At 35.1% G+C, this 72,089-nt stretch overlaps 5 protein-coding genes and 1 non-coding gene across 7 annotated transcripts in view; 3 read left to right on the top strand and 3 right to left on the bottom strand.

The window, feature by feature from the left end:
• The window catches only part of Smp_063560 (hypothetical protein), a gene marked incomplete at its 5' end in the record, with an annotated part of 14,096 nt that extends 2,978 nt beyond the window's left edge, over window positions 1–11,118 (bottom strand). The window contains 9 exons of the mRNA XM_018794886.1: window positions 1,062–1,195; window positions 2,803–2,895; window positions 7,993–8,054; window positions 8,525–8,680; window positions 10,532–10,627; window positions 10,658–10,717; window positions 10,749–10,865; window positions 10,895–11,013; window positions 11,062–11,118. Of these exons, the coding sequence (XP_018649254.1) occupies window positions 1,062–1,195; window positions 2,803–2,895; window positions 7,993–8,054; window positions 8,525–8,680; window positions 10,532–10,627; window positions 10,658–10,717; window positions 10,749–10,865; window positions 10,895–11,013; window positions 11,062–11,118 (894 nt within the window). The remainder of the gene's footprint in view (window positions 1–1,061; window positions 1,196–2,802; window positions 2,896–7,992; window positions 8,055–8,524; window positions 8,681–10,531; window positions 10,628–10,657; window positions 10,718–10,748; window positions 10,866–10,894; window positions 11,014–11,061) is intronic.
• Window positions 11,119–19,720: 8,602 nt separating this feature from the next.
• On the top strand, window positions 19,721–19,969 carry Smp_063550 (hypothetical protein; the record flags this gene model as incomplete). Its single annotated transcript, XM_018794885.1, has 1 exon — window positions 19,721–19,969. The coding sequence occupies one exon, from the start codon at window positions 19,721–19,723 to the stop codon at window positions 19,967–19,969; it is 249 nt and encodes an 82-aa protein (XP_018649253.1).
• Window positions 19,970–35,543: 15,574 nt separating this feature from the next.
• On the top strand, window positions 35,544–40,367 carry Smp_063540 (hypothetical protein). Its single transcript, XM_018794884.1, has 3 exons — window positions 35,544–36,038; window positions 38,144–38,360; window positions 39,818–40,367. Exons 1-3 carry the CDS (start codon window positions 35,571–35,573, stop codon window positions 39,868–39,870), a joined length of 738 nt encoding a protein of 245 aa, XP_018649252.1. The 5' UTR covers window positions 35,544–35,570; the 3' UTR covers window positions 39,871–40,367.
• Window positions 40,368–42,193: 1,826 nt separating this feature from the next.
• Window positions 42,194–62,184, bottom strand: Smp_063530.1 (apoferritin-2; the record flags this gene model as incomplete). 2 transcript variants are annotated; one of them, XM_018794882.1, is made up of 6 exons in its annotated part: window positions 42,194–42,591; window positions 44,627–44,761; window positions 47,569–47,589; window positions 56,146–56,292; window positions 60,696–60,814; window positions 62,033–62,087. In XM_018794882.1, the coding sequence occupies 6 exons, from the start codon at window positions 62,085–62,087 to the stop codon at window positions 42,466–42,468; spliced, it is 603 nt and encodes a 200-aa protein (XP_018649251.1). In that variant the 3' UTR covers window positions 42,194–42,465. The 2 variants fall into 2 exon arrangements, with proteins under 2 accessions (XP_018649251.1, XP_018649250.1); XM_018794883.1 differs by lacking the exon at window positions 47,569–47,589 and having other exon boundaries at window positions 42,212–42,591; window positions 62,033–62,184.
• Window positions 46,984–47,049, bottom strand: Smp_tRNA_00637_Gln_TTG.1.1. Its single transcript has one exon. It is a non-coding gene (tRNA).
• Window positions 62,185–67,070: 4,886 nt separating the features above from the next.
• On the top strand, window positions 67,071–69,354 carry Smp_063520 (irx-related; the record flags this gene model as incomplete). Its single annotated transcript, XM_018794881.1, has 2 exons — window positions 67,071–68,492; window positions 69,169–69,354. 2 exons carry the CDS (start codon window positions 67,071–67,073, stop codon window positions 69,352–69,354), a joined length of 1,608 nt encoding a protein of 535 aa, XP_018649249.1.
• Between the last annotated feature and the right edge of the window lie 2,735 nt (window positions 69,355–72,089).

Genomic DNA, 72,089 nt, shown 5'->3' with positions numbered 1-72,089 from the left:
GAGTTCTAACAGATGGATTGCATGCTGTTTATTATTGCAGACAATAAATACGTCGTCAACACATCTGGAGTATTCCGTCGTTTCACTAACCGCCTGTTCAAGCAGTTTTTTTCAAGATACCCCACAAAAATATCTGCCATAATCGGACCTGATGGACTTCCGATTGCTACGCCATCGACCTGATGATATATGCTGTGAATATCAACCAGTTGGAGTGCTTAGAATGTCAACCATTTCTAAAAAGAAATTGACTATTTTACTTTGGTTTTCAACATTAGCTGTAAAGAGAGAGAGCTTTAAGCGGTCGGCTAAATAGACTGAGATGATCCATGAAGTAGATGGCTGTTCGAACCATTGATGTTGACGTTGTCTACGAAGTGAGAAATCGGATTAGAAACTATTACAGAGGCCAAGAAAATCTCCATATATATCCGCTAACAGTAGGCTGGTAGAAACGATTTCTATCGTACTAAAGTTTATCCAACACTCTAATTGTATTACTGAAGCTTTCGGAAAACCTGGTAGGTCGTTAACCATTATAGTACTTTTCAGAAGTCCACTTACTGAAACGTTGGACAGTTATGAAGGTAAAGATGTTCGGTGAAAAAAGCTTACTATGCGACTTTCTACATAAAAATCCGACGCCGATGGATAAAGACGAAAAATTTCAACAAAAGACTAACGACCACACAGGTTTTGTCGATCATCTGAATACAACAGTTTTGAAAAAGAATGATATAAAAAAATAGAACACCTACAACTGAATGCATAATGAGAATCTAGTTAAACTACAATCAGTGATTGATTGAAGCTGCTTTCTCTTATTCGTGGATCCTAAGAAGCATGAATACATTTAATTGATAACAAGCATACAGCTTCAACAAGTATTCATGTTAGCTTAGTGTTACATTTTGTTTCTGTTCCTTTTAAACCTTGATATAACGGATGTCAGTCACTAAATGCTGATAAAATGTAATCATATTTGCTATTTGTCCTGTCTGCATTTATAAGATATCAGTTTTATGTTAAGTAATTTTGCAAACATTTAAATAATATCTGACCTGCCATTCGTGACAATAGCTCTGTTGGGATATCACGTAAAGATTATAAGCCATGTATAGTTCAAAACCATATACTACAAATAGGAAAGGTAGGATGAATGTAATTCGACGAAACATCCATGACATGAAACCATCTGTGAAAAGAAATTATCCAGGAGAATGAATTAGCATATTACTTAAGAAGTAAATCAAACATGAGTTAATAATTTTAACCATAGTTGGTTTTAGTTGCCACACTTTGAAAGACCTCAAAATATAAAAATGAAAAACGAGAAGAGACAGCATATAAAAAAGGGACCGAATATAACGTTAGCCCCCAAATGCCCTGGTACGGTCGAGAGTGGGGAGAGTCCGCTCTCCCTCTCCAAATGCTCTCACATGGCCACGCGTATATAGCCTCTACCAGGGAAGTCCTACTCACTTCCTTCTCGTGGCCGGGGTGTTGTTCACTAAATTGAGAGGACGAAAAGCGAATGCCTAGTGCTTTAACCGGGTTGGTGGACACGGAAAGTCCACCTAGGAGAGTTGGAAAAGCCTGATTCCAAACTAATGATGCACATGAGCTCCAGGATCCTGAGGGAACAAATGGTGTACGAACCAATTATTAGTCACCGGCTACCATGGGACTGAATCTCCTTACGATGCTCCACTGCCTTGTGGATCAGACCTTTAGGTCAAAGGCCCCAGGTGTGGCCCCCTAAGAAAACCACCTGCTTCAGTTTGGGCACCTGGGCAGTATCACAGTCCTCACACAAATTGAATGAGATTTGTGCGGCGCACATATATCTGGTGCTTACTTTTACCAATATTTATGTGTTTAAATAATAAAATAATAATAATGAATATAACGTTAACAATGAGCAGTATATCAATGAAAACTCAAAATGATATCAATGTCTTGAATCTTAGTGTATTATTAAATGGCATAAAACCTCAGTGATATCATTCAACACCTGATAGTATTTCAAAGTAACATTACCTGATAGAATTAAAGTCCGACGCCAAAACGTACCATCACTAGGTACTAGTTACAAAATGGTGACTACAGATATTGAAGTGTTGTCTTAGGAAACTTCTCAGGTAAGTAGGTCAGTTTCGAGAGTATCAAGAGGGGAAACTTTATGTTGATAAATCTCAACTGATTTAACTCGGTAAATCACTAGAAAGCACATAGTAAAGTCACTCAGTCAGTCACAACGTAGAACTTCGTACGTACGTACATCAGTTCGAGTTGCCATACCACATTAGCACAGAGATGCAGTTGTCGATTCAAACCCCATAGTGGTAGAGGTAGTAAGGGTATAAGCATTATGTGAAAGATTAGGGTTTGAAGATGTTATTCAAGGAGTATAATCCAATGAAATAGATTTGGAAAGAGAAAAAGATAGAGACATGAAGAATTCAGAAGATTAGAATTCGGCAGAACACAAAGAGTGGATGCACCTTCGCCATTGCAAACGATTTTGAGCCATGTCATTCAAGGTCTTATCAATTCACTGACTAAACCCGTAAGGAACAAAACTTAAAATCACACTAAATAACTAGATACTTTGTATTACATGACTGATTTAAGTAGAATATATCATAGAACATAGTTCACGCAACAAACATTGAACACAGACCACAAACTCAGTCAAACAGATAATCTTAATATACAACAACACCCTACGGCACATATATATATATATATCTTTCACAGAAGTCAATAAAATACTTAAAATAATAACGTCTATTGATTTACCAACAGTTATATCCATTGGATGTCGACAACCCAAAGTACGAAGTTTATACAGGCAACTTATTTGATACTGAAATTGTATAAAATGAACAAGATCTGTAAAATAGAAAAAAGACATTATCAGTGAAAATTATTTCAGGAAATATAGGAATCTGGGAGATAATCACCACAAAGAAAGTACAATTATTTCCAGTTGCTCAACATTTTTCAGTTGAACATAGACTGTTAGAGAAACAAGCAAAAGAACAACTTCAAAATACAACAGGGAAGGAGGATAAATAAACGAATACGTGCTAAGGAATCGTTTGAGATTGAAAAAAAAAACAAGTAAACAGTAATACGAAGTGGGATTTTACGAACTAATTTCTGATTGCGAAAATAAAAAAACGTTGACTGATACATAACTTATTTACTTAAACACATAAATATTGGTACAAGGGGGAACCAGATATATATGCGCCACACAAAACAATGAGAATGGGAAGAGAAAAGGGGTAAGATGCATAAATAAAAAAATAAGAGTAATGATGGGGGAAACTGAGATGTACAACCAAGAAGATACATAATAATTTTAATAGTTGAAATCATGAGTCAATTGAAGCTAGACCACCATAGAAAACCTGGAAGCACCGGACGGCCGTTTCGTCCTATTGTGGGATTCCTCAGAAGTGCGTATCCACGATCCCACAATAGGATGAAACGGCCGGCCAGTGCTTCTAGGTTTTCTACGGTGGTCTAGCTTCAAATGACTCATGATCTCAACTATTAAAATTACTATAATATCCACAAAAACCCCCTTCTGATACATAATATCCAATGAGTGACACAATATGGCCGAGTGATAGTTGTTTATGAGACCGAATTATTAACGTAAGGCTTCAAACGATTTGGGATAACAAAACCAGTCAGAAGAATAGGAATTTTTTAATAAAATAATATGGTTCCCTATAAATTATTAGCCGAAAAATATAGTTAAATGTCACAAACGTTTAGAGAAAATTAGTTTTATAGGTTACTCACTCTCTAGTGAACTAAGACTTGACTATTAGGCCTAATTCTTGCCCATTATATCAAACAGATAAGCAAATAGTCCAACGCCCATATTATTCAAAAGAATGTTAAGTACATCCATGATATATAGTTCAATCTATTTTGGTTATAGTACAGATGTTTAATGTATAGATACCTTAACTAAACACGAATTTATGACCGAAAAATGTGATCACTAAACAAACAACATTTATTACGAAGATGGTTTCTAATTCTGAATATATACATAATAAAAGTAAATGGCTTCTTAGAATATTAATTTCCTATTTATTTCTAATAAGTATCAAATCCATGTCAGACTTTATACATGACTGACCCAGTGCAAACAAAAAACATCATTGAAAGTGAACCGTTGTACCATTTAAACTTGGATTAATTTTAATTTGGTCATTTATCCTCTGAAGAAGCGGCTTACACTGAGTCACGAAACGTCAGAAAATCCAATTTTTCTACTTATTGGGATATTACAAATATATTATTTATGTTTTTTGTTCATCTGAAAATGGGAACTTTCTGTATTATTATCGATGATTTAATCGTTTGAAAAAAATTTGAGCATTGGGAGAGTAGTATTATCACTAGAAATCCGTATTGTCCAATTAATAAAAAAACAGAGCAGAATTGTGTTCTTGACAATGTTTCGCTAATTAGTATGGCGAAGTAATAGTACTTTGATAAAGTTATTAGCATTAAATGACGAAACATATCAGTAAAAACAATTCTGTTTTGTCTTTTCGCTGACTAAAAAATATAAATTTTTAATAATTATCATTGATGAACCAATTTTCAAAACAGAAATGCGGATAAGAACACCACGCACTTAATGAAAACAAAGCTATGTGAACACCATTATCTTCTTCAGCACAACTTACTGACTAACAATCTAAGTTAGTATCCCAATCTATAAGGTACACTGACCGGACAGTAATAAAGAACGACACCAGACTGTTTTAATCAAAGTGGGTAGATTGTAGGCTGAACGGCAATTGGGAAAATAAATACATCTAATGTTCAATTATAACTTGAGTATACTTTTTCTATGAGGTTAGGACAAGTCTGATTTCATTTCAGTCGGATCAATATGATGAAAATATATGTGAAAATATAAAGATTTTATTCGGTAATAATAACGCAATGTAGTTCATTAAAATAGGGCCATAACTTTAAAAAGATTTTAGCGAATTTGATACTAACTTCCATGTGATCGTTATACATAGAAAACTCACACTTCAACCATTTTAAGTTATTCACACTGAGATGGATGATATCATAAGTGAATGGTCGAAAAACGTGACAGTCCTTCTTATGCTTAGTTGGTCATATGGTCTGGAAAATTTCAATAAGGATAGTATTTACAAAGACTTCTTGCTGAAGAACGACGATAACGACAAAAACAGAGACACCCACTCAACAGTCAGTTATTATCAACATAGAGTCTGGCACAGATGTGCGTTGGGTCAAGTTCCCATGCTGAATTAGCACGACGAGATGAAAGTAATAAGATGATTTGAGGAATGTGCTGTCAACGACAAAGAGAAAGACTAGAGATTGAGAATAGGGTTCAAAAAGACGAATTGGGAAAGTATATATGAAGGAATACTTGAATACAAGATCTAAAAGACAAAGAGTGGATCAGTCCGAGCCAATGTAAATGACTTTGAACCGTATGGCCCATTATCGCCAATCACTGATTGCGATTGCCTTGCAGGCGCTGACCAAGTAGTCTGCACCAACTGACACAGCTTAGACCAACGGTCAATGACTTGACGGACTGACGCCATTTCTTGGTTTGGCTACCACTAGCTTCCATTCAACTTACTTTTACTCCTACATTAACAATCATAGATAGTCTAGGTAGGAAGCGGTTAGGCACATGTAACATATATTCTGACCAACTTAGTCAATGAAGATTTACAACCTCATCAATTGATTTCCCACTTTTGTCAAGTGCCCTACGGCTAACCTCAGCATTCTTCACTTAGTCGTTCCACAAAACGCTAGCAATGCTCCGAAGACATCTATGACCGAAAACCCGTATCAGAAAATATATCTTCTACTCTCAGAGACCATGATGGAGGCAATAACGTGATACAGTCCGGATTGCTGAGCATTATACACGCCTATTGGTTGCCAGGTGGATATCGCACAACACACCGAATATTCAACCTTCGGCAGATTCTGGAACATAGGCATACTTTTAGAGGTCCGACAATAATTGTGTTCCTTGACCTTAAGGCAGCGTTCCACTCTGTTGATGGTGAGGTTCTGTGGCGGTGTCTGTCAGTAAAAGGCATACCAAAGAAGTACACTACCCTTGTATAGGCTGTCCACTCGAACACTACTGGTCGAGTCAGAGCTTATGATGAACTGTCATCGGAATTGGTTACTTTAAGTGGTGTTCGTCAAGGTTGTCCGCTTTCCCTATTTTTATTTAACTCTGCCATAGATAACATTTTCATCATCTGATTTTCCTGGGGTTGATCTTATGCTAGTAAATTCACTTGTAGACTTAGAGTACACAGATAATATAGTTTTGTTTGGTGACAACACTAACGAAATGTAGGTCTATGACCACATTGAGATGTGATTCTCACCCCCAAAAGCGAAATTTCGTTCCGAGACTGGCTTGCGTTAGCGCCTGAATTAATAACAGGAAGAGAAGTGGTCGAGCGTACCGACCGCCTAACTGATCTTGAGTCTCATCAGTATTTATGGTCTGGTGTCTGACGAAATCTCGGCACAGATCCCAAGAGCTCGATTGGCTATTGTCAATTTGCATCACCTGTGATGTAGGCAAAATATCCATCTCCCGATCAAAGCACGAAAAACAAATGTCAGATGCTTTAATTGAGTTGGTTCATGTGGAGGATCCACCTAGGGAAGTTGGAAAACCCCGATTCCAAACTAATGATGCACATGAGCTCCAGGATCCTGAGGGAACAAATGGTGTACGAACCAATTATTAGTCACCAGCTACCATGGGACTACATCTCCTGACGTTGCTCCACTGCTTTGCGGATCAGACCATTAGGTCGAAGTCTTCGGGTGTGGCTTCCTAGGAAAACCGCTTGCTTCGGTCTTGTTATGTCCAGATAACAATAGTGAATGGTAACTTTGGGATCCATTTATGGACCAATATTATGCATATAAATTTTATCGTATAGTTGCTAAATAACCAAACTATTCATATTCGTGTTCCCCTTATTATAAGCTTTATTTTGACCTATAAACTATTATTATACGACTTACCATTCTTGAGTTATCCCTAGTCTATTAATTGTGGCCTCCCACATTCATAGCCACATTTGGCTGAATCTTGTACAAATGTTATTTCCTATTTTATTGGTACGATGTGGTCAGTCTGTTTGGTATATAAACTCAGTATGTTTGAAATATAATGATTCATACCACAGAGGCTGTTCTGGACTTAACTGGCTGGGCTAGGCAGAAGCAGAACCGATAAGCACTCTAGACTGCTCGCACGGTTTTCGTGTGTCACTGTTCCAATCGATAATTCGCTGCTCTCTGATTGGAGGTTTAATCACGTCATACGTTAACAAGGTATTCACTCGGCCACAAGTTATAACAGGTCTGGGCACCCGGGCAGTATCACAGCCCACACACAAATCAAATGACTTGTGTGACTCATATCTATTTGGTGCCTCTTTGTACCAATATTTGTCCTCAAATAAATAGATAAATAAGCCCTTGTAATCTTTTTTGCCGCACTAATTTATATTTTATTCTCTAATCGTATCTTCGGTGACTAATCTTCTTAATCATTACTCATATTGTTAGTACCTCTACTAACTTTGGATTCGGTCTGACATCTCGCTCTGCTAATGGGGTGTGGAAACTTGGACTGACGTACATACGCACCAGACTCTACATTGCGACCGACTGACCAACATAAATAAAACTGTCAACACTCCTAATCAATGACACAGGTTAGCCTTGAAACAACAACGTATTTGTTAAGTGAAAAATACACCCTAAACATTTTTATACAGTCACTTGTTCACAAAACCGTACTTTCCGACCATTTCACTTAACAGGACTATATTATCTGAGTATTCCGGATCCCGCTGAAAATAGACTAGAAAGACAAGCGAGAAAAGTATTATTATTGAAATCATTACTTACTTAGGTATAGGCTAAAAAGCATGAACTGATCACGAAATTCATCATACGAACGAGATCTAGGCCTAGAATGTAATTAAAAGGATATAACTTAATTGTAAGTTACAATTAGCCACACATTAACAACCAGTGAATCTGAAAAATAACCAAATGATCTAAACGTAAGGTATTTATCCCCTACTGGATTACGGGTTCGATATTCGCTTAGAATATAATACAATTATCAGTAAAAACTATAAATATAACTTTTAATTAACCAATATTATATTTTCTATCTTGAAGAACATTTAGTTCGACAGCTTATTGATCGACTTTTAATACGTAAGTATTCAACGTCTGATTACTAAGTTAAGCACTCCTGCCTATTAGTATCAGACATGATCAAATGAACAGAATAATCCATATAATTACGCTAAACTAAGATGGTATAGGGCCTGACTGCATACAAAAAATAACCTTCCAAAGTAGGGGGGAGAAAAATAATTTTTATAAGGCGATCTATCAATAGCCCACAAGTAATTCAAATACCACTCACCAGATAAGCATAATACCAGAGTAGGCTGTTGACATAAAATGAGATATATTCCACCACCCCTTAATGCGTGACCCATTGGCAATAAGAATGCGTTCGCGAATAGTTAATGTGCAGTAGTACCATACCAATAGAAAATGAAAAATAGTATCCACAATTCTAAAAACAAATGGTAAATTGACAGGAAGATAGTTAATTGCACAAATGATTAACTCATTTACCAAATACTCCGGTACACATCTGCACCAAGTTTTAACGTTGGATATCACTAAATGTCCACGTCAAATTTAACAGATGAAAAGACGAAGTGAAAGATACCAAGTTTCCCGGAAAACCGTATTATAATATAGGAATTATGGATAACTCTAGATGCTCTCCGAAACAGACTAGGCGAACTCATACCGCAAGTGATTAGGAATGCACAAATTACGCTAGAAGGTTACCTTCTCTTTCTTTTTCGGTGTTCTACATTTTAAGCAAATTCCCCTATCAGTGAGTTGTAGATTTAAACTCTACTCTACCATTCTGCGTCTTGAAGCCTCATATTGTTTTTAGTCCTCATACAGTGTGGTTGGAAGTCTTGTACATTAGTCGATACACGATAACCGGTTTTAAGGCTACCTGCACATCACTTAAACAGGTGAAAAGCGGACTCCGTTTCCAAGAAAGCAGAAAGAAAGTCTCTCGTCTTCCAAAATCATCTACTTACGACATCCAGGTCATATATCTGCACAATAACACGGTAGAGAATGCTGTACAGCATTCATCAGAATATTGCTAGGTTTTATGAGAAGTAACTATTTGTGTTCATCGTAAAATTAAAAATTGAATGTCGACATCATTGTCTAGAACTACTGGTTGTCATCAGCCTAAATGACTTTCCACAATTCGATCACGACCATACAAATTCAAACAATATTTAACCATATAGTTATCCTTATATCCTTCCTATAGCAGTGGCTCCAAAATCTTTTTATCAGCAGGGTCTAATGACAATTTAAGGTCATGGTGGAGTATAAAACCAAGTAGTACTTGTGAGTTGCAACTATGAAGGTTAGCTGTTGCTGCCACCAGAACCTGTTGAAACTCTTTTCCTTAAAACCCGACTGGCCCTTATAAGCTAATAAGACTCAGAAGTATTGACTGAACCAGGATCTACGCACCGGGACGAACAAAGACTTCAATTAGCGTCCTTCGTAATAGGTATTCAGATTTTGGCGCCCAATATTGTTAAGATTTATACAGACAAACTTTGAAATTTAAATCTACTAAACAACTTGTACGTAAACACCTCTCACCTTGGAAACGTTCGGTTAAGTGTTGAGGCATTAACTATGTTCGGTTATTTTTGCCATCACTTGAACAACTAATGTATGTAATCCACTCATAACTTTGGAGCCAACAAGATATCGTCATCCACGCAGTGACAGAACCAAACATTACAAGAGAGATTAAACCCAATCTTACGAGGACTGTAATGAACCATTCTCTCTCAATTATAAACTCCTTGTAACATAGATATTTAAGGTGATGTTATAAAGTCAGTTGGATATTTATTATCGATGCACCTTAATGTGACCTGGTCTATTCAGTCACTGATTTTACACAAGAACCCCCTAGACGCTGTCATCAGAATAATTGGTGCCTAACGAAAGAGAATCTTGATACACCATATAAGCATCTGAAATGTCCACTGAAGAATCAACAGGGTGATTTTTTCCTATGAATAACTGAGAAATTGTTTTAACAAAAGCATCTCAATTTACACCTCCTAAACATTAACTAGAGACTTTCGCAATTAGATTACATACTAGTGCGTAAGATTGACGATATGCTTAGCACTTCTTTAGCCCACAAAATGGTCACACAGTACTATTATTGAAGTTTATGACTTGGAACAACGTACGGTCAGGATCATCTATGTTCAAACATTCGATGCGAAAAAAGTCATGATTATTTGACAATAGCGAAATATATATACTATTTTTAATAGCATAACGACGGACTCACCTATTCTGAACGAAAAAGTAGAGCAGAAACGCCAGAAATGCACATATTCCCGAAATAATTATTTTAAACCGTTCGTAATCATTTTTGTATCTAAATCTGCGCACATTACAAAAAACTAGTTATTACTTATCCTCCTTGTTAGTAAATGATATATTAAGAGCTCCAAGTACGATACGCAAATACAAGCTATCAAAATGAATACGTACAGTCTACATACCCAGGTGTGCGAGGTAAAACGTCTTCAATATCCCGTAAAACATACTCTTTTTTAAGAATATCTATTTTGGCTTTTTCTAGAATGGTAATCTCATCGCCCGTAGCATTTTTTTGAAGACTGCCGAGTTTTAGATAAAGACAGAATACCTTCCAATTTCATGCTTCAAAAGTTTCATATAGTTTCGACAGTGTTTAACACTACGAACGCAACTTGTCTCTTCCTCCTTGAGTTTGTTCAGTGACATAACCAATGATGAGTGCTTTTCCTAGAAAAAATTACCAGGATGTGTTTTATAAAGCAGTTGTAATTATACTTGCAACTGTAACCAGTCCTTCTGGAAACTATCGAATGCTCCCTGAAAGTCTTCCATAACTGTCACCTAATGTGTAAACGCGAACAGATTACTGTCAGCTTCAAGTGTGGTTCCAAATTGCCCTCCCTGAAGTCAAGGAGAAATATTCGTCCCGATTCGTGATTGGTCGGTTGAGGTACGTTTAAGTGTACATTGAAAGCTTCAAATGGCTTCTGACGGTTCTGGACGGAATAGAAGCTTTCACTTAATAGGCCTCCATATCTAGCAGTAGTGGATCACCGGTGCTTCCAAGAAGGAACCTAGATATATTTAACGATAAAGTGGGAGAAATTACAGCGAGATACTGTCCTTAGTCCTTAAGAATATGCCAAGTTTTCTCTTAAAAGATTCTTGGGAAGTTTCTTGGACCATTTCAGCTGGCAGAGAGTTCTAAAATTTGACTACTCTTAAGGAGTAGGTGTGCCTTTATTCCTTTCTGCTATGTTATTCCTCGTTTATGGGTGTTACCCCCTAAAGTTTGTGTTAGGACTGTGCATAAAAAGGTACTTAAAAGTGCCCAGAGGTGTTCAGGATGACATAGGTCGTCAGAAGGTCACCTCTAAAGTGCTTATAATCCGATGAGTAAAAGTTCAGTGATTTGAGGTGCTCTTCAAAGGGCTTGAATTTTGGTCTCCTGATTTCGTAGCTCGATATTGGATACGTTCCAATATATCCTTATACTTTTGGAGTGAGGAGAAAAACACTAAGTTTCCACACTCTAAATGGGGTCCGATAAAACTGTTGAAGATTAGGTGTAAATTCCTACCATCGAACTGATCAAAATGCCCTTGAAAGATGTCAGTGCTTGGAGGCCTTTTTTGTCTCAGTTGGCGTAAGACATCAAATCATAGGATACCAACACTCTTAGACCATTTTCAACTTCGGATACCTCTGGAGAGCAGTTACTCAAGTTATATTCGCAGTTTGCAACATGTCTCAGATGGACTACTATACATTTCGGAGTGTTAAGGATGAGACCTTTGTTGTCCTCCCAACTTTGAAGTCAAGTCCGACCCCCCTGAAGTGCCAACTTATCATCCTGGTTTCAAACTTCTCTCCACAGTTTCACATCACCAGTGAAAACAATAAACCAAACAATACCTGCTGACGAAGTTCGTTTCCATAAAAAACGTCCTAGTGCTGAATCCTGAGGGACCCCGTTAGGACATCCTATAGCCTGAGGCAAATTAAAGTTTACACTGACCTTAAAAGGCCGATCATTTATATATGAAGTAAGCCAATCAATTGACGGTGACTTGATACCCAATCGCCTGATAAGACATAAATGATTGACCCCATCAAAAGCTTCTGATGGTTCAAGGTATATGGCGCGAACCTTCCTCCTGAGATCAAGGATAATTGCCCATCTCTTCACCTTGGTCAGCAGTTCAGTTATACAAGGATAACCCTTTCCAAAGCCGTGCTATCGGGGTAAAAATAAGTTTATGGGTGACAAGTAGTCACGTAGACCGTCGTACACAAGGACTACATAATTTTTGAGGGTACTGTGAGAAGTTCTGCTGGTCGGTAGCTAGAAGGTTCGCCACATCGATCTCCTTTGAAAACTGGGTTAATGTCAGCAAGCCCCCAATTTTTTAGTACCATACCTTGGTTTAGTGAGTATAAGAACCTCACGCTGAACGGTTTTGCCAGGATTGAAGCTGATTCCCTCAGTATAGTAGGATGGCCCATATCCCGGCTTGGAGACATGTCCTTGTTCAGGTGCTTCAGTTTCTGACACACTAAGTTACTGCTCAGGTTCACTTCTGAGAGTCCTGTTGAGCTGCACATGAAACTCTCATCGATATAGTTGGTCTGGGACGACTGAAATATCTGAATGTACTGTTCTGCCAGAAGGTCGGCGGAGTCACCTTCGTTGTTGGTTAGGAACTAGCAATTGAAAAACTCCGTCTTCGGCTTGTCGAGGAGAGGGTGTATGACGGAATAAGCCTTCCGAATCGGAGACAAGTTTATTGATTAGCTTTATCTGATAGTGAAGCCTATTTTCTCTCATTACCTTTGCACATTGGTTCCTTGATTGTTTGAATTGCCTGTAAGTGCTGTTGCTACTAGTTTGTTTGTTTCACCCAAGAGTACTTTTTCCGTCTAAGCATTCAAGGAGTGCTATTATTCATGACTGTGTTTTGCTTGCATTTGGGGGGGGCACTTGCGGGAGAGACTATTTTTTAGCACAAAAAATGTTGTGCAGTGAGAAATCTCAATGAGCGTCCATATCAAGTTGATGATGCACTTCCCAGTCCACGTGCTGTAGATTTTGTTGTAAGGCTGACACACTCAACCATTTGCGATTCCAACGCCTGTTGTTAGTAGGATGTTTTATTTCGGTTTTGTTGATAAAATTGGAGGACATGACGGCATGATCACTTTCACCCAGGGGAGTAAGGATTGAGAGGTTGTCAATTAGGAATTCTTCGTTTCGTAAGTGTGCAGTCTTAGCGTGACTGTGTCTGACTATTTTTCCACCGAGTTGCTGACTCCACATATTCCAATAATTTCAGTTGTTCAGTGAGGCTGAAGAACGGAGTTTCAGCAGCATTGTCACCGCCAATGTACGTGCATTCAGCAATGTTGACTATGAGATGGCTGAAATCTCCTGGAATCAGAATACAACTGTATCCGAGGCGAATAGAGCGGGATAATTCTTTCAGCATACGATTGTCGTACTCAGTGTCTTCAGTGAGCTCACTGTAGACTACTCCAACTAGATACCTCGAGGTTTTGAACAGTCTTACTGAGTAATAGGCAGACTCATAAAGATCGATAAACTCCTCAGTGTACACTTGGTGTGATATCAAGCAAGATCGTTCGTACAGGGCCACCTCACTCCCCACTCCTGTTTCTGCCGAGGACCCTCGTTCATACTTCACTGCTTGTCTTTATTTGTTTATCCGCTTGAAGACTGTCTTTTTAAGGGCTTCCGACATTTTTCGTACACCTGTCAATGGAACGATGTTGCTCGGCAAATCCTCAGCATTCACGCAATGTTTGCCATATATCCATCTGCGATCCGGTTTGCTAAGTCTATTATAAGCAGTTACTGAAAGATCTGCGCATGCTTTATGAGACCAACCTTTGCACTTGTCACAGAGCATACCATAGGTAACAGTAAAACGATATGCAGGTCACTTACATGGATTTTTTATCATCACAATGAAATGTGAGTTATTAGATAGATCCTAGAGAGAGTTTACGACCGTAGGCAAAAACAAAAAACAATACACTGCAAACGGATAGGACATAAAAACTGGTGATACAAATGTTTAGGATATACTTAGACCAGCTTCTGTGTGAAAAACTGTGGACACCGAATAGTAAGCTGGAGCAAAATCATAGTTAACCAATAGCTTTGGTAGAACTCAAAAAGAAAAGTAGTATACTGAACGTTTAGCCCAGGACAGATTCTTCGGATGGGAAATAGTAATTTTGTTGCCTAAGGATACAGCAAAAGCTTGACAAATGCAAATCACGTTAGAACTATACTTCCATCACAGTTACTGTAATGGAAAGAACATGCAGCATTTTATTGGACAGTATCGTCACTTGTTTCTTTCTTCTCCCTGTATTATATTTCAACCTTTATTCAGGCCCCCCTAGGCCGCACCTTATGTTCTTCAGTTCTCCTCGTCTGAGCATCTGTTAGATGACTTTGTTTGAAAACTTGCATTTTATTACTTTGTTTTACTGTTGCATATTGCCCAACCATTAACAATAAGGTCGTACGTGACTAAACTCAAGGTCATGATGTGGTTTGGTAGTGGCTGTTAACATTTGACTATCTGCTTGGTAAGGTTGTTGGAATGTTACGGATACATATTTGATCCCATTTCGTTGGGAATATTCTTCTTGATTCTCAGACATCGAACCATTGTTTATCAACTGTTTACTTTCTTGTTTAGTACGTTATTTTGTGTTAAAGAGACCCTTGACTGTATAACACAGAATGCACCGTCTGAGGTATCCTATAATTTGGATGTAACTTGTTCACCTTAAATTAGAACTGTTCAAAGTGAATGCAGAGTTTGCTTTTTATATAAGTTAGTAAGATTCGCCCAAAATCGCGTTCAAACCGAATATTGGCACCTCGGTCGTTACGGTCATTGTCAGGAATTCTCTCCTCAGTCAGGTTCCAATGTCGCACATGTAGTCCGGAGGCTCGGTTGTTTTCAAGGAACACGGATATAACTATATCGTCCAAATGTTAACATAAACTTAAAATCTGTTCATTGTGACTCAGCACCAGTGGTAAATCAGGGGTTAGTGAAAAGAAACCAAGCAGTTTTTAAAGAGTAGAAGTAGATGCAAGCTGTAATAATTGCTGTTAGTGACCGGTATTATTATTGTTGGTGTTTTTGGAATGAACTGTTATATCACACTATATTAGTAAAACACTCTGTATGACTTCTACTTGTGTTATCTTGTGAAGAAATAGATCTCGGATTGATACTTTTGACAACCGTGGGATTCGAATCTTATTCAAATCCATTCTCTGGGCAGCTAAAATTCCAAGATGATTAATCAAAGTCATTTTATTTTGGGACTTGAAATGATATCGTGAGAAGTGTTAGAAATCATTTTCGTCATAACGAACTCGAAGGGCCATAGCTATGCGATAATTTTACCGTGACATTTGGTGTATTACCCGACTATATATGTGAAGTCAAACAAATTATTTGCCTCACGTTAACTGTTCCTCCCCGCGTATAGTCCGCTGAAGAATGTATGACCCCGGCGTATTCAAAGTTTGGCGATCTTCCACCAACTCCGGCCGAACTTCGTAGTTGTTCTTAATATCCAACTGGAAGTAAGCGTGCATTTATCTAAGAGTTGGCATTATCTGGTGAAGGATAAGATGGCCAAATAAGTAACGCGCTTAATTTGCTTTCGATCGACAGGAATATAACTCAACCTGCAGCTATTCTACGGCTAGTGTCGGTCCAAAGACAGGGGAAAGGAATAGGGTTGAGCATGAGGTTAGCAGCACGATTCCGTGGATAAAATCTTGCTAAAAAAGGCTAGCCAGAATAAACAAATCAAACCATTCGAACTCCGTCATGGCACTTGGACTATCTTTTTTCGGAGGAATCATGACGCCTCATGGTGAAAGTTGATATTCTTCGAAAGTTTACGAGGTTGATGACATGTCTAACAACCAGAGCAACATTTATTATAGGTACATGGAATATCTGGACAGCATGGTAGACCTAAATGTTTAATAAGATAGCTGCAGAAATGAGGAGGTACAACTTAGCGGTTCTCGGAGTAACTGAAACATACTGGATACAAGTTGGACAGAAAAGGATAAATTCCGGAGACATTGTGATGTACTGTGTACACGAAGAGGAAAATGCTCCACATACACTCAGGGAATCGCCATGATGCTGAACAAAGAAGCACGAAAGGCATTAATAGAATAAGAATCTCATGGATCCAGAATCACCGAAGCATCACTCAAAACAAAGGAGAATGGGATCACAATGAATGTTATCAAATTTTACGCACCCGCCAATGACAGCAATGACGACAATAAAGATCAGTTCTACTCGAGGCTGCGATCAATTATAGAAAAGTGATCAGGAAGCGACCCGATCAATCTGATGGGAGATCTAAGCGCCAAAGTCGGAATGGACAACACAGGATATAAAGATATAATGGGACGACATGAACTGATTGGGAGAAAGGAATGAAAATGATGACGGATTTGCAAGCCTGTGCGTATTCAACGAATTGGCTACATGTGGCACAATATTCTTACACAATCGCATACACAAAGCTACATAGATATCACCGGATCACAGTACGGAGAACCAGGCAGATCATATTTGCATCACTAAGAAATTCACAAGGTCAACGGAAGACGTGAGGACAAAGAGAGGAGCTGACATAGCTTCGGATCACCACTTGGTTGTAGTCAAGATGAGACTGAAGCTAAAGAGACACTGGACAACTGAAGGAACAGCATTACAAAGGTTCCTTCGAGATACTGACAAGCTCAACCAATTCTAGATAACTCTCGACAACAGATTCCAAGCTCTAGAGGATCCACAGAAAGAAGAAACTACTCTGGAGGACAACTGAAAAGGGATCAAAGAACCAGTAACTTCAACGTATCAGGAGCATTATCATAAGGAATGGATCTCTATGGGAACCCTGGACCCTGGAACTGCTGAATAGACCAGCCCCACTGAATCCACCGGATATCGAAGCAGCACACACAGACCTCCTTATATACGTCACTTCACCAACGATCCAAGAAATCAGGATGGCCATCAGACAAATCAAGAGTGAGAAAGCAGCAGAACCTGACAATATACCAGCCGAGGCACTGAAGACAGACATAAAAGAAACTGCACACATGCCCCACGCTCTTTACAGGAAGATTTGGAAGGAGTGACAACAGCCAGAGACAGACTATAAGGAAGGATACCTCATCAACATACAAAAGAGGGTAGATCTGAGAAAGTGTGAGAACTACAGAAGCATCACACTACTAATGCTACCAAGAAGAGTTTTCAACAGGGTGCTGTTGAAAACGATGAAAGATTCAGTAGATGTCCAGCTTCTAGATCAACAGACCGGATCCCGTAATGATCGGTCGTGCACGGGCCAAATCGTAACACTGCGATTCATCGTTTGACAATCAATTGAATGGAACTATTCACTATACATCGACATCCTTGACTATGAAAAAGCGTTTAACACTGTAGATAAGAGGACCTTACGGAACCTTCTTCGACATTATGGTGTACCTGAAAGGATCATCAACATCATACAGAATTCATACGATGTACTATAATTTCACATTCTAGGGGGATCATAGAATTCAGTTGGTTATGTGAGTGCAGCTAAATGATTTTGACTTCACGGATGATCTAGCTCTTTTATCTTATAAAAACCAACAAATTCAGTTCAAGACGGTCATTATAGCAGCAGCCTCAACATTCACAAAGGGAAAAGCAAGATCCTCAAATACACCATGAAGAACACCAACCCAATCATACTTGATGGAAAAACTTTGGAATAGGTGGAAACTCCCACGTACCTGGACAGTATCACCGACTAATCAGAGGGATATGATGAAGATGCAAAGGCAAGTATTGGAAAAGCAAGGGCTGCATTCCTAACGTTGAAGAACATATGAAACTCAGAGCAACTCACAACCGATATCAAAGTCAGAACCTTCAGTACGAACGTCGATACAGCTCTACTGTGCGAAGCCGTGACGTAGAGGACTACTACAAACATTATCAAAAATGTACAGGTATTTATACCATTTGTTTCAAAGAGACAATCTGTCCATCAAGTACATAAGGTATACTGAATTATCATTTGATAATAATAATAATAATTTATTCTCAAATATGCAGTTAGTGGAATGGTTCCTTATAGTTCACAAGATTCGAGTTTGCCCTTGTTTCTATTACGGTTTATATGGGTGGCTGCTGCTCATAAAATGTTTAGTGAAATACTTTGTTATGATGCTAATGTAGTCAGTTATCTCAACACTACAAATAATCAGAATCTCTCGTTGTCTCGAGTTTAGCCGAATAGTGGTCCACGCCACACAAAAATTCAGAAGAATTCTTTTTAGATAAAGACAGTTGTGAATTCTTTTTCGATTTGAGACTAAACATCCGTGTATACGTCCAATTGTGTGTATGCTCCCATGGGTTATAAAGTATACTGTTTAATGTGGGATAATCAGATTGCCCATGTTACGTGCTCTGATATTGTCGTTAGTCAAGGAATAGCTTATCTTGGGGTGCACGGATGCGTTGTGATAAACAAACAAGAGAATTACCTTCATATGTAAATGTTCTGAAGGTAAATGATTTCCATTCAGCTTACTTAGACATGATTTTATTTGTTAACAGCATTATTATCAGGAAAGCTTTCGAATTGCTGTCTGTTGATTCTACATTTAGTCTACTCGAAAATCCTGTGGATAATTCGTTTGCATCTATGATTTCCATTCCAAATAGGGTCACTGTTTGGCGAGACATACTACGTAGAGAAGAATGGATGTTGATTATTTCAATACTAGCGCAAAATAGAGACTTAAGTCACTCTTAACGACTACCCTGATATTCCCACGGTAGCCAATAGTTACGCAGTTTGACTCCCCCTCATAGAAGCCCAGAGTTGTCTGCTACATATGTTAAACTCAAAAGCTGTCTGGTTTGCAAGCAGATGTTCTTGTAATGCGAGGACAAATCAATGGCTGAACTACACTTCATGTTGACTTACGGCGCCTCCAATAACTGAGTGACAGAGTTACATGTTTTCACCAAGATAACATAGTTTCTACTAATTGAACCCGCTTTAACGGTTCTCCTTTATTTGAGAGCAAATAATGACATATTTCTGACAAAGCATGTACACATCTTTTTTTTCCAGCATGATCAATAATTTACAACATTGGCTTAGAGATGGGATACTACCAAAGTAGGGTTATTAAGTAAATGAATGAAAATAAGTAAATGAAAATAAAGGACGAATTTTGCATATTTGTGTGGAAGGAATTTCTACATCAAGGAGCTCCAGTCGATAGTTATGGCTTATACGAAGACGCATTGTTGCTCCTAGGTTAAATGATGTGTTCATGATAGGTGTCTATGGAGAAAATACGAAGTTAGCAGAATTCAACGAAATAACTGCAGACACCATTTCTGAATTAAAAGAAATAGATGTCGGTCTGTTTTGTGGTAATGTCAAAAAATACGTAGCTGTTAAGCTGGTTTCCGTGATATGTGAAGCACTTGCTCGTCCTAATGTTAGATTACCAGTTAATCACAGTGAGCAAGCACGTTGCGATAGGTATGTTGTATTTGATCGGCACCTTGCCGGATAGGTAACTCTTCCAAATGGTGAGTATGCATTGCGAACCGATAATAATTTCCGTCAGCGGATTCAATCATTTCGCCGTCAAGACCATTCCAATTTCGAAGGGCTTCCAATTAATATTTCCTCGACTTTGTCCTTAGATCCAAAGCACATGGTATACTTAGATGTGACGAAGAGACTAATCAATCTGTGGATAGATCATTTTCACCAAAGATTAAGAAACATGAACAAATATGTAATCAGGGATGTAAATACGTTGATGTCAAGTTGTATAGCAAGTGCTTCTTCGGAATTTCAGTGTAAATGTCGCACACTAGACTTCGCATGAGTATGGAAAGCAAAATACTGTTGACTGGTTATTCTATATTTAGGCTGTGTAATTCATTAACATTGTTTATCACAACCTTTGTACCTTAATTTTAAGCATTTAACACCAGCGGCATATTTGTAAGAGCATTCAAGATTATATAACAGTGCCACAGGATCGACCATATTTCATTTACGTAATTTTTTTAAGGAATATCAGTGTTGTTATGGACTGGAAAACAGTTCATAATGTACATTTTGTGAGGTACCTTCCTGATGACGTTCATTCACATGGCGTATTTATCCGAGTGCAGTAAATGTTTATTATTATTGTTAATATTATTTTTATTATTTATTTTTTTTCTGATTTTCCTTATTTATTCATTATTATTTTTTAAATTATTCGTTTATCTAAAAAGTCTATAACCATTACACTATTATGATCATGGTTAGACCCTTTCACTATGTGTTCATTTCTTTTCTCTTTTTCCTTGGTTTATTTATTTTTCCTTCTAAATAAATATTGTTCTTAAGATTATGAAGTTTTGGATTAAGACAATAACATTATACATATTGATTATCTTTTGCACTTAATTGAAACTTTCACAGCATCACCCCAAACAAACACTTATTCTAACGTCATATCTTACGGCAATGATAAATTATTTGCGGATTAATTTATCGTGTTTTATTTTAATTTTATTACTCGTTTTGCTATATATACATAGTTGTTTATTCTTGTTCTGCGTTAAGATATTTACTTATTCCGCGTCTCCTTTATTTCTATTTTCTTAGTTTCATCCTTTCCTCCTTCAAAATCAACGCAAAATTCTTGCCAATTACACAGAACCTGATTTATTATTATTATTCTATTATTAATATTTTGTTACGTCCTTGAATCTGTCTACCCACTTTAGTGCCGAGTATAACTTGTCTAATGTAGATTAAGACCTTGACCCGATAGGATGATTGGCTTAACCTTGAGGATAGTATACGTGAGTTCGAAGTGGGGGTAGAGAGACGAAAACTATTCTGTCCCTGATTGGCTGGCAAGCACGCGAGAGAGAGAGAAGACAAAGACAGCCGGAACACTAATCACTTTATTCCAACCCCGATCTAGCACTCGAATTCCCAATTTAGATTAGGGTGAAAAGTTACATGAATAAGTAGATGAATAACCTGACCACAACGTACAATAATTAGGAAAATACAATTATGTCCAAAACTGGGGGATTGTAGTAGAAAATAGAGTACAAAAGGTCACGTCTAAATTACAATAGCTTTAGAGCAGAAAATGCTGTGGAAGTGAATTATGCATCAAAAGAAAGCTTATGGTCTGTAGAATAGGCTAAAGGCAAAAGTAAATGTTACAGTTTTACAAGCTTTGAATTAAATGAATTAACGTCCCAAAAATAGCTTCCGTAATTTGTTAAGGCTTCTTGTTTCGCGGTTCACATCATCTTCCCCCCTGACAAAGAAAGTGATGTTATCACTGCCATTGACTGAATGCATAAGTGAAACTGGACGGAGTTGTGGTCATTGTAAGAAAAGGACCAACTGGTTAACTGGAATAAATGAAAAAAAAGAAAGCGGTTAGTCACTAAATACGAGTAACAGCTAAGATATCATCACTGATATCTCCCCTCAGAAGTATATGCTCTTTTCTTTGGGTCCACCTGCAGAATATCAGGTCTTCTGCGTTTTCATAGTGATCTCGTAATAGGATGTTGTTCAGGTTGCACAGTTTTTTTAGTTGCTGGACTTCCTATGTCGAAACTGTCCAGGAAGACTTCCCACATTGAGCACATTTTCTCGGTTTTTTGAGGAGTACCAGAACTTTCCAGTATGTGGTTAGCGTGACGTATCCACTTTTGGCCCTCAACCTCCACCACATACATTACATTCCCTCGTCTCCCAAGTATGCGTTCACTGGTCCATTGTGGAGGTGAGTATCGGAAATCACGGACGTATACTTTTTGGTTGTCTCGGAAGATTCTACTTTTCGCCACATGATGGCGATTAAATTGAGATTCTATCTTCTGGTTTCTTCTTCCTACACCATTTTGCTTTGGTTTTATGGCATCGAGAGCAGTTTTAACTTTTCTCATAGTTGAAAGCGTGAGTCAATTGAAGCTAGACCACCATGGAAAACCTGGAAACACTGGATGGCCGTTTCGTCCTATTACGGGACTCCTCAGCAGTGCGCATCCACGAACCCGCTCTCGCGAGATTCGAACCCAGGACCTACCAGTCTCGAGCCGAAGCCCTTAACCGATAGACCACTGCAGAAGTCTGAGAAAATGGAAGAAGTAAACTGAGTGCCATTATCTGACACGAGAATATCTGGGACTCCGAAACGAGAGAATAACTGCCGTAACTCGATAATAGTCTCTTGCGACGTGATTTGCTTCATGGGTAGAATCTCTGGCCACTTTTAGTAGGCGTCGACACAAACGAGGAAATATGTACCTTGAAATGGGCCGGCAAAATCAATGTGTGTACGAGACCAAGGTTCTTTCGGGGATGGCCAAGAATTGAGTTTAGCTTTCCGTGGACATTTCGAGGCTGCAGCACATTTTCTGCACGCACGCACTAAATCTTCGATGTGTTCATCAATGTTAGGCCAGTGTGCATAAATTCGAGCAATAGCTTTCATTCTTCCAGTACCTGGATGAGCTGTGTGCAGTTGTTTCAGAACGAGTGAGCGTAGGTTACTTGGAATTACTACGCGATCAGTGAACATAATACAGTCATTTACGATGGATAAATATTGGCGTCGTTGATAATACTGTCTTAATTCATGAGATGTTATACGTGGGGGCCAACCACGCCGGATAAATGTAGCTAGTTGCCTTAAGATAGGATCACGGAGAGTGTGATCAGCGATTCGAGCAGCTGTCACTGGAAAAATTAGCGTTGAATTGAGCAACATGCTGCTTACATCTTCTTCCACTGATATAGAAGCAATGACAGTATCTTCATTTTCAAGCTTATGATTTCTTATTAAGCGCGATAGTGCATCAGCATGACCAAAGTCAAAGGTAGATTTGTATTTGATAGTGAAATCATAAACCAACAACATTGTAGCCCATCGTTGGAGGCGATTTGCAGTATAAACTGGTATACCTTTCTTAGATCCAAAGATCGATAATAGGGGTTTATGATCAGTAAATAAGGTAAATTTTCTACCATGCAGCATTTTGTGAAACTTCTTAACTGCAAAAACTAGTGCCAATCCTTCTTTCTCAATTTGGCTGTACTTGCGTTCTACCGAAGTCAACGTTCTGGAGGCATGGGCTATAGCTTTCTCTGTGCCGTCTTGAAACCGGTAAAAACCAAACATTTAAATTGATCTGCTGTAATTTCATTTATTTTAAAACGTTCGCATTCTTTATTTACTTGTCCAGTGTATGTGAGATAATCATCAGATAAGGATTTTGATATTTGAAAACACTGATAACGGATGCTGAATAATGAGGATTGTTCACCAAAAATTTTGGACAAGGTTTGAGCTGTCACATCAAAAGATAAATCTCGCGGATTTTGTGGCAAAATGAAATTCACATATTTGTTATATTCAAGTTTTCCGAGTCTTCTCAGGAGTAGGCGAACTTTGGCTGCATCATCAAGATTTGAGCATTCGACAAGGAATGTGTCTTCGAAACGACGAAACCAGGAATCGAAAATAATACCAGAATCGGGATCATAATTGAATTCAAAAATAGAATTTGCGATGCTGTCATATTTATCTGACTGAGAATTTGAAGATGAATAATAATAATATTATATTTCTGCAATAGCAGGTGCACGCCATTTTTACAGGCATGATCTACAATTTACAACATATACTGGTTCACAGTATGCATCCTGAGCAGGGTTGTTTAGTAATTATAATCTATAAAAGTTGATAGCAGTTCATTCGTTCAGATATAATGTGTTTTCATAAGAATAGTTTCCAAAGGGGCATAGCGTCCACGTTACATACCAGATCCAATCTCGACAAAAAGTGTAATAGGGTTTCCGTCGTGCTAAGTATTTATGTAATGCAGCTTTTTTAAGTTTATTGTTGTTATAAAGTAGGCTTGTGGGGCGCCTGGTTCGAGCTATGACCTCGGGAAAGCGCGTTCGTCGAGCTTGTTCCAGATGTCCGAAGTTACATAGCTTCACCCTCAGAGCAAGATTCTGGAGAGAAAAAAAGGAGAAATGAGAGCTTCTGCATCAACGCATCTAAAAGCTTCATTTGGTTTGCATCATTCTGAGCTTGCTGAATTTGTAGAATAGTTTTAAGGTCGTCCAAAGAAACAGACATTTTGATTTGGATCAATCAATATTTCAAAAAAATCTCCGTCGCCACTTTTGTTACGTCCTTGAATCTGTCTACCCACTTTAGTGCCGAGTATAACTTGTCTAATGTAGATTAAGACCTTGACCCGATAGGATGACTGGCTTAACCTTGAGGATAGTATACGTGAGTTCGAAGTGGGGGTAGAGAGACGAAAACTATTCTGTCCCTGATTGGCTGGCAAGCACGCGAGAGAGAGAGAAGACAAAGACAGCCGGAACACTAATCACTTTATTCCAACCCCGATCTAGCACTCGAATTCCCAATTTAGATTAGGGTGAAAAGTTACATGAATAAGTAGATGAATAACCTGACCACAACGTACAATAATTAGGAAAATACAATTATGTCCAAAACTGGGGGATTGTAGTAGAAAATAGAGTACAAAAGGTCACGTCTAAATTACAATAGCTTTAGAGCAGAAAATGCTGTGGAAGTGAATTATGCATCAAAAGAAAGCTTATGGTCTGTAGAATAGGCTAAAGGCAAAAGTAAATGTTACAGTTTTACAAGCTTTGAATTAAATGAATTAACGTCCCAAAAATAGCTTCCGTAATTTGTTAAGGCTTCTTGTTTCGCGGTTCACATCATTAATCACACAGAACCTGATTTATTATTACTATTCTATTATTAATATTTTACTTTCCTTTTCCTTCCTTTCTCAAACATGGCAAATGTAATGCTTACATTATTGAAAATTGTGTATTATTGCATTTTTGAAGAAACCCGAAATGGTTTCTTCACAGTACTTATGTATCCATCAGATGTTTGTGAATAATAATAATAATAATAATAGATTTTCCGCCTTCCTATTCGAGTCTTATACGAGGCTGATTAAGAAGTCAGTGCAAAGCGGGTACGATGTAGCCAGGCATGTAGCTCAACGTTATGCGGAGATATCTTACTGTGTCAAGCTTCAAGCTAACATACCGGCTACTACTATAAAAGCAATTGCTAAGTCAAACCCGGAGAAACAAGCAGTTATACTTAAAAATACTGAAATAACTTCATTTAGGCTGAATAATGTAATACTAATACATGGAAAGCCTGGCCTTGTAACTGATGTTAGGAAAAATGGACTAACAAAATGAAGACTATTCACAATCCCACCTGGTTAATTCGACGGGCTGTTCCCTTATAGTGACATAGGAACAGTTATAAGTTCGGTAGTTAGTCATGAACATATGTGGGCTTCCATCAAGAATATTGACTGTAAATGTATTGCTCTTAATTATGTTAATAATATAGTGGTTATTCCGCTGCAACATATGTTTTTGTATGTTTTTTAGGTCCTTGATAATTATAATAAATCTTTTTCTTGCCATGCCCTGAGTTTCTGACTTGTATGTGAAAATCTTAAAGTGTATGTTGTGAAAGCCTGTCCGATTTTTATAGTTACTTATGATTTAGGACACAACTTTAGGTGCATCCACACTCTTTGTTGACGCCAAACTAGAAAACCCTGTATCAATTTAAATAAGTTCCCTGAAATCTCGATATTCATTGACTTAGATAACAGTCAGTTGTGAGGAACTTTGTCAAAAGCCATATCGATGTCAGTGCAGTCCATATCTATAGGCATATTTTGATTTTTAGTAGCGCATCAACTATCATGGGCTACTAATAAGTTTGTGTGAAGTGAACAACCTTTTCTGGGGGCATGTTGCTTTTCAGTAAGGATCCAGTTTTCGTCTAGACACCTAAACAACCCCTTTCGAATCAACTTTTCGAAGATTCCAGCTACCATACTGGTCAGGCTTACATGTTTATAGTTATCAAGTTCCTGTCTCGTACCTGTTTTGAAGATAGGACTTACTATGATGTTCTTCCAGTCCTTTGATAATCTATCTTGGCTTACAGATAGATTCAAACATATGTCGAAGGTATTCACAACAAAAATTTTCCTATTCGTTCAGTAACCTAGAATGCACTTTATTGGATCCCATCGATTTGCTCATGTCAAGCTTATTTAGCAGCCTAAAGAAATTGTGTTCTTCAATGGTCGTAGTGTTTAAAATGCAGGTGTTGAAACCGTCAAGCAATACAACTTTCACCTCACAGTTTGTACAACAGTAGACTGAACCAATCCTCAACTCTTGTCCTTTGAATTTCACTCAACAACTAACCAATTCATGCTTTCCATTTTATGGAATGTGGTTTCAATAATGGTTAAGGGGATAGTATTTCTAATGAATAGAGCTACTCTTCCTTCTTGAAGCTTTTGGGTCCTGTAGGCACTTAACAGTGCAAAATTTTCAAAATCAAGTTTCCTATTGTTTGATGACTGCGACAGTTTTTGTGACAGCGACTACGTCTTGTTAGAGTCTATTTGCTCACCTAGTTTCGACCGCTTGTTGAGCAAGCTTCAGGAACTGTTGTGACAGATCAGAGAAACACTTTCATGGCTTTGTGGTGCGCCTAAAAAGGCTTCAAGACTATTTTCTATCAAAGACTTAGCATCCAAAAGTTTGCCATTCCAAGGTCCTTTTCACTAGCGTCTAGACTTTGTTTTAGTCCTTTTCCAGCTTCTCATATGTGAGCAGTATGTCTCTACTGACAAAAACTCCTGACCTGTCCATTCTGTAATGTCAAGTCCCTTTCATTGGGAAATTTAAATGTCACCTTTAATTTCCTGGTTTGAATTCGTCTCTAGTCTGTTTGGCTACTTGCTCTACAAAGCCTCACTAAGGTCACCCCGTAGATATCTTGAGATATTAGCTGGTTAAGTAGGTATCTAATCAACTCAGTGTCATGCTCAAAGCGAGTTTTGGGTTCTGAGGTTTCACAACTAATGATTTGGAGACTGGATTTCCTTTAACGACATTAGGTTGCTCTTTATTCTTAGTTTGTACCCATTTACTAGCTTTCACTATAGTAGATATTACAGCCGAGTTACATAGATTGTGAGATTCTGGGTGATTTTTAATGACTTAGGTGGGCAGTTTTTTGCATTTCCCTGTTGAAACAGTCCTTATCCTACGATTAGGTTTTCTAGACGTTTCCGGACTCTGCCATTTAGAGACGGGAGACAAAAGCCTCCTTTAGCGAGTTTTTCATATATAAAACTATATATGCTGACTGACACGAAACTGTCATGGTAAAACCAGTCCACGAAGCTTCAACAGAGAGTTTTGACGTTGTAGTTTATAATAATAGAAAGAACCTAGTGGCGCCTCACTCTCTCTTTACGTTACAAATAAAGGATGGTCTGGTAGGCTTTCTGTGTTTTTAAACTGTCTATCATGGTCTGCAGCTAAATTTTCTTTGATATCAGATGTCTATTGCTTATAAACCTAGAAAACGTATATGTTTTATGTACTAACGATCTAACCTCAATACACTTGAAATGAAAACTTAGCTACCAATTTTAGGATAATTAGTGACCAGGTCACTATTTTGGAAAGCCGTGAAAGCACATTTTAGGAGATCACTGTAGATGTTTTCTAAATGTTTCTGCACAAAAATTGGCGTTATATATATATGTTTCTGAGGAACCAGACCTCATTGAAACACATCCCATTTTTTCCTGGCTAAGTGGAAATATCCCTCACACTGCTTTTAGTAAGTATTTTTACAAATTGGGTTTCCTCAAAGGGTTCATTATAAGTAATTGACAGACATTAGAATACTCTTATCGACAAATTCATATATGTAGAAAGTGTTTTGAAAGATCCAAACATACTTCTCGTAAATGTCTTTCACATTTGTTAGGAAGTCCATTTCCCTTACTAGCCTATTTCTGCGGTAGTATTCCATAGCCCTTTGGGGTTGTTACCTCGGACCACTGCATTACTTTGAAAACATCGCACTATGTGCTTCAATCATAAATGGACACCAGTTATTTATTTATTTATTTAAACACATACATATTGGTACAAAGGGGCACCAGATGCATATGCGCCACACAAAACAATGAAAATGGGAAAAGAAGAGGGAAAATGCGTATATCTAGGGGAGAAAAGGATGAAAAAAGAGAAGAGTAATAATGGGGGGGACTGAAATGTACAACCGGAAGACTCAGTTAAGAAAGTTAGAACCACTCTTTATGAAGTAAAAGAAGATTACAGCAGGATCGCCACTGGCTTCTATTCTGAGCCATATCTGATAACGTCTCTAGCCACTGTGTTGCACCATCTCTCGGACCCCAGCCAGGGAGTCGTGAAAGACCACTAGAAGCCAGCCCTTTGCAGCTTTCTTTCATACCACGACACCATGTCATACATTGACCACCTCTCCGCCTTTTCCAATCAGTCCCAGCGTCGTCAAATAATTCACGACGTGGGATTCCCTGGGACAACATTCGTAGAACATGTCCAGGCCACCGAAGTCGGTGTTTCAAGATGGTGACACCAATTGAATTATCGTCTCTGCGCCCGAACACACGATGCCGAACCTCTGCATTACTAACATGGTGTTACCACTGAATGTCAGCAATCCTTCGGAGACAACGATGATCGAACACAGAGAGTCGTCTAACATCCTCAACTCGGGGAGGCCAGGTTTCATAAGCATAGAGCAAAACTGCTCTCACTGACGCGTTGTAGATCCGACCTTTTACAGCCAGACTAACATCACGAAGGCGCCAAAGATGGCCCAGATTGGCATAAGACGCTCTGGCTTTCATTATACGTGCATCAATCTCATCACTCACGCCGCCACCAGCACTTATGCAGCTACCTAGATACACGAACTTTTCAACTACTTCAATCTGCTCACCATCTAGGGTGAGTACAGGATGAGAATCCTGCCAGTCTTGTAGGAGTACCTTGCACTTTGAAGGTGCAAAGCACATAGCGTACCTGCGGACACTGATTGCCAACTGATTAAGTGCGGATTGCATGCCTTGGGCATTATCGCACAGTAAGACAATATCATCCGCATACTCGAGGTCGAGAAGTCTTTCTCCAGACAGCAGAGCTGTTTCCAAAATGTCGTCGATGGCAAAGTTGAAGAGGAATGGTGAGATTGAGCAACCCTGCCTAACCCCACTGCTTAAATGGAACAATGGAGAAAGGTGGTTGTATGCCCTCACTCTGCCTGAGGTGTCCGTATACAAGGCCTTTAAGATGTTAATAAACTTCTCAGACACATCCTTCCTCAATAGACAATCCCGGAGAACAGTCCTGTCCAACGAATCGAAGGCAACCCTGATATCAAGAAACACTACGATTGTTGGCCTGTGATAAGTATGACGGTGTTCTTACATTTGGCGGAGGGTGAAGATATGATCAACTCATCCTCTACCAGAACGAAAACCAGCCTGCTCCTCGCGAGTCAATCGTTCTTGGGTTTTAAACAACCTATATATATATATATATATATATATATATATATGCAGAAGTAAAGTCAGGCTATTAAAATTTTCCAAAGTTTTCGCGTATATTTTTTCACATTTTCATTGCTTGTGAATTCACGTTTGTATCTTCTTTTACTTCCATCGTATATTTAAGCGTAAGTTGTAGAATCTATGATTTTCTGGTATTTTGAATAGAAATCTAGATATTAGGAGTTTTCTTACCATTTCCTAATGTTGGTTCTTCTAGTCACTATTGCCAACCTCATTATAAATGCCATAATAAGTCCTAAAGTTAATATTATATTTAACCAGTAGTCATGTGACCTAGATTGTAGTCCTAAGTAGTTCCATTTCACAAGTTAGCCTCAAATTTTTCGATCTCATGAGGCCTTGTTATATCCCGAAGAGAATTACGAATGGTAACTTTTGAGGACTATTTATTGGTCAATATAATATGTATATTTCCTATTGTAATTAACCTAATCATATTCGTTTCCTCTTATCACTAACTTTATTTTGACCTTTGAACTATTATTATACGATCCTTGAGTTATCATCAGTTTATTGATTACTATTCACAGCCACATTCGGCTAAATATTGTACAAATGTTATTATCTATTTTATGGGTCGATATGGTTTGTTTGGTTGGTATATAAACTCAGTATGTTTGAAATACAAGGATTCATACAACTGATGCTGTTATTGGTGTTTTGGACTTAACTGGCTGGGCTAGACAGATCTCAGGATCGGTTAGCACTCTAGACTGCTCGTACGGTTTCGTATGTCACTGTTCCAATCGATAATTCGCTGCTCCCTAATTGGCGGTCTCATCAAGTCACACATCGCCTAGGCATCCATTCGGCTACAAGTATAACAGGCCTCCACAATACACCCTATCCCGGGAAAAACACGTTATTTCTCTCTGTTTTCATTAGGATTCTTTAAGTTATTGTAGGTTTCTCCATTATTTTCTTGAATTGCTTAGAAAGGCAGGGGATGTTTTTTAGTAGTTACTGACTGCATACTCGTAAAAAAGTATTTGGTGAAATTACAATTTATGGACGACCTTTGAGCGACACCAAAGTGATCTTGAGAGTGTCCACCTACTTATTTATTTATTTATTTAAACACATACATATTGGTACAAAGGGGCACCAGATGCATATGCGCCACACAAATCTCATTTGATTTGTGTGAGGGCTGTGATACTGCCCAGGTGCCCAGACTGGAGCAGGGGGCCACACCCTGAGCCTTTGACCTGAAGGTCTAATCCACAAGGCAGTGGAGCATCGTAAGGAGATACAGTCCCAATGTAGCCGGTCACCAACGATTAGTTCATGTGCCATTTGTTCCTTCAGGATACTGGAGCCCATGTGCACCATTTTTTTGGAATGAGGGTTTTCCAACTCCCCTAGGTGGACTCGTCATGTCCACCAGTCAGTCAGCTACAACGTAGGACCAGGCACATATATGCATCGGTCCAAGTTTCCATACCTCGTTAGCACAACAAGATCAACACCGGATTCATAGAAGTAATTAATTTAGTGGTAGTAGTATATAAAGAAAGGTTGTATATTAGGATATAGTATAGGAAGGAAAAAAAGTTATGAAGCAATTTTAATCTCAAGGTTTAAGGGGAGATAAAGAGTGTATACACCTACGCCATTGTGATCCATTCTGAGCCATGTCACACACAGTCTCCAACCATTGGTTACGATAGTCACGCGGACCCCAACCAGGTAGTCTGCATTTACCAACACGGCTCAGACTAGAAGTTAGTGACTTCAAGCACTGATGCCATGTTTTGGTTTGGCCGCCCCTAACTCTCTTCCAACCATCCCCAATACTAGTCAGCATTGCGCGTCGTGGTAATCGATGTTCAGGCATACGTAACACGTGGCCCAACCATCTCAGTCGATGAAGATTCATGACCTCATCAACTGATTTACCATCATTCCCTAATACCCTGCGTCTAACCTCACCTCACTATTACTTACCCGGTGATCCCGGCAGATGCGAGCAATATTTCTAAGGCACATGTGGTCAAATACTAGTAACCTACGAGTATCTTCTACTCTTAATGGCTACGTTTCGCAGCCGTAAAGTAGAACAGAACGAACTGCTGCGCAGTATACTCGTCCCTTAATTGATAGATGGACGGATATCTCACCTTCGTCATAGGTGACGTAAATCGGCAAAAGCCAAATGAGATTTTTGAATCCATGTATGCACTTCGTCAGACACCAACCCATTAGGGCTGATCAGACTTCCAAGATAAGTGAAGTTGTCCACGCGTTCGACTACTTCACTCCCTATCCTTAGTTCAGGTGTTGACGCATGCAAGTCCTGGAGTAACAATTTACATTTGGATGGGGAGAAACGCATCCCAAACATCCTGGCATTATTACTCAGTTCTGACAGAAGACTCTGCATTTTGCCAGCGTCTTCACCAAACAGAACTATGTCATCTGCGTATTCTAAGTCGATAAGTGAACCTCCTGGTAGAAGATCAATTCCTGAAAATTCAGTCGACGAGTGTTATTTCCAGCAACAGGTCTATAATGAAGTTAAACAAAAATGGGGATAGTGGACAGCCTTGACGGACACCACTTGAGGTTGTAAAATCATATGACAGTTCGTCATAAGCTCTCACTCGACTAGTTGTGTTCGAGTAAAGAGCCTTCACAAAGTTTATGTACTTCTCAGGTACACCTTTTAATGACAGACACTGCCACAGAACCTCTCGGTCTACAGAGTCAAATGCTTCTTTCAAGTCAAGAAAAACTATCATTGTCGGACGCCGATAAGCATGTCTGTGCTCTAAAACTTGACGAATGGTGAATATGTGGTCGATACAGCCACGACCAGGTCTGAAGCCAGCCTGATTTCCTCGTGTTTGCAGTTCACGAGTCTTAGTTCGGTGCCCGATAATTATTGAGGCTAGTATTTTAGATGCTATGTTAGTCAGACTAATCCCTCTATGGTTATCACAGGATGATTTTGGCCCCTTCTTATATATTGGGACAATCAGAGATTGTGACCAGTCAGATGGGATTACGTCCGTCTCCCAGATTTTAGCCAGAATATTAGTCAACCTAATCGCTAAAATTGGACCACCATATTTAAAGACCTCTGGAGCCAATCCATCTGGACCAGCTGCTCTTCCTCGTTTCAGATTACTTATAGCCTTTTGAACTTCAAGTAGGGTCGGGGGACCTACTTCGATGTCCACCAACCCGGTTAAAGCGCCGGACATTCGCTTTTCGTCCTCTCAATTTCGTAAACAACACCCCCGCCACGAGAAGGCAGTGAGTAGGACTTCCCTGGCAGAGGCTATATATTCTCGTGGCCATGTGAGAGCATTTGGAGAGGGAGAGCGAACTCTCCCCACTCTCGACCGTACCAGGGCATTTGGGGGCCACCTACTTACCAAGGTTAAATGAAAGTTATAAAGCAGTCTGAAGAATAAGGATTATGATTCACCGCTGATGGTTATAGTCAGGAATTAGATTTACGGTTTTTCATCACAAACTGACATCAGCTTAAATACTAAGACTCTATTTGGTCAAATGGGTGAGTGAATTCCGCCCCGAAGTCCAAGACCTGTTATCCTAAATCTGATTAGTTCGTTCATAAATCATAGTCTCGCCAAGTATTTTTTTACAGCTGCTATATTCTGAATTAAAGATGCAGAACTAGTTTGAACCCACCAATTTATTGTAAATTAAAGACTAAAACTGTGGTCGATGGAATGCCAATAATAATATAAAAACCGTAATGGATATTCGCCATTTTACCTTATTTACCGCCATTCACTTAAATACGTGCTCATCGGATGTGTGTTTTAGTACTAACTTGTACTCTATCATTAGACTGGTAATGACGACAAGCATGGAAGTATTTTAAAGTGGTTGAGTGGGTGAATGTTTGTGTGTCATTAGGTGTAAAAATTCTGAAAGATTTTAAAACAGGCATGTTGGGGAATTAATATCGTTGTCAAAATTACTCAATACTAACCAACACTTTACCACTTTATAATACCTCCATGCTTGTTGTCGTTATTTTACTAGTCTTTAATACGGAATAATGTACATTGGTTACTGATAATTATTACTGTCCTCCCTAGGTTGTAGGCTGCTGACGAGAATCTACGAAGTAAATGAACTCACTTTGCTCTGTTACTCTTGTTGTTCTTGCTTCGTTCAAATTTACCAATGGGAAGGATTGTATGGAGAAATTAACAAGTTGAAAGTCGGAAAAATGTAATAGTGATGGTTTTTGTTACTTCCTTTTTCTTTCAATTATAGAATAAGTAAAAACGAAAATATATCTTTATTGACATTCTTTTGGATAAAAACGTAAGGCGTATCTTTCACTACTGTTACTTAAAGTACGTTATATTGGGTTCGATTACGAACAAACTTGAAACGATTTACTGTCTGATTTTATGGACTTTTCAAGTAGGAGTAAAATAGAGAAACCCCAGTGAAAGAATAACAGTAACTTAGAACGTGGGAGGGATGGGTATATGTTGAAGTTACCATACTTTCTGGTTTCTTTTGTGATTACTCTTCATTTCTTTTAATTGCGCCACTCTGAAATGTAGCAACTTATTTTATTTATGTCATTGATTTATAAAGTACATGTTTGGGTACTTGATTCTCAGAGACAACGTTTATTATACTACCTGGATCACCCAAACTATATTAGCTGAAGTAGTGTTCAAACCTGGGGCCCATCAGTTCTAAGTAGAGTACTTTAACCATTGAGCCACCACTCTACAATAGCATTTTGGATCACTTCAGGGTTTTGATTGGTTTTGTTTTGTTTGATTCAACTGGTATTACTTGGTCTACTGCGAAATAGTATGCTTTTTTATCTTCTGGATATCCTTGCACTTAGTCATTACTCTTCTACTTCTCTTAGAATATTTTAACATTGAGTAGTAAAACTTTTTTATGTTCCAGATAACGGCTTTGTCAACATATTCAGTAGATAAATATTCCGTTTTATTTGCGATGTGTTATTTCAAACATCTATTTCCATGTTATTGATTTTCATTTAGCTAAGGGCTTCGTGAATATTCGTCCAAGTTAAAGATTCTTTTCGTTGTGAGGTGGGAACCACAAAACAGTAGTCAGTTATAGATGTCATGGGGTCCGCTTTAAACATGTACTGGTCTCCTTTGCCAAGTCTGGGAACTGTTTACTTCAGGTTTATAACTTATCATCAGTACTCACTTGTGACTGCATATGGGATCCAACCTAAAACCTTCAGCTTTTGTGGAAGAGGTAATACTTTTAGCGTACTGAGTTGAAGTTCGATGGTTTACACTTTGAACCTCGTTCAGTTTGCAATATGGTTGAATCACTATCCAGTCTCATCGATGATTGTCCCTTCAAATTGGTTGTTCGTTATAAGTTACTGATTTAAATCCAGTATAAGTATAGTTTGTCCACTATTTATTTTATTACCTTCCGTATATCGTGCTTTTAAGGCCCCATTCTTAGTTGCAAACAAAGTTTCCAAAAGCTTTAAGTACATTTGATTGGTAATCATTGTTATTGTATTCAAATATAAATTATGCTAGCTGAATTTAACAGTTTTGCTTTTATTTTTTCTCTGTATTATCTTCACAGATCTCATTATTCTGTTAGTTACATATGTCATTAAAGAAACCACCCAAAACATTGTACGTACCACCAGCTTTAAGAGCGAACAAAAGTGCTAGCGAGGTCAAAAAAGAGTCATCCTTTTTGGAATCTCCAATATCACATGCTTCTGTGGATGACCAAACTGATGTAGAACAACAATTAAGATCACTTACACTTTCTGACAGCTGTATTGATGACAATGAATGTGTATTCAAAAAAAAACTTTTTAATCAAAAGCTGTCACATAATGATGGCAACAGTGAACCAGTCATAAGGTTGAAAGATTTCCAGCATATTTTAGAGTTATATAACTTTCCAAAAGACTTTCAAAATTTTCACTTGGAAGCGGAACTCACAGGATTTGAAGATAGCGGATTTTACCTTAAGTGGGTCGATGATACTCATTGTTTAGCTGTATTTTCTTCAAATGATGAAGCGAATCGTGCATTGGCTCAAATATCAGGACTTTTCATGAAGGTATACCATTCTTTACTACTTACCTTCCTCTATATAAAGTTACCGATTTTTTCAGTGTTTCTTGAACTTTTGTTTGAGTTTATCCCTTTATAATGTAGTTTAGGTATTAGAATACAAGCTATAATAAAATCTTGAAGTAAAATAAATTTCCTGTCAATAAGTTAGATTAGACATGTTTTGCTAACCGATAATATAGTCATATTTTGAGATTGTGAATACTAATTATGGGTAAATAAAGGTGGTGCAATTAAACAGCTAATTACAATATCATGTACTGGGTTTTTTATGTGAATGGTTTATCTCAGACAATACAATTAAGAAGAAATCGTTCCTAAGACTCTTTTATGGATTGAAGCAAACTTAGTCCACTAACTGTCAGTGTGTTTCCATCAGCATCGATCTATTCAGCACAAAATTAGTTTATTTTTAGTGTAGGGAGGGGCTTTTAGGTATTACTGAATTGTCAGTGTACATTATTGTATTCATTAATATACTGTAATTTTATATTTAAGTTGCAGTTGCTCAATCCGATAAATCTTACAATTAATAATGGTTAAATATTTGATGTGTAATTTACACGAACTGGGTCGTAAATTCTTCTGTGGTGTCTACCAAGAAGAGCTTTTGTACAAGATTTCGTCTCTCTATTGCAGTCTATCTGAGGGTAATCATCGATGTGTTGTGTATTATTCGTCAGATTTGTTCGGATAACATAGATCCCTGTCCTTATTAGAAGAATCTCTATTGTTCGTAATTTAGAAATACAAAACTCAATCGTAATTCAAAATAGTCGTGGGGGCACTGTCTGTATTTAAGGAATTAGTGAAAGTTCTTGGTTTTCTAAACCGAAGTAACCAAAGCAGGGTTCGAAGTCGAATTAACATATATCGGATCTCGCATGACTAGTTTTCTATCTTTTTGCTGTGTTCATTGGTGTTTTGTGTCGTGTATGTAACATAAGAAATGTCTCATGAGAAGATTAACATAAGTCATTAAAGAAGTACAAAATAATACAATTTTACCACAATAGATAGTCTGTAATTAAAACAAGTTCCTCCATGCTGAATAGAAATACCACCCTATGACATGGCGCGGCGGTGTAAAAAAGGTACATATGACTGATATCCATTAGTCCATCAGAACTCACTGATCAGAGTCCTAAAGATGATGCAGTTTAGTAGCTTGGGAGATTATGAGATGTCTCAGAATAAAAGCCATTGACAATCCTGCTGTAGTTTTATTTCACGTTCTTCATTCTAAAAATAATAATAACTTGGACTGGAAAAACTGGTTGTATTTCTAACTGAATTGTTTCTTTCATTATATTCTATTTTAACTCACTTATTTTTTCGGATTTGACTCCTTTTCCTTCCCCTATTTCTTCACACATTCATTCCCTTGTTTTGATGCCCACGTTTATTTTGCTGCCTATTTCTACCAGTGTTTATGTGTATCAAACAAAAAAATAAGTAATGCTTCAGAATTCAGGAAACGAGAGCAGTTCGCTGTATATTAATCCACTGAAAATAGGTTCATAAACCGTCTCATTAGTGCAGTGCTACGTGGAGTGAGCTATAACCAAAAACTAGTCAAATGCACATCAATGAATAAATAAAAGACGGTCAGAGTTTTTAACTGTAATTATAAGTATTAGAGGCAGTAGTTGACCTTAGTTTTGATATCCTGGCCATTTAAAGCTCCAGTGGTTATTAACAGTAATAGTTATCACTCCGTTAATACATGTAAACCTTAATTATTCCTCTTATCCATATTATTATTTGGACTTAACGTCTAGATTTGTCGTACCAAACGTTTTTTGTGGTCATTTATGTAAATATAAATAAGTACATGCATTTAATGTACGTGAAAGCTGGCTGGATAACTGTTGAAGAATAAGAATGAGAGCTTCTCTGCTGCATTTGTCCAGTTTTGTCTGTTATGCATACTATTACAACAACACTGATTTTTGTGTAACGTAAAATATTTTGGATGTTAAAATTTATCTCTTGTTGTTATCATTCACGTTTACTTACTGTTGGTAAGTTTTTTTTTTACTAAATAGTCTGAATTTTACAAATATTTTAACTAATTCGTTTCATCTTTAGGCTCGTAAAATTAACGACGCCTCTTTGGCTAGTAAGTTGAAGATTGCTCGTTCACCTGGTGACTGGACTATGCCGTATAAAAAACGACCAGTTACGACTAGTTCAACAGCTCGAAGACTAATTTCCAATCATTTGGGTATTGTTCCTACTAAAATTAAATCTCCTGAGGAAACTATGAAAGAGGAACAAGATAAAGCTCTCTTACGAGAAGCACGTGGTAAATTATACATGTGTTTTCCGCATTATTTTTTATGTTTAATTTTCGTGATACCATTAGTTTTTAGAACATTATCCAACGATAAGCAGAGATGGATAGTGGCTAGCAGTGGAATCCAGGACGCGCGTTTCGTCCTATTTGGGACTCGTGAATTAAGGTATATCGAGGCAATACGCACAGTATGCACATATGCCAATTAGAGACTGACCAGTTGCAGTCCGAAACACATCGATGGGAAGATCCAAACAAACAATACCAAGTGAATTATCCAACGATGTTTTAAATCTGGTGTTACACTTTACAAGTAATTTTAGATTTCTGTGTTGAACAGTCTTAGTCAATCATAGATCGGAATGTTTATTTTCGTTTCCGTTTAGAATTCGATTAAGATTTGCTAATTATTCAAGTAAATGTACTAAAGTTCTCATTTTTATGTCGAGATCAGATATGTTAACATAGAAAGAAACCGATTTGCCCACATAAATTACCTTTTATTACTAATAAGCGCGCGAGAAAAAAATGTATTACCTAAATTTTGTGCTTTCAATTAAAACTGTATGGAATGATTTTCTAGATTTTTCAACTATTCTTATTTGCCTGTTTTTGTATTTAAGGAAGATATCGAGTCCCCATTTTTCATCGTCCTTTTTGATCATCATGTACATGTATACTTTCAGTAGGATATATTTGGCTTTAGTTGAGCACTTTTAAATACATATAGGTATGATAGTTCAATAGTTTCATGACATATGTAAGGCTGTGATATCTTTAATAGGAACATTGCAAAGTGTTACTTAAAACTTCACCGAATTCTTCACGGTTTGTTGATGACTCTTCATAATCAATCCAGAAGTAGGTGAAATCTAGGTTCAAGGGCTTTGTTTGTTGTTAGAACCTACTAATTATTTAACACCGAATAACAGAAGATTATAAGGTTGATATCCATGTATATGTCTTTGGTATAATCCCATATATTACTTGTTCCATTTGGGAAGTTGAGTATAACATTTGTTTCGATATTATTAACTATTTCATGTATATTACGAAATAAAGGATGATAATTCTCAACATTTTATCACTCGTTAATCATTCTGATCCAATCCCAGTTAGTTATATGAAGAAAGACAGCATATGATCAGTAAATCTCAACCGTTCATTTGTTAGATACGTGTGTAAAATACTCTCTAGGTAATTTATTAAGTAGTGAATGGAACTTTTAAAGTTCAATAATCTAAAAAAATAATTAGCGTCAGTCCTTGCACATAATTTACTGTTACTATTTATTTATTTCATTTTCAATCGTTTGTCAAATGAATCATTAGTTTCATTTCTCCAAGAGTTGATCATTACACCAGTTTAACTCTAATTCTAGTGTTCGCTCAGATATACTTATATGTGATGTTTTCTAAAGTGCATGGTATTTGATAACTACTAACTTTTGTCCTCTTATGTTTCAGCTCGCGCGGAAGCTATTCGTCAGGCACAGAAATCTCTATGGGAAGACGATTAACATGTCAATTACAATTATATTTTAGAATTATTCCTGTAAAAAGTGATTTTTTGCCTTTGGAATCCTTTTTATTTATAGTGAGAAAAAAATATCTTTGCATTTGACTAAAAATTCATATCATAATCATCAGGTAGTATCATGAGTAATATCTAACTTGTTTTTTTCCAACACTGACTTGTTAATTTTTTCATCTTTCTACTCTGTCTATCTGTGTACATGCGAACACTTTATGCCTTTTCGCTTGTTTAGTGTAAATTGAATATGGCATTAATAAATCATGGTACTTTCTTCATCATGTGTATCTATTTGACATGTTTCTTGTTATTTTTGCAAATCATCTAATTGTATTTTGAATATGTTTCTCTCTCTTGTTCTATATGTGGGTCTATGGTAATTTGTTATTTTCTGGTGTTAAGCATGCTTTTTTTATTTCACTAGGCGTCGGATTATTTTTTTGGTTTTTACTGAACTTAGAAACATAAAAAAATATGACAGAGCGTCGCCATTTTTCTTTTGAACATTTTTGCTGGTTGTAAGAGAGCTAGGTATAACAATTCAGTCAGTCATGTCATCTACAATGTAAGATCAGGCACATATATGCATCGGTCTAAGTTACCACACCTCATTAGCCATGTCACACAACCATTGGTTATGATAGTCGTGTAAACCACAACCAAGTAGTCTGCATCTATCAACATGGCTCGGACCAGAAGTTAGTTACTTTAAGGATGCTGTGTTTTGGTTTGGTCACCCCTAATTTTCTTCTATCCGTCCTCGACACTAGCCAGCATTGCGTGCCATAGTAATCGGTGGTTAAGTATAGGTAATACGTGTCCCAACCATCTCAGTCGACAAAGATTCACAACCTCATTGACTGATTTAACATCATTCCCTAATACCCTGTGTCTAACCTCACCTTACTATTACTTACCCGGTGATCCCGGCAGATGCGAGCAATATTTCTAAGGCACATGTGGTCAAATACTAGTAACTTACGAGTATCTTCTACTTCTAATAGCTACATTTCGCAGTCGTAAAGTAGAACAGAACGAACTGTTGTGCAGTGTACTCGTCCCTTAATTGATAGATAGACGGATATCTCACTTTCGCCATAGGTGATATAAGTTGACAAAAGCCAAACGAGCTTTTTGAATCTGTTTCGTCAGACATCGACCCAGTAGGCTTGTTTAGACATCCAAGATAAGTGAAGTTGTCGACGCGTTTGACTACTTCACTCCCTATCCTTAGTTCAGGTGTTGACGCAAACCAGTCCTGAAGCGATAATTTGCATTTAGAGAGGGAGAAATGCATCTCAAACATCCTGGCACTGTTGCTCAGTGGTATCAAAAGATTGCATATTCTAAGTCGATAAGCGGACCTCGTGGTAGGAGATCGATTCCCGGAAATTCAATCGACCAGAACGTTATTTCCATCAGTAGGTCTATGATGAAATTGAACAAAAGTGGAGATAATAGACATCCTGTATGGAAGTCGTGGGTGCTTATAGTTAAGTATGGACTGACGAAACAAAATGCTATCAAATATTTCCATCTTCGAATATTCGTTTGCGATGAAATCTACCATAACATTGAAAAATCTATTTAAGCTACTTGGGTAAGTATTAAGTAGTACATTGACACCCCACGTAATTATTCAAGCACGTTTAACAAATATCACTAAAAAATTATCTACTTTTTGAGTTAAACTCAAATCTATTTAGTAAACATATCAGACTTTTAGCTTAACGGCATGAGTGTCACTGTTCATCAGAATCTACTACATTTGTGAAGCAACTAGCGAGGCAGGACTTCAAATCCATCGTCTCCATGGATAAACGCGATGACTAATGAACGTGTTCCCTGTGATTCTGAAATACGGCTCATGTCAGAAGTGAATGTCGAATTTCTATACCCATTTTTAAAGTTTACAAATTCAAGGTGGTAATTTTCAGCATTACAAGTAGTTTTAGAATTCAGTTAATCTGTCTAAGAATTATTTGCAATGTTTTACTATTTGTAGTTTTCTCCACGTATGTATTACTTAAAAAAATAAACTAAATTTAGTGTGTTTGCAATTTAAGTTGCTAAACAGCTATTTCAAAACAGGATCCACTGACACAGTTGTGTTGTCCTAGTATGGAGCTCTGTAATTTTATTCCAGCTGACTCCTAACAATCAAAATTATATTATCTTCACCGATCTACTTTAATGATCATAAAATCATTTCACTGACAAATAATTAAAATCAAGTGCTTACAGATTTCTTCCTTGCCTTTAAGAATACATCAAATACCATACAGTATCCATGATGCTTTTAAAACTAGTCAAATAAATATCAGTTTCTCATCATTACCATATGAATTTAATTGTTTAAGAATATGAAGGAAATCAAATTAACAAATCACTTGAAGTAATATCTTATCAATGCATCCAAATAAATGATAAAAAAAGACATCAAGCATGTTTAAAATCAGTGTAACCTTTTTTATACTAAAAGGGTGATGATTGTCTACAGTTTGCATATAATTGCAGGAAATAATTATCAATTTTGAAGAAAAATGAAAGATAGTCTTATTGTTGCAAAAAGATTACCAGTTCAACGAAATTCTTTATCCATCAGATAAACAGCACTATTATCCAAATGTAGTCGAGCACGCATTTCTCTTAGTTTACTTACAGAATTCACTTGTTCTTGTAGAAAATCGTCCAAAAAATCTTGTGTCTATGTAAATATTCAAAATAGTTGTAGTAATAATTAATTATTTACTTAACAACTTGTACACAGGAAATAAGTCGTTCTAAGCTGCAGTGAATTACTTTAACTGAGTTGGTTTACTTACATCGTGGGATCAGTCATTCTTAACAATAAAGAAAAGTTAACACAAGCAAAGTTATTATACTACGGACTACTTAGATTTTGGTAATATCAGACAGAAATTCTTTGACTTAATAATTTCGAGGGCAATATGGTCAAAACTAAGCAGCGATGAATATTTTTACACTTGCTATTTATATAATTAGGTGTATAAGTATTACTGAAACCTCCCTAACTTCATGATGCAAACTCTAGTCATCATTCCTTATTTCTACTAATTCTTGAACTGGTTTATGAAGTAACCAAAAAACTAGGCCATAAATTTTCAGTTTATAAATAGATAGTATTTTCCTCTATTACTCTCCATTTTTCAATTGATCATAAGGCTCATCTCAAAGTTATTAAGAAAAAAAACACCCCTGTATTTACCTTAGGCAAATGAGTAGAATAAATTGAGTACTTCTAGTGTATCCTGACTCATCACATTCGGTTTAGAAATTTCTAATTTAAGAAAATTGTTTACAATAATGTTAAAATAAATTACTTTTTGTCATGATGATGAACTTTTGTTGAATGGAGAAAAGATACAATACCTTATAAATTGGTGAGAAGACATTAAACTACATATATCTTATCATAGAATGATTAAAACCACTCTAATATTCAATCATTAAAATGATCCATAAAATGTCAACGATAATACATATGATTTCTTTTTTGTTTTAATGAATATTAAAGTTCAACTAGGGTCTAATAGTTTAAAAATCAATCAATAAAATTTAGTTTACAATATCTTACCTATTTGTTTATTAAAATTAACAGGTGAAAAGTTCATACTAAATTTATATAGCAGCGTGCTCTATTGTGTATTTATATCAGATTATATGTTGTTTATGATTGACTGATTGGAAAGAGTTATAACATTCGAATGTTAATAGACATTAATGAAATGTAGATATTTTGTTACTTTTCAAGGCGAATTCTCAGTGAATTGATTAGTAGCTAGTTATTCAATTATAGAAGGCCTTAGTGTTTCTAATATTCCCTATGTAGTATTGAAAAATATGAGTTAAGTGGAGAGACATTAGTTTCTTGTAATAGCTCATCAATTATAAATAGGTTTCACAATTAAGTATTAGGTCAGTACTCAATAAATGGCGTTTGATCAATCAATATATCTCAATATTTTCCCTAAAGATAGTAATCACTTAGTAACTTAGCGGGTGAGAATTTAAGACGACATTACATAATCAGTTAATTCTAGCAAGTAATTACGTAAGATTAAGAGCAGGAATTGATTAAGTTTGGAATTAAGTAGCTGAATGAAAATGTTCGGTGTTATTTGTAATAACAGTGATGAGTAATTAATAAGACAGATGGAAAAGGAATTGGTGAGTCAGATTATCTCAACAAATCGCGTTAGAATAAAATAAGAAGTTAAAATGCACATAAATTCTAATAAATACAATATCATTTGATAAAGGAATAACTAACGTAACTCATTAGTTTAAAAGATAGTACTTCATTGTATAAATCGATCAGTTCTGGTTTGAATATCAATGAGAATTTCATCATTCACTTGGATATCCGTAAAACCACTGAAACTGGATACATGGTCTTGATTCACTTTTTAACTACCGATTACTAAACTAATTTTCAATAGCTTTTTATGCACTCTTAGATTATTATCAGGATCATTAGCAGAATTTCTATAGTTTTTAATTTCCGAGACCGACAGGTCTTGGGTTCAAATCTCGCGAAGCGGGATCGTGAATGCTCACTGCTGAGGAGTCCCACAATAGGACAAAACGGCCGTCGAGTGCTTCCAGGTTTTCCATGGTGGTCTAGCTTCAATTGACTCATGATCTCAACTATATAAAATTACTAAAATCTCCACAAAACCCCCTTCTGATAGAAATCATATAAAATAATCAGAACTCACAGTTGCATCATTCATTTTCGATGCTAATTTATGCAGTGCATTGATGTGTGCAGTGACTTCAAGTTCTTTTCCAATTGCTGTATCAATTACTTCATGAATATTTTTAAAATCCATTGGTACACCTGAAGATGCAAGCTAAATCATGAATGGAGTAAAATTTTAAAAAAATTGGCATGTAGAGTTCTTGGTAAATTTGTAAATTATATGGGTTTTGGCATATGTATTACCAGGATCCATTTAATGAAGTTCATTATATCATAGAATACGTTGTAAGCAAGAAATAATATGACAATGTGGCTAATTTATTTAAAACAATCAAAATGTATCTACCGATTAGTTCAACTAAAGCGTTTCAATTACGTAAATAGTTATTGTGATATTTATGCATGAAGTTAAGTCAAAGTAATGACTTACAGCTGACATGATTAAGTTTCAACGAATTCAAGATTATATAAATTAAAAGGGCATATTTTAACCTTCGACTAACTAAATTATGCATTCAGAAATAAATAAAACAATTGAATTTCGGAAAGAGAATACTATTATTTGTCATGAACTATTCTTGCATAACAGGATTAGAAATTATTTCTATCTGAATGTTAGTCATGTAAATAGTTGCTACCAACACATGCCTATGATTCAATAAGGATATTATGTTCTGTATGACAATTGCTTTATCACAATTTCTCTGTTTCACAGTGAGATATTTTCTTTAATTTAATGAATTTAGCTGGTATTTGTAAAATAGTTGTTGCAAAATTATGTATTCTGGACTGATGTTAAGCAGATTTTTTCACTAGTTGTAATGCTTAGAGTTAAACAAATGAATCAAGTAAGATTACTGTCAACAAAAATTTGAATAAATACCTACTAATTAATTTGAGTCAGCCATCATTAACATATCACGGGGCAGAAATACATAGCAGTGGAACAAGCCGCGATATATTATCAACACAATAAGACCAAATTAAGAGAGATAAATAGTTAGGAAGTTAAAGTCATGGTAACATTAACGATGGTAAAAGGGAATAAACGTCATTAGAACTGTTGCCATTGAACAAATAAAGACGATGGCAGGCAAAAATATTAGATTTCTAATTTTATTTCAATTCTACAACAGACTAGTCACTGACTAGATAGCTTGGTTGTGACATTTGACTGGGATACCGAGTTAACCGGGTTCCAACCTCATAAGGTGTACCGGCTCCTTCGATGGACCTTAATAATAAATACCAACTAGAACAAAAACTAGGCCAAGGAGATCTTACGTTTTGTCTCAAACCACTAAATTACATCAAAACGTCGTATAACACTATATTCAATCATTCTATGACTAAACTGCAACTTCACTTCTAGGATTCGTTCAACACTAATTAGCAAACAAGCGTGATGTTACCTCATATTCGATAATCAGTCAATACAAAAGTACTTTTTTATCCAAAATTAGTAGCTAAAACAAGTGGTCAGTTGTTGTTAGTTTCGTCGCTACATTAAAAAACTTGTTCAGCAAGTTTTTGTACTAAGATATTGACTGTTTATGTAATATGTAATATAATAAACTGGTATTTATCGTTAAAGTACGAATTATGGTTTTTATTTTTCTCATGACAGTTCCATACGAATAAATTTGCAACAACCTTGATGACTAAGTGTTTTCATTTTGTTTTTTGGTCCATCATGCTGTTAAAAATTAATATTTAATTGTAAGCACTTGTTAGAGGTATAGTCAATTAATTAAGTAGGGAATATGACATAAAGATTTCCCCTAATAAAAGACTATCTGTAACGATGACCAATCTCATTTTTATTATCCGAGTTTTATTTCTTAATAATTAAAATTATAAAACACTTATAAGGAAATATAGGATAGAACAGTAAACCAAACAATGACAGTGTAATAGAGCGTGTAATTTAAACAGAACGAAAAAAAGTGTTCGTATTTACTTTAGTTAAATTGAGTTCAAGAAGTTTGATTTCTTTGGTTAACAAGAATATTTTATATTTAATAAAGCAGAATCGAGTTAAACACTTAGCTGTCGTTTTATGTATTAGTGACGTTTTTCGCGTTTTATTTCTGTTTTACAACAAAATTTGAAAATCTAATTCGATCAGTCGGTCATCAAAAAAGTAAGATTTGGCACAAATAACCATCAGCTCAAGTTTTAACTCACTTCAATGTGAGCGGTAAATAATCAATTACATAGGACATGAATTGAAATAAATAATAATGGTAGGTGAAAAAATTAAATATAAATAATAAAGCAAAGATGGATAGTGGCTAGCAGTGGAATCCAGGACGCGCGTTTCGTCCGACTCGGGACTCGTCAGCTGGATGTACCTGCATCTCAGAGTTGATGTTCACTCTGGGACTCGAACCCAGTACCCTCGCTTCAAACGCCATCGCGTTATCCACTCGGCCACTGAGTCCTGATAACCACTTGCTTGTGCGATGGGGTGAAGTTGAAATTTATTTAGTATTTTTTGTTTGGATCTTCCCATTGATGTTTAGAACTGCAACTGGTCAGTCTCTAATTGGCATATGTGCATACTGTGCGTATTGCCTCGATATAGCCTTGATTCACAAGCATGGTAAGCAAAGATGGATAGTGGCTAGCGGTTGAGACGAAAGGTACTGGGTTCGAGTCCCAGAGTGAACATCAAATCTGAGATGCAGGTACATCCAGCTTACGAGTCCCAAATAGGACGAAACGCGCGTTCCGGATTCCACTGCTAGCCACTATCCATCTTTGCTTATGTCATTTGAGTTCACGAACAATAGATTCTTATAACTGCTCTATTAAATTTAACTATAAATTGTACGTATTTTGACATGATTCAAATAAAAAAATTATTATTTTTCTAAACTGTAAATCTCATGTTTTTGGCTTACTAGAATATATGTATAAATTATGATATTAAATTTACTTATGAAATATACTTACTTCATTGATACGATCTTTTTTCTAGAAATTATTGAAATCCATTTATGTAATGAGGATCGAAATATTCATTAATATAGAGAGGAGGAGAGGACAGAAAGGATAATTATTGTAAATAGTTCTATAAGTGAGTAGACAACCTTTCATGAAAATAATCAACTTGTTTAGTATTTTGTGAAGATACTATCAAATGCATAGTGTGTGATAAAAATGTGTATTTTAATCTAGGTGACAATGTGTTAAGTGTTTAATTCTTTAATAGGTATTTAAACATGACAGAAATTTGAAAATTGTTAAAAGTACATATTTAGTAAACCTTTTATACTTAATAAATAAAAATTTAACTACTTTTATTATTTTAAATACAATTTGAATTAAACTATCTATGTATTGACTGGTTATTGGTAAGATTTTTAATGTCTATTAAGTATACTGTATCGGCCATTTTTCTTTTCATTTAGAGGGTGAATGCTGCATACCGAAGAATAATTATCACTAGGTATTTCAGAAGCGCACAGTTGTCTGTAACTGTGTTCTATGTCTGTCAATGTTGCTAAGCTCAACATACTGGATGGAAAGCATAACGTTTATGTTAACTCAATATTATTTATGATAGGAATTGAAATTAAATCAATAAAAGTTACTCTCTAATATGCAGTGGTTACAAACTAAATGAACTGGAGATGTTCAGAAGTTTTAAATGAAACATACGTACTGAATAATTTGTCGGTCTCCTACTGAAGAATGAATCGGAATACTGATTTAAACTAATGTATATGTCCGCTCATTGTCCACTTCTAAAAAACACAAACTAGATTTAATCCCACTAACAGTTACTGCCTCTACTGTCCATAACTCACAGTAATTTCAATATGTTGATCGGTTTTTCTATCTGAAACGTAAATTATCATTCAATTTCGGTGTAGTTAATTGAGTTAATAAATAAGACGAAGAGAGTGCGAAATTTTTAAATTATATATGGTCTCATTTAAAGCATAAAAATGATTAGAATTAAACAGCTGTAAGAAAATATTAAAGGATACTGTTTTTACTTGTCATCCATCTCTATCATAAATGATTACATTGTGAATCAAATTCTGAATATGAAAATTAAATGCTAGTTTCCCAATGAATTGAATCTATGGAGGTTTTTGAAAAGAAACGCGCCATTAGTTTATTAATCACTAATTTAAACAATATGAGTGAACATATGCTTTCTGGTCGGTCTTCATGATTCATCATAGTGGATAACTACGTAATTTAAATTAAGCGATCAAAGTTCTTAAGCAGATGTACACATTTTTGTCATTCTTTAAATCTTAACCACAATCTCACTACATAAGTTTTCGTCTAGTTTATTTTTTCTTTCGATAAATTTTTAAAATTATATTTTCTCTTTACCACTTTAATTTTGCTACTTTTACACTTGTTAATTATCTCTCATTATTCCGTTGCTGCCACCTTGACATGGTGGTCGGGTTTGCCTATCGTGATGAACCGATCGAGCTATACTGGCTGAAACAATCGTCCCAATATATAAGAAGGGGTCAAAATCATCCTGTGATAACCATAGAGGGATTAGTTTGACTAATATAGCATTTAAAATACTAGCCTCGATAATTATCGGGCACCGAACTAAGACTCGTGAACTGCAAACACGAGAAAATCAGGCTGGCTTCAGACCTGGTCATGGCTGTATCGACCACATATTCATCATTCTCCAGATCTTAGGACACAGACATGCTTATCGGCGTCCGACAATGATAGTTTTTCTTGACTTGAAAGAAGCATTTGACTCTGTAGACCGAGGGGTTCTGTGGCAGTCTGTCACTGAACGGGGCATCTCAGAAGTACATAAACCTTGTGAAGGCTCTTTACTCGAACACAACTAGTCGAGTAAGAGCTTATGACGAACTGTCATATGATTTTACAACCTCAAGTGGTGTCCGTCAAGGCTGTCCACTATCCCCATTTTTGTTTAATTTCATTATAGACCTGTTGCTGGAAATAACACTCTCGTCGACTGAATTTTCGGGCATTGATCTCCTACCAGGAGGTTCACTTATCGAATTAGAATACACAGATGACATAGTACTGTTTGGTGAAGGCGCTGATAAAATGCAGAATCTTTTGTTAGCACTGAACAACAATCTCAAAATGTTTGGGATGTGTTTCTCCCTCTCTAAATGTAAATTATCGCTTCAGGACTGGTTTGCGTTAACACCTGAACTAAGGATAGGGAGTGAAGTAGTCGAACGCGTGGACAACTTCACTTATCTTGGAAGTCTGATCAGTCCTAATGGGTTGGTGTGTGACGAAATCTCAGCACGGATTCAAAAAGCTCGTTTGAATTTCGTCAACTTACGTCATCTATAGAGAAGGCGACATATTTGTCTATCAATTAAAGGACGAGTATACTGCGCAGCAGTTCGTTCTGTTCCACTTTACGGCTGCGAAACGTAGCCATTAGAAGTAGAAGATACTCGTAGGTCACTAGTATTTGACCACATGTGCCTTAGAAATATTGCTCGCATCTGCCGGGATCACCGGGTAAGTAATAGTGAGGTGAGGTTAGACGCAGGGTATTAGGGAATGATGGTAAATCAGTTGATGAGGTCATGAATCTTCATCGACTGAGATGGTTGGGCCACGTGTTACGTATGCCTGAACACCGATTACCACGACGCGCCATGCTGACTAGTGTAGGGAATGGTTGGAAGAGAGTTAGGGGAGGCCAAACCAAAACATGGCATCAGTGCTTGAAGTCACTAACTTCTAGCCTGAGCCATGTTGATAGATGTAGACTACTTGGTTTGGTTATATGCAACTATTATAATCATTGGTTGGAGACTCTGTGTGAGATGGCTCAGAATAGATCACAATGGCGTAGGTGTATACACTCTCTGTCTTCTCTTAAACTATGAGATTAAAATGGCTTGATATTTTTCTTTTTTCATGTACTACATCCTTATATACAATCTTTCTTTTATATATCACCACCATTAACTTAACTACATCTATAAATTCGTTGTTCATCTTGTTGTGCTAATGAAGTGTGGCAACTTGGACCGATGAATTTATGTGCCGGGTCCCAAGTTGTAGCTGACTGACTGACACCATTCTGGTATGAAATAGCTCATCTTGAGCTGAATTCGAACAGATTTAGGCCAGATTCTATCCTATTTGCGTTAGTATTTTAACACTTAAACTAATGGGAAATAAAGCTTTTTCATGACGACGTGTTTTTAGTACACGAAATCATGAAAGTTATCATTAAATTTTCTAGTCTATGAACAATAGCCTCATATAATAATCAAAAGCTTAACAACCTATTGTATTGAACTCAATGGAATTTTTGTCATTGATTAAAACTGTTCATCCGAAATCAAATCATGAGAAGAATTAAAGGAAGGAAAACTGGACAAAGGAATAATCATATATAATGTATGTGACACAACCAATTGAAACACCATCATGTAGTATATCCATTTGAAGTGATGTATTAGATTCTTATATACAGCTACTTATTTTTATTGTTCCCAAACTTGGCCTACCACCTACTTACGGATGTTCGTACCTTGTGGTTTTTTGTTGAGAAATGCGATACTATATTGTAGTGTTGATTTATAAAATATTTCCTTTGCTGATTCTGATATTTATCACTGACATGTCTATCAATCTTTTTTTCTTATTATTTAACAGAGACTTCATTCTATAGAAATAGGATTTATGATCCAATTTCTGTTTTTAATAATTTAAAATTAGAACGAGAAATTTAAGTTGAGTAGATAATTTGATGAATTACTGTATCGATGGAATATCTCTTATTTAAGAAACAAGTTAAGCTTTAAAAAAATTTAAATGAAATGAAAATTCAGAGTACACAGATGTTGAGGAAAGCTTCATATATATAAATGTGGTGTGATATGGGTCTAATTGACTTTCATGGGAAGGTAAGTACTGATTAAATTTACTTTTTTCACACGTAATTATACACTAATACGGAATAAAATGTATTCAATATTTTTGCATTGTTTATAAGATAACAAACTAATATATATATGAACATTGTTATTCATCAAATTGTTCGGAGAAGTAATTTATGCATGTTCAGTGTGTATTTATCAATCAGACAAACCATAATCCATCTGCTGACTAGTTAATGAAGCTGGTATATTTTTATGATCGCCTAAAAATATTTATTTGCATTTACAGTAATAAAACTATTGGTTACGGCTGTTTAAGTCAATCATAGATATTGTACCCGCTATAATATACAAGTATTTTGTGTTAGATGTCGTGTGAACTTGTTACTGTACATTTTCAAGGAGTCTCAGGGTGGTATGGTTCAACTTTCGAGTACTAACTATTTTAGTATTGTTCTCCAACCACTAGCCGTCCTTAATGGAGATTATGTTTAGTTTCATTATATTCAGTTTTTTAGAAACTTGCAACGATACCTCATTTCATAATATGTAAGATTGTCTATTGAAATAAGTTTTTCCGACTTAGCACTACCAAACCGAATGTGTTTGACACGAAACTCGATTAGCTCTTTCTGTGTACTGTATAACCAGTCACTATCAAGTGTGAAGCATGAAACGACAAGGTATCGGTTCAAGTCTCTATACTTTAAAGAAACATGCAACAGAGATGAACATGACGAGAAGCAAAATGGAGATATTAGTGTCGAATATTACATAAAGGCAAACAGTAGAAATATGGTTCCTAATGAGCGAGTGAGTTTAAGTAACATTAAAAATAGACAGTTTCTAAATTCAGAATTCTGAGGGGCATAGAGAAAGGATGGATTTGAGTTACTGTGATCTATTTGTGGCCATTTCATCATCGTGCCTGAATATCAGAAATCTATATAATCTTACTCATGAATCTCCTAATAATATTGACATGAAAAGCTTGTTTATACGTACATGAAATTAAAAGTTATGAACTTGACATTGTTGTACTTATGTTTTCTTCCAGTATTATGATATCAAGCAAACAATATGCTAATGTAATATATCATTAACACACTTTTTACAACATTTTAGTAATTTAAATATGTTCGTTATAACATTTGCATTCATGTAAACTTGTTATTTCGAGAACCAAAAAGATGTTTCATCCTAAACTATTCACTTAAGATTTTATGACAGAGGACATATTGTTTTCGGAAGTTTTAGTCGTCCAGTCAAAAAAATTTGGGACACTGTAAAAGAATACATCAATCATTATAGCCACAAAATCAACATTAACATAGGTAAGTGAAAATCGAGAAGTCAAAATAAAATGGCAGTTTCACTGCTAGTAAATTAGAAGTTTCAGCTCATTTACGTAGCACATTTTAGATGTAATACGGGTTAATGGAAATAGGATACATACAATTATGTGACTTATCAATAAATGAAAGTGATCTGATAACTGTTTCGAAGTGATGTGTCACTAACCACTTCCGTTATACTGTAGAACCAATACGTTAGTAAGGGAAATAAATAAAGGGAACGAAGTGTTAGGCAGTTGTAGGTAAACGGAAGGAAACTGTGGACATAGGTTTTATACTTGCTGGTACTCTTCAGAAAGACGTATTTATAATTTTGGGGAACTGATGCTTCTTAAGAAACTCAAATTTATGTGACCCGAATACGCAATCTGAGAAGTTGTCTTTGAGCTATCAAGACTATGAACAACTTACAGAACTAAGCAGTTTACAAGTGATTGATTAACGAGTAATGACAATTGTTATGCTTGTTTAATACTTTAAGTACCAATTGAATTATATCAAGCAAGCTGCTATGTCATCACTAGTCTAAAAAACTCGATATCATATGTAATGTATTGAAAAGCGTTTATAATTGTCATGAAAGTGTCCATAAATGGGAAAATGATCCAGCCAAAAAGAATTCTTTGATGGGATTATATATAGTGAGAAATAAAAACATTCATCAATTATGAATAAAGAAATTAATTCATTTAGACATTCAATTCTGTTTAATTTTATGTTACATAATTTCTATGATCTACTAATTATTACATGTAAAGTGTATATTCTAGTATAACAAAAATCAAACAGTCAAACACAGTAAATTGTGAAACAGGTTAATTGTTTGCCTTATTAGCCAGATCAAGTAATATTAAGGAGTTCATAAATTTCAGCTTGCTAGCTTATAATATTAGTAAAGTATAAAATCACACAGAAATTTCTATTTCTGGAGGTCTCAGTTGATTTTTAAGTTAAAATTTACTATTTGAGTAACTAATCTTTATTCGGACCTCAAGCAAGAAGTCAACGATTTCCTCTACAAAGTGCGATAACAATCACTGACTTCATCGATTAGTTCTAAGTTCTACTATGCTTCTAAATTTAACTGTAAGAAAAAAAATTAAGGTTGATTGTTGTTAATGCTGTATTGTACATTTTTCTACAGATGTAAACAATTAAATCTATTAACTTCTTCACTTTGCTCTCGAAATCCAAAGTCATTGTTCTTATCCCAAGATTCCACAGTACTCGAAAAAGAGATCAGTGATTGAATATATTTGTTTTTCGTGTCCCATTATCAAGAACTATAGTGCTTAATCATACAGCAGATATATAAGCACTCTTTTCTAGTATTTTGCTTCTGTACAATCTTTTGAATATCAAGCATTATCCTTAGGTGATTTAACTCTATGAATGTACGATATGATTTTTTTTACTTTTATACTGAAATTTATTCAACTAACAAGGAATAAAATCGGATGAATACATTCACATCCAGCTAACACTTTATGCACTAAAGAAAGCGTATGATTAGTTAGCAACAACATACTTCTCTAATTGGAGAACTCATTTTGAAGATATTCAGATTTCCTTTCAAATTGTTCACAAGACTCCTTTTTGTCTGTGTATCTAGGCAAACAAATAGTCATATAAAATAAGATCCAGACACATCCAGCTGACGTGACCCAAATAGGATGAAACGCGTGTCCTGGCTTCCACTGCAAGCCAATATTCCATCTATTCTGTACCAAGTCATATGAAGTGTTTTAAATAACTAAATAAGATCATCTCAAAAACATCTGATGCATTTATAAGTCTAATTACTTATCTTCAACTGAGTTGAATGATTATATAATGGTGTGATTTAAATGTCATTTTATTTTGATTTGGTTTTTGTGAATTTCCTGAAGTCATTTATTTAACCGAATAACAATTTATCATTCATAAAGCACGTTTATCAAATAGTTGACACTCGAAATTATCATCTTCAATTTGTACACCATAGTACTAAGTAAATTCACGATTAATACCGAAAAAATGAATTGTTTTTGTGATGAAACCAAAGTATTATGCCCAATTAATATGGATTGATAAGATCATTAATCTCACTCATCGCCATATTTACAGAAAACAACGATTTTCTCAAAATTAACTCATCCGGAACCAATAACTCTCCAAAATATTGGTCCAAAGATTCTGTTAACTTCCTCTTGATGTAGTGAGCCAAAGGAAAACATTCTGAAGGGTTGGACATTGATGCTAAGTCATAATGATCGAAGTCAAACAACAGTTTAAATTGTAACGAACCAACATAACCTCACGATAGGTTCTACATTAATACCATGGTTAGATATAATTATATGGTTCTATATTATTTACTCATTATTTTCGATCTATCTATCTATCTAGGAAGAGCCAAAATCATTTGTAGAAATCGGAAAAATTATGTAAAAAAAACTGATCATAAATTATCTGTAATCGTTGGTGTAATCATTTTCAATTTAAATTAATAATATTATCAACATTTATGGGTGTTTAACGACGTATGATATAACATCATTCTTTAATTTATAATCCTTTCTCTTTAAATTGATTTAATCCGAGCAGTGAAAAGTTGTAAACAACTTTTTTCTACAATACGTGAACCACAAATAACTAGATAAAATAATAAATGTATAAGATGTAGGAAACGAAATGTGGCGTGGCAACTGAACGATCATTTATATATTTCAGTTAAGAATGAAGTTCATTTGGTTAAATGTTTATTTCTATGGTTTTTGTATGCGATTAGTTATCACCATTGATATAACCTGATACTACATTTCATGAGTGTTATTCAGTGTGGTTCGAGACAGATAAACTTTTGCAATCACAGTAAAGTGCATTTATTTAGAATCCTCTCACCCCTCTAATTGATGACAAATATCATTCGGTTTACCTAATGTGATTACTATTCACTAGTTTTTTTTATTTTCGACCTGAAATTGCTGTTTTATATTTAAATTTTAGTGCAGTATTATAACTTTTTTCACACCCACATTGATACCCCCTATAACATAAATTTATCGAATACAACGATTTTCCCAATATATATATATATATATATATATATATATATATATATATATATATATATATATATATATATATTGATCCAAACAAATATCGAGCCCTATTATGATGACCTACATCAGCCAAGTTCATTTTATTCTTGTTTAGGTTTACTATGATAAAGTTGACATTATTTTGGTTTAGATAAGAAACGGTACAACTTGTTCATTTCAACATCACACAAAACGTTAATGTATTTTGTCACTCACTAAAATATTTTTCAGGACAACCTTTGAGTTTCGTTTATTGACAAATTCACTGAATTTACGGGCATGCTCCAATTCTTCGTTTGCACTTTCACGGAAAAATTTCGCGAAACCTGACAATCCAACCTCTGGCCTAGATAGGTAAGACACCTACAGTTGGAGTGGAAAGATGGAAAAGTAGATTAATGCCATTTCATAAATTTTTATATCTAGAAATTAATTAATGAACATCAAAGTAAATGAAATCGCTGATGTATAACGACATGGAGATACGTGAAAAGAATTAGATTTATACATCACTTTCCCACTGAGAATTTCACTAAGCTATTCACAACCAGAAACTTCTAGAGAACATGAATTCCTCTGTTCTCTCAAAATTTCTCACGAATTGTACAAAACATATATAAAATAAAAGTGGTAGAGATGATTTGCTAAAATAGGTGCTTCATTTTGTAATAAGCGATATTGATATTGTCTCGAACAACAATGAAGGCTTTACAATTAAATCATCTAGCTAAGAGAACACGAAATCAATGAAGTACTTATAAACCTAATAAATTATGATCCCTATCTTTTGTGCTAACACGAAGAAAGTGACTGACAGATATTACCAATGTTACAACTGGTAGTTGTGAAAGGTTTTTGATGTACTAACGGAATAAGGAAAAAATTTTCAAGTGCTGTTGTACACACGAGGGTAGTTGTCACATCCCGCTCGCACACGCAGTGGTGTTCTTCTTCTGGAACCATCTAAAACAGAAACTGGTTTAAGAATTGGCCTTGACACTTTGGGAGCATGACTGTGGTTCTCAAGAGATAACTACTTGAAGGTGGTCACATAAAGCCATTTCTTGTAAGTAGTTTTAGACGAATTAACTCATTATTTTTGAGGCTTTATAGTTAGCGACGGAACTCTTTCTGATAAGGTAAGATGCTTCATTTTTGAATCGAGCTTTCCTAAATGCCCCTTTGTCTTGTGGTAAAACAAAGTAGCCGCCGACACTGGTTGTTTGACGTAACTGACTTACTGCTACCAGTCTTTTATACAGTCGGTGGTGTGATTACGCCCTCGAAACATGATTTTGTTGCTTTCAGTCTTATCACTGTTCAGTTAACTTGCGTAACATGAGTTATATGTTGCAACCAATATAGCTCTACTGGATCACCACAAATATGCAAGCCTGACCGTCATGTCAAGGCAGGAGTTATGGTCAAGATTCTTGACATTTTTAATCATGAAATAGTCATTACTTAGTTACATGTGTTATAAGAACTACTCCATTACACATCAACAAAGGGTCATCACGTTTATTTTGTATCAGTCTTTTCAAAAAAGTGTTATTTCTTGAGTAAACTAATTGAATCTATCAGTTGGCAATTTTTCCCCAAATGATAGAATTTTAAATCAATCTTTATTAATTCGATTTATCGTTTTAAGGTGTATTACATTAATAATGTTATGTAAGCAAAATTTTATGAATTTCATATCTGTGTAAAGTGATCATGTATTATACAATAATAAAGAAATGTTATACTAAATAATAATATTTTGTAGTAGTTTTCAATTCTATCCACTCACTATAAATACAGTTACTAAAGATTGCATTATTGTTATTTTTATAACATTATAATGATAACTTATTAGTTAACTATTTAGCTTCCCTTATAAAGCATCATTAGAGATTTTATTTCTCACCCCCTACACTTATCATTAAAATATTTAATGTACGAGTGCACAATATCGTTTCAAATTCAAATTTTAAAATAAGAAAAATAACACAAAAAAACTTTGAATAGATTTGTTAACATGTGTTTATGTAGATAGATCTGTTACGTTCTGAATGATGCAAAATATTGATTTTTTGAAAATAATAATTTTTATTATTATTATTGTTATTCATATTTATGCTTAAAAAATATGAGTAATAATCATAAAATTTACTTTTAATCTTATTATATGAAACAACGAATTGGAGTTGAATTCACACGTGGTTAGTATGTAAACAGTAATACGTATATATATACACATTGTATTAGTTAAACTGTGCATATTTGATTTGAGATTCATTTATTTACAGATAAATCCCAAATTTTTTGAAGGGTTTAAATTGGTTTTTTAATTTGTAATTCTTTATTCAACTTAAAAAATTGTACTTTTTTTTTAAAAAAAACTAAACTGTTTATAAAGCTTAAAACATACATTCTGTATAAAGTTACCAATGTATTAATAGTCTAGTTTCCAATTATAAATTACGAATTCAAATAGATTAGAAAGTTAAGCTTCATCATATTTGTAACCAGATTTTTGAGTTTTTTTTAAAAAAATTTTTGTCAGAATTTTCGGAAACAGTAGTCCTCATATATCAACCGAAAATCGTTTTACGAATATGATCATATATTTCAATTTACATAGATAACGTAAAATCTTTATACAAAAATAAACTAGTTTGGTTAAACACAATTCACTAATTAAACCAAAAAGGAAGTCAACTGAAATAGAATATTATTGAGGTAAAGAAATGGTTTAAATTAGACAACTATTTAAAACCTGGAAGCACTGAATTACTGTTTCATTTTACTATGAGGCACTTCAGAAGTGAGCATCTATGACCTCACCGGGGATCAAACGTACAACTCCCTGTCTAGTAAAATGGTAATAAAGTAAACCAGAAAAATAGAGGTTGAGAAGTTTGATAAAGGTGGTAAAGTTATAGAAGCATAAAACTGTTGAAAAGTTAACTACCAGAAGACTCAAACTACTAATTCCTATGAACATAAAGACTCCGTCAAGGAAGTTTAGTCATTTCCATACAACTCAGACTGGCGGTTTAGTAATCTAAATGAAGATTTTGTTGCATAAATTAGTTCTTTTAAGTATCCTTTCAGAGCAATCCTACTTCAGCTAATAGCGTAAGTTGCTTTCAATTGTTATTTGCAATCTAAATCCTCGAGGATATTTGTAATCTACAGCTGGAGTCCCATAAAATATTAATTCCTGAAGATCATGGCACACACCTGTTGCGTTGTACAAGACAAACTGTTAAACAGTCTATGTGTTACTTGATAGTTAGTATTATATCACACTGAAGTATTTGCGTCAGTGTTCATTTTGAGTTGTGTATGAATAAAAGATACTTGAATTCATTTTATTTAAACTTACTATTGAATGTTGATATTATTTGAAGCGACTAATTAGTGACTGGCTTTTCTTTAATATCACTTTCCTTTCGGTTATTTTATTAAACTTCAGTTTTTACATTACGATTAGGTAATAAAGAGAATTAAGCATACCTTGAATTTTAGAGATATCTGGTTGATAACATTAATTTTGTCTGTACATCGAAAATACAAGATAAATAGTTCTAGATACATAATATTTTATCCTATAAATCAAGCAAACAGGGTGAAATCATTTGCTGTATCGTTAAATCTTCTCATCATATTTTTTTACTGGAATACAACAAATACCATAGTGATATATCTATTATAAAGAAGTACAATGTAAATGAACCTGAGTAATTGTTATTTGTAATTGAAAACGATATTTTACATAAATTATCTTCAGATCTACTTTTAAAACTAATAAGTTACCATATTTAAATCAATCACATTTCAATTCCTTCTGAGAACAAATCGATGTGTAAGATTAGTATCTGAATCATTGACAAATATAATCTGTCAAGTAGTTAATAACATTTCGATAGTATTTAGGAGAATTGAATGCCAACTGATTGTTTATGACGGATACTTTATGTAACAAGTATGGTGAACTATATGCATTAACATAGTAATCAGAGGAAGATTAAAAAGTTCGCGTACAAGCCTAGTCAGAATTGTATCTATTTATTTTTCAAGTAATCACTACGACTTTCCTTCTCTCGTCCGATAAAGAATATCTATATTGAGATTTATGACATAATTATTCAACTGATAAAAAAATTACATACTGTTCATTTAAATGGTTATAAGATAAACCAATATCAATAAACTATATGTATATGTGCTTCATATTGTAGGTTAAGACAAATAGTTTTATTTTTTTTTAAAATTACGATAGATCAGAAAATTTTGGACACTAATAGATAATAAATATTAGTAAGGTTATTAAATTGTAGATTTACAGTCGTTGATATTCCCTACCCTCTATTATAAGTATTTAGAAAGTCTCCCCTTCATCTACTAACATGGTAATTTATAAGATGAATCAACTACAAGTAACAACTTGTTCAAATGTGATTTCGAGGTGTTTGTATAGTAACAGTTGTAGCGTTAATCTTTACTCTCATTAGTCTGTATATGTTGTTGTTCCTATCACTATTAGCGAAAGAAACCATCGCGAATTTGAATTTCGTTTCCATCATTAATTACTTCATGATAAAACTCTTTATTTTAGGTGAATTAAAACGATCTATCAATAGGCAGATCATAAATTATCGTAATGACATCTGTAACACCAAGAATAACAAGTCTGTCTTGATGATTTTGATTTGATTTTTTCAAATACGATTCGGAAAATAAAAACCAGAGAATTCTGTCAACATTGGCACACTTACCATATGGTCATAAATATAAAAAGCCTCATATTCATTTAGAATTTGGTCATTTAATCCCTCTTCCACTTGGTTATCTAAAGCAATGGGGTCCTCAACTTCACCGTGAATTTGAATCGGAGCTAAAAATATGAAAGGAAAGTAATTTTTATTGATGTAATATAGCGAAAATGATGGTAAATTGAAATTGGTGACCTTTAAATAACACAGTCTGTATTGATTGTTATCTCATATATGCAAATATGAACTAACTTTAAAGACTATTAAGTGAATATCTTGAATCGCTGAATATTCTTCGTTCATATAATTGTGTTTGAATATCTTGAATGTTCGTATATTCTTCGGGATTTTTTTTCGATAACAAGCAAATATTCGATGCTTTTAAATGGTAAACAGATGATTATTCTATGATTCATATTTAGTTATTAAAAACAAGATGTATGTTCATTGTCTAAAATTACTGCCATTTTCAACAGCTTTATCCAAATCTTCTTGATGTCTTGTATTGGTCAAGTATAAAAGTATGGTGTTCATACCTATTCTTAGTTTTTTCCGCCTTTAGTTTTGGAGGATAGTGTTTGAAAATTCAATAATGGATTTGTTTAATTGTACAGTTGATGTAAATAACTGACCAGAAGTAGTTAACTATTTAAAAATGAAGATAAACAATAATTTCCAACAAACAAACCTACTTTTTAACCAGACTGGTACAAAAATTCTGCCTACATATGAGATAGTTGTTTAAATTATCTTACGTAACTGTGTTTGTGGTAAATATGTGCTAACTTCACTTCACGTTTTCTTAATATGAAAGTTACACGTAATTTTCTCTATGTACATTACTAAAATATACCGTTAACATCACTGCTAATAAGGAGTTTGATAGATTGGATATTTTCATCCACGTTTCATAAGTTTAGTTATTATAATATATGCTAGTGTATTAGATAATAAAGGTAATGGGAATATTAAAAGTTATGGGGTTTGATTGGGATTGAAACAGACGTTAGTTTTCTTCGATATTTAAATAGAGAATCCATTTCATATTTGAATATGCTTTATCTCCACAGTGAAAAAAAGAGATGATTTATTTTAGTTTAAACTGATGCTATCTATTCAAACGAAACCTTCTACCTTACAACTCTAAAGGTTAATGAAAATGGAAAAACGTCTTAGGATTTCAGTGTTTAGTCAAATGTTATTGTATAGAATACCTCATATTGAATAACAACTGTTCACTTGTTGTTCATTTTAGGCCAACAATTTATGAACTGTTCAAAAAAAGATACTTTCAAATTAACATGAAATACATTACACATAATGTTTAAAGTTTCACTTACCATACACAGCAAGAATCCAACTAGCAAATATTATCATCCACATCATGATCTTCATACAAATTGAATGAACCCTAATATAAATGAAATTTCTTCGAACAATCGCTTGTATAAATTGTAGTTAATGTTAACTAACTGTAAAGTTAAATCTAACTACTAAATTATTGTTTTACCTTGGAATTTTATATATATATCAATGATTAAGAGTTAATATGTGTACTATTATATTGATAGATTATTAATATAAACAAATTTAAGTAATTCAATTGGTTTTATAAAATGAAATTATTTATTTAGTGGTTCCAATAATTTGTGTAAATAAATTTAGAACAATGAATACATGAATTAAGGCCAGTAGTTCGAGTTTATTGGTTAGACTGGACAATTTTTATTCTATCATACAAATAAACTATAATAATAATATTTATAAAACATTTGTCTAGTATGAAAAACTTTCATATAATTTTATTTGCTTAGTATTTATTATTTTATGAAACTGAATTGTTACTTATTATTGCCAAGTTTCATGACCCAAAATATAACTTGTCATAGGAAATATTTTATTAATAATAACAGGTTAACTGAACACGGTGGATCTGATGCAGATATGGGGGCGAGGATCGGCAAAGCAAGAGCAGCATATTTACAGTTGAAGAACATCTGGAACTCAAAACAATTGTCAACCAACACCAAGATCAAAATTTTCAGTACAAATGTCAAGACAGTTATACTGTATGGGACGGAAACCTGGAGAACTACGAAAACCATCATCCAGAAGTTACAGGTGTTTATTAACAGTTATCTACGCAAGATACTTCGGATCCGTTAGCCAGACACTATCAGCAACAACCTACTATGGGAGAGAACAAACCAGATTTCAGTGGAGGAAGAAATCAAGAAGAAGCGCTGGAAGTAGATAGGACACACATTGAAGAAATCACCCAACTGAGTCACAAGACAAGCCCTCATATGGAATCCTGAAGGCTAAAGAAGAAGAGGAAGACCAAAGAACACATTACGCTGAGAAATGGAGACAGACATGAGAAGAATGAACAACAACTGGATAGAACTAGAAAGGAAGGCCCATGACAGAGTGGGTTGGAGAATGCTGGTCGGCGGCCTATGCTCCATTGGGAGTAACAGGCGTATGTAAGTAAGTAATTCCTAATCCAGTTAAGGTAATATACATTTGTGGCCACATACTAGTTTCTTTTCTGTTTCTGTTGTTTAAAGTATCCCTAGAGGTCCTAAGAAGTCAAGCTATTCAAAATACACTATATATTCGTGTTTTGTTGTTTACTATTTACACAGTCAAGATTTTTAAATTCAATTCACCAACAATCATCCAAGCAGTTAGTCGATAATCAAAAAGTACGAAAAGCTTCACAAGTTTAGTGTTTTCATCGACGGTCGTCCGATATTAGCATCGTCTTTGTAGTCGTCACAGATATCACTGAATCACTTGATCATGTTGAAAACTATTGTTTCCTTCAACATTTCAGTTCTATACACAGTTATTACTATATTCTGCATTTGATGAAATATTTTCTTAGATTCCATCATAAAATGATACAAACCTCTTAGAGTTTTTGTTGAACAGACCACGTATTCACCTACTGATGAAAATATGAATATAAATAAGTGTCACTTTCATGACAAAATCTTCCAAATTACTGGTTTAGCCGAGCATTTTTATGTGCTTTTGGTCTCAATTAGTTTAATAACAACTAATTGTCTATAGTTTATTATGAGAGTTATGCACAACATCTAGAGTTCGATATAAGTTGCAGAGTTATTTAATAAACAAGTCAATTTGTTAAACTAACAGAGTATTTTGATATTCGTTAGTTTTTACCTAACTACAGTTCAAATCTATTATTACTCTTCATATCAAACAGATTGTAATTTCCAACTAAATTCACAGTCGATTGTTACTGTTTATCGATGTAGTTATTATTGATTGACTGATGAGAGATGAAGTTGTTGAATCGAATAGACAAAAACAATTATTTAGCAGCACAAATAACAATAAATCACAATAGAGATTCAATTGTTTCAATGCCTTAGTTAACAACTTATATTGAATTATTTAAAAATTGCATTCATAGTTCTATATTCATTATATTTACCAGTTGGTAGCATAATTATTATAGAATTATTAAATACCGGACATTGTACGTACGATGCGTATTTCATTGACAACCCAGTGAACAGTCATAAGTGGATATAATTAAACTATTTATATGTAATTATAATTATATGTCTTAATGTTCGTCACGTAATGAATTACTCATGTAACAAGATGTTGTGTAGAGTCAATGATGAATATTTATGAGCATTATTAAAAAAGGACAGATTAAATATATTGAACGTTACTGTTTGTTGATATGGAAATTCTTCTTCACATACTTACTTAATTGATACTGACTAAGAAAGTATTATGTTAACTAATTATTTTTATTTAGAAAGAGACAAAATGATCTTAGATATATGGTTTTAACGGTTGATACAATAAGTTTACATAGTATCGTTTGTTTGAATCTTCCCATTGATGTTTAGGACTACAACTAGTCAGTCTCTTATTGGCATATGTGCATACTGTGTGTATTGCCTCGATATTGCCTTAATTCACAAGCATTATAAGCAAAGATGGATAGCGGCTCAGTAGCTGAGTGGATAACGCGATAGCGTTTGAAGCGAAAGGTACTGGGTCCGAGTCCCACAGTGAACATCAACTCTGAGATGCAGGAACATCCAGCTGACGAGTCCCAAAATAGGACGAAACGCATGTTCTGGATTCCACTGCTAACCACTATCCATTTTTGCTTATAATGGTTGATATAATAGCTATGAGATGACGGAAATTTTCATGCTTTTACTTAAAAAATTATTATTATTCATGTTAATTTGGTTTAATATAAGCTACTAAATATTAAAATAGACTTCAAACTAAGATTTCCAATTCATATGTGGATACTGCCGAGAAGTTTCAAAACGGCTCATATAGATAGTCAGATTTTTCTGCTTTGCAAATAACAAAAAGTGTCCATCTTATGTTCGAGGCTTATGTTTAGGAACAAATATGCGGAGCTGACTTTTTGATTAGTGGACCCAATTTTAATTAAATTGTAAAAAATCGATATGACCCTCCCGATATTAAAGATATGACTGATTATTAGCTATTAATTTTGTTTATCCCAGAGTATTTTTGACCTATTACTTACGAATATCAGGCAGCAAAATAATTTAGCCACTTAAACTGAGTCCAACATCATATTTGCGTGTTTATTATACTAAACGTTGATTGGTGCGTTTTTCGGGGATTATTTGGATAGGTCACTCAATCGATAAGAATTAATTCAAAGTGTGCCTCTAGATTGTGTCGTCTCCCCTCCCCATCCGATAAAATGATCGACCAATGAATAATGTGTCAAACCAATAAAATTGTTATGTTTATTATTTAAAAATCACTTTATGGTCTTCAGATTTAACGAAATTGCTTTTATTAATGGATCTAGATTGTACAACCAGCTCATCAGTTTCCGACTCACAGTCAAATGAACATACTGTTGAATCTAGTCCAACAGTATTAGGCTATGAAAATACTATAAGATCACCAACAGGAGTCGAACATTACTCCGATCTATATGATAACAGATCAAATAAAATTGCCACAGAAGACCCTAGAAATAATTTGGAGTCGTCAGTAAATGAAAGTGGCTACAGTTCCTACTGGTAAGTTAGTTTAGGTCATTATTTTAAGATACCTAGTGAAGTGTATTTGGAACATAAAATGTTCGTATGTATTACTGCCTAGTTTGAATTTAGTATGTTAACAATCTCATATACAATAACATTATTCAATCAGGACGTTTTTTCAGAAACGTCACTAAAAATAATTTAAGGACTGATGTATTATTGATATGATGAAATGAATTTAGCAAGATATACGGCTATCACATATATTCACCGGGCTCTATTTCGATGATGATTGACTGACTAGCGTCACTAAGTCATCATTTGATTATTTGAAGCGTATGTCAATATTCTACCGACATTAATCTAATGTAGATAATATGCAGTCGTGAGCCAAAAATATTTTCAATTGAAACCTTATGCAAATAAATTGAATAACATAAAATTTAGTACAACTTTTCAATGGAAATCCATTAAGAAAACCAGGACAGTGAATAAAATTTTCAAAATCTGTGTTTTATAAGCTCAGAAGAATTTTAAGCCTATAGATTTTAAATAAAACAAATTATTCGCCACAATCAACCAAGTAGTAAATATGATTAAGATTCGGTTGGTAAAATGTCAACTTTCAAACACTTTATATCATGTCAAATTTCAATAGACTGAAATTTATAAAAATTGAGCTTGCTATGTAGATGAAATCTAGAGGTATATGCCTCTTTTAAATGTTTTGAATGATCAGTTTAATATCCAGTGTCGTTGTAACAGGAAAACTATTGTTAAATATCATGATCCATATTGCTAATATATATACCTTTTAATTACCATTATGTGTTGATGAATAAAGTAGAAATAAATTATTCAATCCTGATGACTTACGTAATTGTAGTCCTTCTATTGTTTGCCACACGTGGTACTATGTCGTCAGTATGAGAAATTATTAACTTTCCCTACAATATATATCGATCAAATATTTTAAATTTTTTGAGCGGATCAATACTATTTTGAAGTTTCTGTAGATTATTACATACCATTATGCAAGTTATGTACTATGCAAGTATATTTGTAGATTTTAACCTTATTTCTTAATTCCTTTTTTAAACTTTGAAGTAACTATAGTTACATATCAACTGAAGATGCAATTCCTAAACCTGAAGAAAGTGAAAATCAGTTTTGCATCGATGCTTGTCATTCGATTTATACAGCTCCATATGTATCAGAAAACTTAACTAACACCACTTGTCGTCATGTAGAATTTACAAACGACAATAACGAGACAGTCAGCGCAGTAGCATCCATAGTTAATCATGGTGTGAATTCTTGCAGTTACATCCCTGTTTCTAATATGATAACTACTGTTATCAATCACAATTATACACCAACAGTTGCGAGTGAATTCTCCAAAATTTTCAACTACCAGTGTGACACAATATCAACCCCAGATGTAACAAAGAAAAATGATAATCAAAGAAACTTCAAAAGTGACCCTGATACCTTTTGGATTAGTCAGCGTGATGACCTTCAAAAGTCAGTTAGCAGAAGAACAGATTATCTATCAAGTGATAAACAAAATGCATTAGACGATTACATGGAAAGTGGGAACATTCCTACTTCTACAGACCAACAATGTTTACAGCCACAGGTGTGTTTAAACAATTATCACTTTAAAGAGGACGAATCTAAGCAGTCGTATAATTCAAGTTATCCTGAATACGCGTGCAACATAATAAATACACGTTCTCAACATTACACGACAAAGGATTTTGATTATGCCAGTTCTCAGAATTCTGTGATAGACTGTATCTCATCATACCAAGATAGTTCTCAGTCTTCTGAGAGCGTCAGTTCTTATGTTAAAAGGCCATCCTTTTATTCTCAAACTCAAAACATCTATTGGCCTTGGATTGACAGATTTTACGCCGAAAATTGTGCTTCGAAATTAGGCTCAGTTTATAATTCAGATATTACGTCTAAGGGACTAATTAACTACACAAATTCATTCTCTTGTAATCCAAGCTTTGGACATCCCTACAATTCACAATCTTTATTCGTCAGTGGTTCTAATCTCTCATGCATTAGTGAAAAGCCAAATGAACAGTCTCAGTCTTCGAAACTTTCAGCAGTAAATTTATGTGCCGGAGAAACTGTGTCTGCGTTTCATTCCATTGCTCAAATGTCGAGTGATTACTCCGGGACATCTGTGGTTGCCGGTATTGCACCAAATATCATTTTAATGAACTCACAAAACAGTGATGATTTTTCAGCTCAGTCTGCCGATAGTCGTAAAGAATCTCAAGAAGATGAGAATAGCTTTAATCATGGTGAAAACTCTTGGCAACCAGTACTGAGTTCTGTTCAATGTTTATCACGCAAAAGATTGACAGATAAACAGAGAAAAACTGTATGTGTTTCGATTCTCAACGAAAATCGAACTGTAAACTCAAATATTCCTCAAGATGAAACTACCCACAATTCCTCCACGTCCTTTGATATTTCAAGCCTTCACCGAGAAAATGAAATTTGTTTAGACCAATCAATCTCTGGAAATAGCTATGCATGGGCGTCAAAAAGTGATAAACTGAAATTGACTTCCCGTTTAAGATCAAAAAGATATTCCGACGCAATCAATTTAACACGAAATAGACCATTAAATCAAACTGCATTGAGTGTGATGGAAAGTTGGTATACAAATCATGTGGATAACCCATATCCTACAACTGCGGAGAAAGAAGAATTGGCAGCACTTGGTGGAATAACGGTCATTCAAGTAGGTTAATTCTATAAATTGATAGTCAGTTGTGAAACATGTTATCTGGTAACTTCTTTATATTTTTCGTAATGATATCTAATTTATTTGTGTGGTAGCTCTAGGCCTGTAAGGTTTTTAAAAATTGACATTTTGGTTTTTTCTTATAATTTTTTTCAAGATAATTCAGGAATTAACTTTTTCATGAAATTTGTTTCCTCTAGAAATTTGACTTGTCAGAACAACAATAAATATATTTGTCAAACGTTAGGCAAAGTTTATTACGAATATGTGTCTTTTAGTTTTAAATGGTCTTTAAATAATTTTTTCTCGATAATTTACGATGAGATGCATTTGAATGTCTTTTTCTGAAGTTGTTTTTCCGGATGACTGTTTAGAGCGTGAGTCACAAGTATGTTATAGTTTGTGTCGTAAATTGAAATATACTGGAAAACTTTTCAGTAAAAGCTCCCTGATATATGCATGAAATGAACATAATTGGGTGATTCAATTGTTTGCTGTTACTATTCGTCCATGCACTTATCAATCGTACATTCTGGAGTTTTGAACCATTATTTTTTAAATCATAGACGTTAACAATTTTATTATGCTTATGGCTGAGTTACGGATTATTCTAAAAATGTTCAAAGATTTATGTTCATGGTATCAAGTTTTTGAAAACTTGTTTCAATTACAGGTGAGCTCTTGGTTTGCCAATCGCCGAACACGAACAGCAAACACCAAACCGAAGAAAAATCGAAGAAAGTTGTATCATCAAATTTATCAACTAGCCGTTGAAATTGAAGCATTGACTCAGGGAGCACTCCGAGCTTGTGATTTACAAGAACGAATCGGACAAATTATTGATGAGTATTTAACGTGAATTTTCCAACCTTCCTGTTCATAACTTTTAGACATTATTAATTCTTGTTTATAGTCAGTTTCTGTTAACTTTTTTTGAATCTCAGGGTCATTTTTTGTTCTCGTTTATTTTTACTTTACTTATTTGGAATTTTTTGTTTGATTGCCAGATGATACTTTTTCTTACTAATACAGTTTTTTGATTGAAGACTGCTTCTTTTTTACTATATTCTAGGAAAAATGTGATCACCATAGGATTATAACAGTTTTGATAGGTCACGTTTTTTATTAAATTAGCGTATCAGAGTACTTTATGGTTACGCAAACGTTGTTTATATGAAGAGATCTACTTGTTAGGTCATATTTTTACCGGTTTTCAGTATGTGGTAGCAAGTACAGTGGATACGTGACTTGATGGTTAAATAACTTACAATCACCTTTTTGTTTACTGATGGACAATTGTTGAATATTTTAACTAGATAGGGGCTGTTCAAGTCAATTATAAGCAACCAACGGCCATTTGTTTATTTAAACAAATATTTCTAGTAGTTATTATCTACTAAAGTACTCTTGTGGTAAATAAGTTAAGTTAGTCTTTGGAAAGCTTATGATAATTACGGAAACTTCTTATCCTTCCTATTTCATTTATTCGAAATAAAAGTATAAATTACCTTCGTAATGGTCAGTTGACAGTCAGTCATATATAAAGATATATGAATAGCGTACTGCTCCCTGAAGTTTATAGTAATGATGTCAACTAGTAAGACAGTGAAAACTTCATGATTAAACTACGCAACTCAGAAAATGTAACTCTACAAAACAGGATTTAGTTTTCTGTACAGTACTTTGCTTTTTATATCACAATCGCTAACATGAGTTATCAACCCTTCACAGTGTTTGTAAAATTTATCTAAACGAACATCAAGATAGTTCTATTGTTCCCATGAGCTGGCATCCGACAGTGTTCATTTCCAAATTCAATATGACGATAATAATTATATGCTCAATGGTGATCAGATTCACAGTACGATTCCTGAAGTTTTAGTGAGAAGCCGTGACCGGTGGAGTTCATCCATGTTCGGTATGAAATAGATATCCACCTCTGGCCATGAACGAGGACTGTGCAATATCGTGAATTGATTGAAGCTACACATTAATACCGTTGGATACTGGTTTACTTTTTTGGGACTTAGGCGTTCGCGATCGTGACCGAAGGTTCAGGGTTCTTCACCCTATGGTAGGGTCTCAAACTAGGACGCTTCATCTGTCCAGTAATTCCAGGTTTTCAGTGGTTATCTAAGCAGGACCAGTTCGTTATGTAATCTGTGGAGATTCATGATCACCACAAACCTCCTACACCCATAGTATTTAATCATTAGAGCTTATGGAATTCTGAGAAATTTAACCAAATGAGTACGGAGACAAGTAGTCATTGTTTGTAAAAGCCTATTAAAAAAGTATGTTGACTATGTGAAAAATCCAAGAAAATATGATAAATATCTAGATGACTGATTCTAATAATATTTCCACCACAGATTTGAAATGTTAGTTTGGTTTCAACACTATGACGTCGGTACGATCTATATATATGTGGAGTAAACGCAAATTATTTCTGTTAATATGTATATTATCTAATCGTAAACGTAAACTATGTTTTCAGTTATTATACCATCGTTTTACAACTAGTAAAGCAGACTTATTGTCCCGCAAATGATCATTCTGCATAAAGAAATCTGTTAACTTAAGGCTGAATTAAAGTTATATCGATTGAATTCACTTTTCATTCTAATTATTAGAACCCGTTTGCTCAATCGGAAAAAAGTCGTTCAGTTAGTTCAAGTACACCTATCATTGACAATTCCCATAAACGACAGAACTATTCTGAATTAATTGTTCCTAATACCCCTGATGTTTTTATTGATTATTCATAACACATGTGACGTGTATAAGATCAATATTTCATTGTTTTTTTCCTATTAAACATGAATGAATCACATAATCAGTGTCTAAGTAAAAAAGGACTTATTACAGTATGAACAGAAAGGTTCAGCTTGAGGACTTGTAATTAAATAACCTTTTATCAGCCTTACGAACCATAACAGCTTTATTGATTACGTTTCTTTGAATGAAATGAACTAGTGATGACTTGTCACATATAATAACTAGCCTTGACAACAATAAATAAGGCAAAATATGTAGTGGATTTGTCTATTATTAATTTTATTCGACATCAGATGTCAAAACGTTTAATAAACATATCGTGAATGCTCATCATTCATTACATAACATTCGCTAATGAATAAAATAGTTACGTAATAAAGTGGTGAGCTGAGAGATTTTAATCACGGTATTCAATGTGCATTTTTAAGACTTACAATCAAACAGTTAATATACCTCGAAAACTTTACGTAATATATTTATGGAAGACAATATTAATAATTGAAGTTCGGATCAAACGGTTTGCGTTTGCCTAATCAAGATAGACTATATTTGGGTATAAATAAGGAGTATGTAGTTCTTAAGCAACTGGTGTGACTCTTCTGTATGAGATAGGCGGTGGCATAAATAGTTTAGTGTTTAACTTTCTGACTGTAACAATGTGATGAAACATGAGAATTTATCAAGGAATAACCGTTCTCCGTGAGAATACAGATAGGTCTTTGTGAAGAGACATAAACCATCAAAACAGTTAATAGTAAGATCAATCTGAACCTTCTTGTCAAGTAACCAAGGTTATTGATTGCACTGTACATTGAT

This window comes from Schistosoma mansoni, chromosome 1, assembly GCF_000237925.1.
Source record: "Schistosoma mansoni strain Puerto Rico chromosome 1, complete genome".
Classification (NCBI taxonomy): Eukaryota; Metazoa; Platyhelminthes; class Trematoda; order Strigeidida; family Schistosomatidae; genus Schistosoma; species Schistosoma mansoni.
Note: the sequence above shows the minus strand (reverse complement) of the source record. Positions and strands in the feature narration are given on the sequence as shown.

Bases quoted from the DNA above. Each gene is read 5' to 3' on its own strand.
- Smp_063540 (XM_018794884.1), top strand. From the start codon at position 35,571: ATGTCATTAAAGAAACCACCCAAAACATTGTACGTACCACCAGCTTTA. The intron at 36,039-38,143 runs GTATACCATTCT...TTTCATCTTTAG, and splicing joins TATCAGGACTTTTCATGAAG to GCTCGTAAAATTAACGACGC. The intron at 38,361-39,817 runs GTAAATTATACA...CTTATGTTTCAG, and splicing joins TCTCTTACGAGAAGCACGTG to CTCGCGCGGAAGCTATTCGT.